At 37.4% G+C, this 71177-nt stretch overlaps 6 protein-coding genes across 9 annotated transcripts; 2 read left to right on the top strand and 4 right to left on the bottom strand.

Annotated features, from left to right (window-relative positions):
• Positions 1 to 29685: 29685 nt before the first annotated feature.
• hyal1 (hyaluronidase 1) lies at positions 29686 to 36943 on the bottom strand. Its single transcript, XM_060868297.1, has 4 exons — positions 36835 to 36943; positions 33973 to 34889; positions 33611 to 33700; positions 29686 to 31101 (listed from the first exon to the last, which is right to left on the bottom strand). Exons 2-4 carry the CDS (start codon positions 34885 to 34887, stop codon positions 30748 to 30750), a joined length of 1359 nt encoding a protein of 452 aa, XP_060724280.1. The 5' UTR covers positions 34888 to 34889; positions 36835 to 36943; the 3' UTR covers positions 29686 to 30747.
• Positions 36944 to 37737: 794 nt separating this feature from the next.
• On the bottom strand, positions 37738 to 41624 carry hyal2a (hyaluronidase 2a). 2 transcript variants are annotated; one of them, XM_060868294.1, is made up of 4 exons: positions 41472 to 41624; positions 40157 to 41059; positions 39553 to 39642; positions 37738 to 39341 (listed from the first exon to the last, which is right to left on the bottom strand). In XM_060868294.1, exons 1-4 carry the CDS (start codon positions 41514 to 41516, stop codon positions 38952 to 38954), a joined length of 1428 nt encoding a protein of 475 aa, XP_060724277.1. In that variant the 5' UTR covers positions 41517 to 41624; the 3' UTR covers positions 37738 to 38951. The 2 variants fall into 2 exon arrangements, with proteins under 2 accessions (XP_060724277.1, XP_060724278.1); XM_060868295.1 differs by having other exon boundaries at positions 40157 to 41128; positions 41472 to 41606.
• A 2198-nt stretch (positions 41625 to 43822) lies between these two features.
• tusc2a (tumor suppressor 2, mitochondrial calcium regulator a) lies at positions 43823 to 49529 on the bottom strand. Its single transcript, XM_060868293.1, has 4 exons — positions 49372 to 49529; positions 46715 to 46919; positions 46277 to 46397; positions 43823 to 44382 (listed from the first exon to the last, which is right to left on the bottom strand). The coding sequence occupies exons 2-4, from the start codon at positions 46858 to 46860 to the stop codon at positions 44317 to 44319; spliced, it is 333 nt and encodes a 110-aa protein (XP_060724276.1). The 5' UTR covers positions 46861 to 46919; positions 49372 to 49529; the 3' UTR covers positions 43823 to 44316.
• Positions 49530 to 53435: 3906 nt separating this feature from the next.
• hmga1b (high mobility group AT-hook 1b) lies at positions 53436 to 56829 on the top strand. Of its 3 annotated transcripts, none has more exons than XM_060868292.1 (5): positions 53436 to 53566; positions 54126 to 54228; positions 54468 to 54545; positions 55216 to 55266; positions 55442 to 56829. In XM_060868292.1, exons 2-5 carry the CDS (start codon positions 54139 to 54141, stop codon positions 55502 to 55504), a joined length of 282 nt encoding a protein of 93 aa, XP_060724275.1. In that variant the 5' UTR covers positions 53436 to 53566; positions 54126 to 54138; the 3' UTR covers positions 55505 to 56829. The 3 variants fall into 3 exon arrangements, with proteins under 3 accessions (XP_060724275.1, XP_060724273.1, XP_060724274.1); XM_060868290.1 differs by lacking the exon at positions 53436 to 53566 and adding an exon at positions 53588 to 53743; XM_060868291.1 differs by lacking the exon at positions 53436 to 53566 and having other exon boundaries at positions 53803 to 54228.
• A 164-nt stretch (positions 56830 to 56993) lies between these two features.
• Positions 56994 to 67750, top strand: nudt3b (nudix (nucleoside diphosphate linked moiety X)-type motif 3b). The gene is made up of 5 exons (XM_060868316.1): positions 56994 to 57317; positions 59362 to 59472; positions 62331 to 62375; positions 63099 to 63183; positions 63916 to 67750. The coding sequence occupies exons 1-5, from the start codon at positions 57219 to 57221 to the stop codon at positions 64110 to 64112; spliced, it is 537 nt and encodes a 178-aa protein (XP_060724299.1). The 5' UTR covers positions 56994 to 57218; the 3' UTR covers positions 64113 to 67750.
• A 693-nt stretch (positions 67751 to 68443) lies between these two features.
• On the bottom strand, positions 68444 to 70941 carry rps10 (ribosomal protein S10). Its single transcript, XM_060868318.1, has 6 exons — positions 70821 to 70941; positions 70100 to 70249; positions 69150 to 69324; positions 68928 to 69005; positions 68635 to 68690; positions 68444 to 68522 (listed from the first exon to the last, which is right to left on the bottom strand). Exons 2-6 carry the CDS (start codon positions 70247 to 70249, stop codon positions 68481 to 68483), a joined length of 501 nt encoding a protein of 166 aa, XP_060724301.1. The 5' UTR covers positions 70821 to 70941; the 3' UTR covers positions 68444 to 68480.
• Between the last annotated feature and the right edge of the window lie 236 nt (positions 70942 to 71177).

Raw genomic sequence — 71177 nt, 5'->3', positions numbered from 1 at the left:
CATCCAAAAGACATAAGGGTACATTGAATAATTTGAGTATGATCATTTTTGAAGTCTTGTGCTATGGCCTCGATTCAACCCAACTGAATACCTATGGGAATGGCTAGAAGAGTCAGCAGCGCTCTCAACCACCTCTATCAAAACACCAATTGAGAAATTATTCTGGATGTTCTAGCCCTCCAATACAGTTCCAAAAACATGGAGAATCTGTGTGCATTTAAGTTGGAAGTAGGCCATTTACTACAATTCTACCTCAGGGATGTGATGAGGCATGAATTCTAAATTCAGATACATTACTAAGCCTATATTAATTATCATACTATAATACTTAATAAATAGAATGAATATGTAATGGTTATGTGCCAGTGTCATTTTCTGAGTGTAATTATTTCAATGAACATATTTAGTACTGTTACTGAAAGTTGTTTACAAAGTGACAGAGGCTATCTCTAAGTGCCGTTGCAGAACAAAAAGTTCTTTGTGGGCCTTCAATCCCACAGTTACATTATTCATTATATTGTGTATATATTATATAAACTGTTGACTGCTTAAATTAAACTTACTTAGATAATTGATAATGGTTAATTGACTTCATTGTTAATAAATCGTATAACCTTCAAGCTGATTGTGAGAATGGTATTATGTTTTACTATAAGGACATTTCTGAAACTGAGTTAAGTCTCTGCACAAGGAAATATTTAGATAATTTTGGCAATGGCAAGATTAGGCTTTAAGACTATGCATTAAATGAATTATCCTGAGATTGTCTGAGACTGTGATAAAATGATAGAGTCTGTGACAGGGTTCGGGGAAGATGGATATAACCGAATACAAGGCAATCCTAAAAAAAAATAAATGTTCCAAAAGTTAAATGCTTTAGACTGGGTAGGAGGTTCACCTTTCAACAGGACAATGACCTTAAATATATATCGCCAAAGATACATTGGAGTGGTTCAAAATTAAGAACCTGAATGTATTAGAATGGCCCAGTTAGAGCCCAGGCTTGATAACTGCTCTGTACTAACTCTCTCCATCCAATCTGACAGAGGTCAAGCAATTTTGCAGAATAGGCAAAAGATATCAGAATCCATATGTACAAAACTCATGGAAATACATCTCAAAAGACCTGCAATTGCAATTTGCAGTAACCACTGTTCTACCAAGTACAAATGGAGGTGAACAGTTATGCAACCGATAATTGTCTGCTTTTTTGATTATTCAAAATTTGTTTCACAATAAGAAAATGCACCTATATGTTGTGTAAGTCAAATGGTAAAAATCCAAATAGTTTCCATTTCATTCAAGGTTTTAACAGTGTATCAGAAGATAATGAAGCCTCAAAAAGGTGCCAGGTATCATACTCTTTGTCTGCTTTTGTGTTTACTATCTGGCATCCGGACTGCAGAAAGACTCAGTTCTTATCTTGCACCTGGGCTTCCCACAAGGTTTGTGGATCCTAATTAGTGGTTTCATCCATGGCAAATATGTTCTCATCATTGCAGAAGTCTCATTTCAGCTTGTATACAACCCATCTTTAAAACAGTTGCTACTGCTATGGTAATCTAACTTTTCCTCAACCAGTACACTATGCAGATACCCAATATTTATTCATATTGGAACTGGAAGTTGCTCTTAAAAAATCTTTTACTTGAAGTCAGTACTGTCATGAGGATTAACAAACAGACCGAGTCTCAGGTTGGCAATTGAGCAGTGGTTGAATACTGAGTAGAGGATGGACTTCAGTATATCATTTTAAGTAACATAATACTTAATTCAATAGAATGTAGGCCCAATAACACAGCAACATTTTCTTAAACATGTTAATTTTCATACATTGCCATGTATAAAATGATTCACATCCATCATATACAACAAGAAGATATTTGTTCAAGTATAATTATTTTTTTTTTTTGCAACAGCAATTTTCTATGGAGGGGGCACGGTGGTTTAGTGGTTAGCACGTTTGCCTCACACCTCCAGGGTCGGGGTTCGATTCCCGCCTCCACCTTGTGTGTGTGGAGTTTGCATGTTCTCCCCGTGCCTCGGGGGTTTCCTCCGGGTACTCCGGTTTCCTCCCCCGGTCCAAAGACATGCATGGTAGGTTGATTGGCATCTCTGGAAAATTGTCCGTAGTGTGTGATTGAGTGAGTGAATGAGAGTATGTGTGTGCCCTGTGATGGGTTGGCACTCCGTCCAGGGTGTATCCTGCCTTGATGCCCGATGACGCCGGCTCCCCGTGACCCGAGGTAGTTCGGATAAGCGGTAGAAGATGAATGAATGAATGAATTTTCTATGGATGTTGGCTAGAAGCTTATCCACTTTATTACATTATAATGTATATGAGGACAAAAAAGGCAAAATATCATGACATACTGCATTCTAGAAAAAATAAGATAACACATTCTATAAGAAAACTTTATTTTGTGCTTCATTTCCAAAAACATCCAAATACTAGTCAAATCTGTGAAGAATGTTTAAAATATTTAATTAATTACCCAGATTATAAAAAATATGCTATAAGCTTGAGTGTTATAAAAAAGGATATATAAAATTTGTACTTAACAACAGCTAATATCTAACAGACATTTTGTATAGCACATGAGACGTAGATTTATGCAGGGATTACATTTTGTGTATTCGGTGTCAAAATAGAAAAAAGTGCCAAGTTAGCTCGCATTAGTTGTCTAGACAATTAGTCAGTCAGCCGATTGCCACTACATGCTTTTGGACAGTGAGCTGTGAGAAGCATGGTTCCACTTATTTCACCAGGTACTTTTGCTGCACCTCTCATTTGATGTATATAAAATGGAATAAAAATAATAAATGGGGCCAAGGACCATGAAGGGGTCAAAAATTATTGACAAGTTAGTGTTTTCTATTCAAATGAGACAGCACAAGAAAGTTACCAGTGAATTACTCGGCATTCTCCACCAACCAAATCTACCAGGTATACAGTGATACCTCGAGATACGAGTGCTTTGACATACGAATTTTTTGAGATACGAGCTGTGATTCGACCAGATTTCTGCCTTGAGGTACGAACAAATTTTTGAGATATGAGCATCTGAGCCGACGCCACAGAACAAAGACCTACAACAACAACGTGTCTTTTCTCACCCTTCCCATGTCTCACTCGGTTAGTGTTTGTGTAGCTTGCCTTGTTAACAGTTGTGTAAAGTTTTGCTCGTATTTTGTGCTTTTATTTTGCATACAGTACAACTTTATCGCATTTAAAACCATGGGTCCTAAGAAAGTGAGTGTAAAGGACAGTGCTGTGAAGAAGAAGATGATGTCTATTGAATTAAAACTGGAAATCATAGAAAAACATGACCAGGGTATGCGAGCGAAAGACTTGCCGATGCAGTACGAGCGGAATACATCAGCAGATGTTAGTGAGGAAAGAGTGACAAAAAAGGCAAAAACAAGTGAAGAGAAAAGCGATGAAGAAAATTAAGCAAAATTAATGTAAAGAAAACAGAAACTGTAGCAATTAAGTTCAGTTAAGTTAAGAGAATTTCAGTTAAGTTCATTAATTTTAGTGAAGTTTAGTTAAATTACATTTAAGTGTAAAGTAGCATTAAGAGTGTACAGTAGCGAGTAAGTGAACGAAAGTGAAAGTGTAAGTATGAGACAAAACTTCTCCTAACTCCTCCGCCTGTTTACTCCTCCCTCAACCTCCATGCGCATCTTCCGTTAGCTCAAGTTGTCTGATCTCCAAGGTAAATAATACACTTTATAGTAAAATCAGTTTATTTTTTTTTAACATTCTCTTTTATTACTGTATGTTTTTATACAATATTTGTCATTTATAAATACAGGTACTGTACATTTTTCATATTCAAAACACATAAACAAAACAACTGGAGTGGAATTTTGCGAGCTGGAACGGATTAATGGGATTTCAATTCATTTAAATGGGGAAAATTGCTTTGAGATACGAGCAAATTGAGATACGAGCAAGGTCACGGAACAAATTAAACTCGTATCTCGAGGTATTACTGTATATACTGAACAAAATTATAAACACTATTGCTTTTGCCCCCATTTTTCATGAGCTGAACTTAAAGATCTGACTTTTTACATGTACACAAAAGGCCTATATCTCTCAAATATTGTTCAGGAATCTGTCTAAATCTGTGTTAGTGAGCACTTCTCCTTTGCCGAGATAATCATCCAGCTCACAGGTCTGGCATATCAAGATGCTGATTAGACAGCATGATTATTGCACAGGTGTGCCTTAGGCTGGCCACAATAAAAGGCCACTCTAATATGTGCAGTTTTTATCACACAGCACAATGCCACAGATGTCGCAAGTTTTGAGAGAGTGTGCAGTTAGCATGCTGACTGCACGAATGTCCACCAGAGATGTTGACCGTGAATTGAATGCTCATTTCTCTACCATAAGCTGTCTCCAAAGGTGTTTCAGAGAATTCAGTGTGCCATAGGCTGGCCACAATAAAAGGACACTCTAAAATATGCAGTTTTACTGTATTGGGGGTCTGTGGGGGTCCTAAAACCAGTCAGTATCTGGTGTGACCACCATTTGCCTCACGCAGTGCAACACATCTCCTTCGCATAGAGTTGATCAGGTTGTTGATTGAGGCCTCTGGTTGGTCCACTCCTCTTCAATGGCTGTGCGAAGTTATTGGATATTGAATACTGGATATTGAAAAGAACTGGAACACGCTGTCGTATATGCCGATCCAGAGCATCCCAAACATGCTCAATGGATGACATGTAAGAACTGGGATGTTTTCAGCTTCCAAGAATTGTGTACAGAACCTTGCAACATGGGGCCATGCATTATCAACATGAGGTGATGGTCGTGGATGAATGGCACAACAATGGGCCTCAGGATCTCGTCATGGAATCTCTGTGCATTCAAAATGCCATGAATAAAATGCACCTGTATTTGTTGTCCATAACATACTCCTGCTCATACCATAACCCTACCACCACCATTGGCCACTCAATCCACAACATTGACATAAGCATACCGATCACCCACATGATGCCATACACAATGTCTGCCATCTGCCTTGTACAGGGAAAACTGGGATTCATCCATGAAGAGAACACCTCTCTAAAGTGCAAGACGCCATCAAATGTGAGCATTTGCCTGGTTACGATGACGAACTGCAGTCAGGTCGAGATCACGATGAGGATGACAAGCATGCAGATGAGCTTACCTGAGACGGTTTCTGACAGTTTGTGCAGAAATTCTTTGGTTATGCAAACCGATTTTTGCAGATAAAGGAGGTCTTTGTCCCTCCCTTCAAAAGTGCCTTTTGAAGCAGTGGAGCCTCATAAGGAACAGAATGGGTTGCTATATCGTCAAGTAGACAACCCAGAGTGTGCATGACGGTTTGGGGCACTAGGGCATTAAGCAAACATTGGGGCTGTTGAAACAGAGGCCTTTTCATTCTGGTATGCATAAGTATGTAGAGGAATGGAAAAAGAAGTGCCAGCGTTATAGCATGACTAAGATGCTTCAGCCTAAAGTCCATGCCTCTGTAACAGTGTTTTTCGCTTTCAGATCCTTGAAAGTGATTGCAGTAGAATTTACAGTCCTAGAGCCTGCTTACGACAGGTGTTAAAGGTTTTTGGTGGTTACCAATGTTTACACATTCATTTCCCACAAAAGACCAAAAGGCAAATACCACAGCAAAAAACTTGCTAAAAGAGTGGTTCATGAAGTATGGCATTCCTGAGAGGTTGCACTCCAATCAGGGTAGAGCATTTAAGAGCGAAGTGATTGCTGAGCTTTGTAGACTTTATGGGGTGAAGAATAAGCCCTTATATTCTGCAAGGAAACATCCAGCGTGAACGGTACAACCGAACACTTCAGATCCTGTTATGTATGTTGCCACCAGAAAGAAAATGGCATTGGCCCGAGTACTTGCCGAATTGGTCCATGCGTATAAGGTTACTCCGCTTGCCACCATAGGCTTTTTCCCTTACTATGTAGTTTAATGGGTACAACCATATCTTCCTATTGATGCATTGGGTTGTGAGGAGGTTATTGAGAGGAAGCATGACTGGTTGACTGTGCATAAAGAAAGGTTAAGTTTCGCTCATGAAGATGCTAGAGAGTATTCAGAGGAGAAAGCTAGCGAGAGAGTGAGTGAATGAGAAGGTGTTCAGTCCCCAGGTCATTGTGGGTGCGTCTGTGGCATCCAGGCAGGAACAAAATTCAAGATGCCTGGAGCCTGATTGTGTACCAATTAGTGGAAATAGTAGGCACAATTTTTACTGTAGAGCCATTAGAGGGAGGGCCTGCAAAAAGGTTACACTGGATAAAGTTGCATCCAGTTGCCGTGCCCATCCCTAAGGGTAAAAAGTTTGAGCCAGGTAAACAGCTAGGTTGAGTAGATCAGAATGAGACTTCTGAACCAGCTTTTGTTGTAGTAGAGGAGGTTGTGTAACCTTGGGTGAGTGTGGGCACAGATTCTTTCGTGGACACGGAGACAGTAGATACTTTGGATTCAGCAAATGACAGCTCTAAAGGTAGTCTAAAAGTAGAACCTGATATTGCAGTCCTGATTTCAGGGGCCACAGTTGAGCAGGAGCAGTCAATGTGTTAGAGACCGGTGAGATGCATGACTCAGCAAGGAGAGAAGTACCAGTTCCAGCTGTGCACAGGAGTAAGAAAGCAACTGCTGGTGGTCACATAAATCCTTTTCACGCACCCAAGTCCACTTGCGATGCAGTAACTGTCAGCACAGAAATGATGTCTCAGGTACGAGACAGTATTGGCACTGCATTGTTTGAGAAAGCCTTGCAGGGTGCCATGAATGCCTAAACTTAGGGGTGAGTATGTCATTGAGAATACTGAGTAAATTGCAGGGGAGAATGAAACTGGGTGTAAAATAGCAATTAAGTTGTTTCCTTTGTTGCATGTACACACCTGTATTACCGAGAGTCAGTGACAGGGTGCAGTATATAGTGGGGTTTGTGGTACAAACAAATTAGTGTGCATGAGCTCTCGTAAACAGCCATTTTGCGACACGTGCACAGCAAGCAGAGCAGGAGAGACATGCACTCGTGAGAAGTTGCTTTATTTAATGTCTTCCTGGGTGTACAACATAATGTTGGGAGTTGCAACAGTAACTCACTAGCACTGCGAATGGTAATTCTGGGTTTTTCCAAAAAAAAATTTGTTGTTCTTGTCCTTGCAAATCTTTCAAATCATTATAACCTGTATTGAACAACCAATACAATATGTCCATAGTATTGAAAAAGTAACTGAACAAATGTTTTCTTTTGATATCAGAAATTAAATAAACTAGCAATAAGGGGAGCACAGTCAGGTGTTCACATACTTTTGGCCATATAGTGGATATGCTAACATTTTATGTAGACACGTTAGAGCATGCTACTATAGAAAAATAATCAGCAACAGAGTGAAGAAGACAATGGTCCTTTTAAATTCATTTTATTCTATTATGTCATACATTTTTCATGTAGCGAAACATTCTAAATATTCTTATTTCATTTATTACTAGGCCTAGATTATTATGAGTCATGCACGTTTTTGTGCAAAAGAAACATACTAAAACAAATGCATTACTATAAACCTGTGATTTGCCATAGTGTGCTGTTATATAGGGTGTCTGAAATGTCAGAAAATAAATTTAGTGTAAAATTACATATTTCCTTTGGTTCCTAACAATATTTTGGATATGCATCAACTTGGATATGTAACAACTTATGACCAAATCAGAATTGTCAGCTCTGTATAATACCAGACAACGCAAGATTAATTGAAGAATTTAACTAACCTTCCATTCAATTACAACTGTGATTTATACTCTACAAAAAATGACAAGAAATCTGTGAAAGCTTTCAAGTCAGAACAAAAAAGTCTGTATTTAATTAAGAAGAATTTGATAAGAGAGCCTTCAAATAACTCTTTTAATAAAAAAAAAACATCAGAAGTAGTTATTAAGAAGGAAATTCAGTTCTCTAGAAGCATAATTAAATACAAATCTATTTTGGCAAGTAACTCTGATTTCAGTGTACATACTGATGTCTTACTTTACACATTTTGTTTTAACTGAACACCAGTTGTTAATTATAGAAATATTGCACAGTGATGGTATTGTTTTGTAATTCAGTAATCTTTTGCTCAACAATTCAAGTATCATCAGTACAAATAAATAAATTAATCTAAACAATGACTATAGAAATACACAATATGGCCAAACGTATATAAACATCTGACAACCAAAACCAGATGTGCTTACTGAATATGCCTTTTTAAAACTATGGGCAATGATATGAATTTGGTTCCTTTTTTTATTAACTTAAAAAAGTTAATAAATTGTTCCACATTAACTTAAAACTTGTTAGTAAAGCTCATATATAATCATATTAAAATCTTAAAAATATATTAAAAATCTACAGTCACAATTTCACAGTTAGTATATTAAATAGGTACAGTAGGTAGGTCTATTACTGTAGGTCTCCTGTGTACAAATTCTAGGAGACTAGGAGATCTCCCACAACTACTTGATGTAGAAAAACTGTGAATTGTAAACATATTCTCCATCTATTATATAAATCATAATTTGTGTATGTCTGTAATAGGCTCGTCAATGAATTTCACATCAATCATTTTTTATATTCTCTGCAAGCAAAGTGGTCTTGTTTGGTCAGGAATTTCTTTTGAATGTCAGGAACTTCAAGAATGTATATATTACCGGAAACATGTCAGTTTTTGTTTCTGTATCGACAGTACCTGGATGTTTTAGTGTACTTTTTTAATGTACTTTTACAATAGAAACTTCCAGAGGTTTCTAGGGCTGCACATTGGGTGCAGTGACACAATTTTCAATCAGTTTGACTAAAATTTATTGTTGGCCATAAACCTTTAGAAAATGTATTATTTTAATCCTGGCAGAACATTCTGAAATATTCATTCAGGAGATGTTAAGCATTTATCCAAACAACAAACATTATTTATGGTCTCTTAAAAAATATAAGAATTAAAATTACTGTTCTTTTTGACCACACATAACTAATGGGTGTATATGTGCTGCCCATAGATTAAGCTGTTCAGTGTGCACCAAACCCTTGCAAAACTGAAAGCAATTATAATAAAACATTCTGCCTATTGATACTGATACTCACAGATAGAATATGGTTGTGTGTCTTGTAAGTACCTATGTTGGTGAATTTATAAAACCTAGAAAACTTTCACTCTTTGAGGGTGTTATTATTATTATTATTATTATTATTATTATTATTATTATTATTATTATTATTATTATTATTATTATTATTGTCAGGAGCTACTGGTACAGTTCTGTGCCAGACCACCAAAGGGGATTGCACTATAGCTTGCTTTTTGTTGTGTTTTCCAGAAACGCTGTTGCATGGTAGCCAAGGTGTGGGACACACTGAAATAGAAGAGAGCTATGACACCCCTGGAAAACCTGGGAGATCAGATTGTTAGGAAAGAAAAGGGCAATTGCTGGGAGTGGTTTTCTCAGATGTGGACTGTCGGATCCTCCTCTTCTCAATGTCCAGTTGAAAGATACAAACAGTCACTGACATGGGAAGGACATTTTTGGTGCTAAATTCTTCTTCATCTCAGGAATATAGGCATGATAGGGCATCAGGTTTACTGTTCTTGGACCCTGGGACAAGGTGAATTAAAACAACCTAAGACGAGACCCCAGTGATCTTGGCATGCGTTCAGGCGTTTGGCCATTCTGAGGTCCACACAATGAAAAGTTGATCTGCCCCCTCCAACTAGTGACGCCACACCTCCAGAGTGAGCTTAAGCTCCAGAAGCTAAGAGCCAGAAGCTCCTGGTCCCCAATGGCATAGTTCCGTTCTGCCGGGTTGAAGCAGCAAGAGAAGAAAGCACAAGGGTGCACCTGCTTGTCCTTGGATGACCTGAGGATGACAGAAAGACTCCTACTCACTGATTAGAGGCACTTCCACTTCCACAAAGTTCAGGTAGAGTCAATATAGGGGTGGAGGTGAAGGGTTCCTTGAGTTTACCAAAAGCCAGCTCGGCCTCAGAGTTCCAGGTAAACTGCCAAAGAGTGGCGGTAAGCCGATAAAGGAGGCAGCTACCACACTAATGTCCCGTATAAATCGTCTGTAAAAGTTGGCAAACTCTAAGAACCTCTAAAGCTCCTTGCGTGACCCTGGACGGGGCCAGTCTCTGACGGTCGTAATATGAGCCGGATCCATCTAGATGCTGCCTACCAAAAGAACAAACTCCAGGAAGGTGGTCTGGGTGACATGAAACTTGCACTTCTTATTCTACACAAAAAAAATGCTTTTCCAGTTCCTCCAAAGAAAACATGAGAATGTCATCAAGGTAAATGAAGATGTACTGATGCACCCAAGATGATAAGAGTTCAGGAGATTGAGTTTGGAGAAGAGATTGGCGCCCTGGAGCAGCTCAAAGTCAGAAGACATAAGAGGCAGTGGGTAACAGTTCTTGATAATTATGGGGGTGGGGCGGGGTGGGGTGGGGCGCTTTACTGAAGACCATCTTGAGGTCATGTGAAACATCAGTGGGGTCCGAGGAGGGAATGGGTGCAGGAGAGCAAGATTGACAGTGGATTTCCGACTCGAGGACATGCCCACTGCCCCAGTCCAGATGAGGATTATGTTGGCAAAGCCAAGGGAAGCCCAACATGACAGGTGTCTGAAGGAAAGAAATGACCAGAAACCTCGTTCACCACTGAAGCGTTCTGGGGGTAGAAGATGTGGTTTCTGGACCGAGGTCATGACTGGAGGAGTTTCAAGTGTGGTGGGGCTTGGGGCGGCAGGACTCGAGAGATAGCCAACATGAATTGGTTCATGAGTGGCTTTGGTGAGATCCTTAACCTGCTTCTCGTGGGCTGCAGAAAACTGTGATATGTTACCGAGGGGGTGGATAAGTCAAGTGCGTCTGCTGAGTCTATGATTGGCCAAATTATTCTGTCAGGGTGCGGGGGACAGACCCAAAGATGCAGAACACATACAACTCCAAATGAAATCGGCTTTAATATAGGTTGAGAAGAAGAAATCTGGGGTTATAGTAATAGAGAGCTGACAAAAGCAGAAAAAAAATCATCCAATAATGACTTCAGTAAAACAAAGAGAGCAAAAAGGGAAATCCACAAACCGAACACGACCTGCCGAAATCCAACATGGAAAGGTAATAGGCATGCACGAGCCGTAGAAAAAACATGAGGAGATAATCTGGTGAAGAGTGCACACAGTCAGCATGCTTAAATAGTGTGCCGGAGTATAAAATGGTACCACCCTGAATTTCCATTGCCAATATGGCTGCCCCCAGGAAGACCATCCTTGGTAAAACAGGCAGGTCAGGCAGTTTAATCAAGCACTGAAAATCTTAATTTGTAAGTTAATTCAAGGCAATGCACAGAATTGGGGTTATGTGGCTGAAGTTTTATTTGCTGTATGAGAAGTCCCACATTGTACGGGCATAAGCCTTGCATATCTTTATATCAGGGGTAATTTGCTACAGTAGCTCCAAATTGCTTGGCAAGTGGCAAGGACCATTTAAAGTCATATGCTGTGTTGGTAAGATGAACAGATAGAGGCGAGGTGCAGCAGGTTTACCACCATAGTCTCCACAAACCATGCAGAGCAGTAGAACCTGTAGCTTTGATGATGGTAGTGCCAGAGAGGGAGGAACTAGGACTGAGGATAAATCTTAAAATGGTGGTTCAATCCATCACAATCTGATGTGGAGACCACCACCTCCCTGTCCCAAATCACAGGGGTTACCAAGTTGCAGGCAGAGATTCCAACATGTTCTCCCCTCTACCCAGTCATAGAACATCACATAGACACACCCACCAAGGGTTGTGGTGCGCAGCTGTCCAAAACATCTATCTGAGCAGAAAAAAAACAGGATGAGCTCATAGTTATGCTTGATATGGTAGTAGTTGATGAGTCCCATAGTGACTGGTCCAGAAAGAGGTTTTCATTCTCAAAGCAGATGGTTTAGTCAGGTTTTGTGTGGACTTTAGAAAAGTCAATGCAGTATCTAAATTTTATAGATACCCAATGCCTTGCATTGACAAATTCCTTAATTGGTTATGTGTGGCACACTTTTATTTAACACTGGATTTGTCAAAGGGATTTTGGCAGATCCCCTTGAATCCAATATCTCAAGGAACAAAAGAGCCTTTTCCACTCTGTTTGGATGACAGCAGTTCATGACCCTTACTGTTTGGTTTCTTGGGGCCCCTGTGACATGCCAACATCTCATGGACAGAATCTGCTGTCCACACACTGTACTGTATATGCCACTGCTTATCTGGATGACTTCATCATCTAGAGTGATTGCAGTGGCACATGTAGGACCTGAGAGCCGGTCTGAAAGCAGGAAGGTTTGCGGCACTCCTGGCAAAGTCAAATAATTTATGCAGTTGGGTGGGTGAAAGTACCTTATCAGGGTTTTCACTTGAGCTAAGGGCTGTTATTCCCCACTTTGATAAGATAGCAGCAATTGCAGACTGTCCAAAGCTCAAGACCAAAAAAGAGGTGAGACAGTTTCTGGAGGTGGCTGGCTCTTATCATATATGCCTAACTTCTCAGAAGGCATTGGCCTGATGACTGATTACACTAAATATGGAACGCTAGAACGCTAGTGGACGGAGTCATGCCAGTAAGCTTCTACTCAGGTAAATGCTATACTGCGGCAGGCAATTTGTATATGCTCCTGACTTCTCCCTCACTTTTACAGACACATCAGACAGAGGGTTAGGAGCAATGCTGTGTAAGGTAGTAGTGGAAAAAGAGAGAGGGTGTCTGGCCATCAAATGGGTGGTCCTCACTCTCTGGTATTCATTTGAGATGAATGTATATTGTATATACAGACATTAACATGGCAGACACTCACATAGTTTAAGCCCAAACAACATGCTAATTATAAATTGTTATTTAACATAAAAAAGTTATAAATCATTGATACAGTTTTTCAATAAACATGCATGGATTTATGACAGTCCATCTAATTCTCTATGAATTAGTTTATTGCAGTACTGAATGGCAGCCAATAGCCTTGTTAATAATACTTGCCATTTACATACCAACATTCTGCTCTAATGGAAATCAGAAACAAGACAATGTTCTCCCCTCAGGAAATAAACCCATCTCTGTTCACTCGCCATCCCTAAGCCCCTTGCAGAAACTCAATATTTTCTGTTTCATTGTATTTACAGCCTGACTTTGACTGGTAGTGTGGATGACAAGGGCATGATAACTGCTAAGGCCAGAACACAGTGAAATGTGTCTATATGGGAGGCCACATTTAATGGTACCTAGGTGCAGTCTCTAGTTATGAAAGTGTTATTTATTAGCTCTTTGATATGCGGCCAGAAAATACATTGGGGCATTTAGAGATAGCTAGAAAGCCATCTAATCATTATGATGAACAGATTATTACAGACAGGAAGAGACAGAATGAAGAAAAAAAGAGAGAGTGTGTACCAGGGAGGGAGATGGAGAGGGACAGAGAAAGGCAAAGTCAAAGGAACACAGGCCAAGACAGAATGACACAGTGAATTGGGTAGGGAGCACTCACATTAACACACTATGACTGTCCTAAAATGCATGACACAGAGTCACTTTTTTGAAAAGTACACGTGATAGTGTTCTTTTCCTCTGAATGAGAGAGAACATTGTGTCTGCCATACTGAGGGATTGCCCTCTCTTTGAGCTCATCTTTCTGTTTCTGTGAGAATGGTTCAGTGACTTTCAATAATACAAAAAAAAACATTGGCAAACCGATAGAAAAGAATGAAAAGGCCTTCTCTCTGTCACTTTCTATGGCAATTCTCTTCAGTCCACATTGACCTCAACAAGATCGAACACACAGAGATGCACACAAAAGAATCAGGGGACTGGAGAAGGCTAAGCAATATAGATAAAGCAGAATTATTGTTGAAATGCATTTATCTTACTTTAAATGTAAAAGAGCATGAGTGTCAGGATAGCAAAGGGTAGTAAGGAGAGAGTGTTACTACATGACAATGTCTGAATTTTAATAACTGGAGAATTAGTCTTGAGTATGAAACATAGCTAAAGACTGCATGTTTAATTCACAATTCTCATTTTTAGTTACAGCACATTAGTCTGTTGAGGAAGATAGCTCAACAATTTATGTATCTTTTGTCTGACAGGTCATAGCATATAGCTAAGCAACCTGGGAGAAGGAAAGGGAAGCGAAGGGAAGTGAAGGAAAGAAAAGGAACAATTGGACTGTTAGGGTATAGCAGAAAAGTAAAAATCCTGAGAATGAGAAATACACCAAATAAAAGAACAAACTTGGTGAGATATTAATGGGAGATGGCAGAAGAGGATTTGAACGGCCAGGGTGTGGGGTATGAAAGGAAAACATGCTACACACAAAACCTGTTAGTTGGGAGATGGCATGCTGTAATCGATTGTGAACACTGCTGCTGAGTTTAGCCAATCACACAGACTCACAGTCTGCTCCAAGTTAGAGTACTTACACACTGTCTGCTAGCAGAGAGAGAGAGAGAGAGAGAGAGAGAGAGAGAGAGAGAGAGAGAGAGAGAGAGAGAGAGAAGGGGAAAGAAGCAAATCATGGCCAAGATCTGAAGAAAATGCATTGAAGCTGAAGAAAATAATGAAAGGGAGGAAGACAAAGCAGTGAGAGATACAAAAAAAGGATGGCGAGACAGAAGGAGATTAGTCTTGAGCAGACTGTGAGCTTCCTTTTGTGAAGGATTGACCTTAAGAGAGTGGAGCTTATGACATTGGCTTGCTTTCATACTCACCAAAGAGTCTCTCACTAAAACACAGCATGAAAAAAATCTTTGTAAACATAACTATATTGTGTTTTCTCAAAGAAAAAACTTGACACTTCAGCAGTTTATTATGTAAGTAACGTAATTATAAATGTAACACTATTATAATGTAAAGTTTTGCTCTGTTACCCCGTTTCTCAGGTAGTGACTGAAGTTCTGCAGTCTGTTTGGCTATTTTGAAAGCATTGGTGTTGGGCAACATGTTGGCCCTAAGGCACTTAACCAAAAAAATTTAAATCATCTATGGATCCAATAATTCTTCAGCATACTTTAATGAGTTGATTTGAAGTACCTTAGATACAGCTCTGAGGCATGGAGATGTACTTCTGCTGGATTGAATTATTTTTGTTTTAATCTCTTAAACAAACAAGCTTGTTTGTAATGCAAGCATCACTAATTATTACATATACCATAATCAATCAATATAAATGTCTTACAAACTGCACAAACTTCACAAACATGTATTCTGAAATCTACCACTATGAAATAATTAACCTGTCACCAACAGTTCAAGGATTAATTGAAAACAAATTTCTTGCCTGACCAAACTGAATTAAAATTCTTAGTACACATGTGACATACTGTGGTCAAACATGAATTATTCTCTGCTTCATTAAATCACTCCATTAATTTACTTTTTTTAACCTTACTATAATAAATCTTAATGGTTGAGCAATGATTGGAGGAATAGAAAATAGCAAACAACGGAGAGTGAGAAAGATCCTTTTAGTTGCGCTTGGCAGATTTCACCTGTTCAGAAAAACTGTCTCAATTATGAAATGGCAATAAAAGATAGGATTGCCAGATTGAACCATATTGCTTCTCTCCATATGCACATGGTTTGTCTCCAAGATGTGATTGATGAAGGAGGAAGGAGGGGCAGAGTGGCGCACAGACAGAAACCACTCAGCAGGAGCTGGCTGAGATGGATGATGACAAAACAGAGGAATATTATTTTACAATGCAGGCAATAACAAGGAGGAAGTGATGATTATATGCATTATCAGGTCATTTTAACTGCAGATTTAAAGAGGACCTTGATCGTTCTTTTCATTCCATTAGATATATCTAAACTAAATCTGTGCTGCATCATTTTCTGCTGCCTAGATTTAAAGCCGAATGAGTCAAGCACAATAAAGCAGTGTCCTGCAAATTAATTAGTCAAATGTTATTGATTGCTTTATTGCACTGTCTGTGTTTACCTTTGTAACTGTCTGTGATTACCTTTGTGGATAAACATGTATTACAGTACAGCAAAATCCTTTTCTTTACATATCCCAGCTTGTTGGACTGTACACATGACATGACACTTCTGGAGCAGAGAGGGTCAAATATTAGTGTACTGTTGTAGTGTTGCTTCCTCACAGTTCCAGGGTATGTGAGGGTGTGAGCCTGAGCTCTGTGTTTATGTTGCTCTTTATGTGTCTATGCTGGTTTAATCTGGGGACTCCAAAAATATGTCAGTAGGGAAACTGGCCACACTGAATTGCTCTCAAGTTAGCTTTTGTGTGACGCTCTGGCAATGACTGACTTACACCATATTAAATCCTGTTTTCTCTTGCATTTTGCTAAATATTTTATCTGTATTTACTGCATTACACATCTTTTCTGTGGCTGAATTCCGAATGGCTTACTGCTGCACATATTGTGTCGTACACAGTTTCTTCAACCTCTTTATTCCTCTATCTATCAATTTTCTGAACCATTTATCCAACACAGGGTTGCAGAAAGGACTATTCCAGAGGACTCAGGGACTCACGCACCCTAGTAGCACCCATCTCAGGGCACAACTCAGGGCACCATCACAAGGATTTAACCGCTTACACACTTATACACCCATTCACACATTTTAACAATTCATAGAGTAAATTAAAGGAAAAGGAAACCCCAAAAGCACAGAGAGAACGTGCAAAACTCACTCACTCAGGATGGGAATCCAACTCCCAACCCCAGAGATGTGACAATAACATGAAAACATGTAAGCCACTCTTCCCGCCTAACCCTGGTTTATGTTACATGTAGTGTAAAGTGAATATGAAACGATTTGGGAAAATATTTCACCACTCTTTGTAAATTGCCTAACTCTGAACTAATATTCTCTCAAAAATAGAGCCTCTAATTAATTATACATTTTTACTTCTGCATGTTAACTTAAATTAAAGAAGGATCAGAGGTTTCTGATAACAGAGCAGTACCCAGTGTGCTTAATGCTTGAATGATCTCCCTACCATTTAGAGAGTATGGCTGAACTTGCTGACCTGGCTGTTAGCCATAGAAGGGTGTTGTGATGTTGTCTGAATTCTAGTTTGCGATCTACTGATTATAGGGGGAACACTGTTTTGTCACACCACTTTGGAGCCTTATTAAATGAAAAGTTTACTTTTCATTATATTTATCAATGACACTTGTTATTGATAAACAATGAATGATTTAATAAGTGGTCTCAGCTACAAGTATAAAGCAATCATTTGCAGAATTGGAAAGGTATGGAAATGTAAGCAGCATTTTGGAGAAAGTATCAATATTTGTTATCAAATCTTTTTACTTTCTAAGGCCATATTTATAAAAAGCTATCAATTTATATACATTTCATGTTGTCTTGCTTTCATGAGGCATTGTACACATTATAATAATTCTTTATGTAAATGAATTATGCTGCATAGTTAATTTTATTATACAATATGAGTTGCTAACATGTACTTGATGCAAGGCAATTTTATAATATCACTAATACCAAAGACACTCAACCCACCTTTATACAGTGTACTTAGGTCTTCCTTGTTTTTTTCCTTAAATAAATAAATATTCTCAGATTATATCGGGTTCCAAATCTGTCAGAAGCTGCAAGAATGTGAGGCCACAGTGTGCCAGACTCTAGACTTTAGACTGGACAGACTGGAAAAAGACGATGTGAAGTTGTTCCTTTTATTATACAGCTGACCTTCATAGAAATGTTACCCAATATGTTTTCACGTTCATGAATAAAAGCAATAAGGTCATCTGTCTAAAAATAAAGGATCAGTAATATTTGAATGCTTGAATGAATATTTGAATTAATTGTTCAGGTTCTCTTTTTGAATTTGTTTGTAACCAATTATTAATTGTTTAATTTCAAGCTAATATTAAGCTGATTCAATTTTCAATTTATTTGACCCTTCATGTGAGTTTTGTGAAAAAGTTCTGACCATAAGATTAGCTGGATGTCTCTTTACTGTATTACTTGACTACTTGTAATGTCAATAGCTTCTTGTTTTCCCTAAACTGTGGTAGGTCAATCTTTTATCTTTAAAAAAATATATCACACCACACGACTGTCTCTTTTTATCTGACTGTGTTGGTAGAGAGCCATAATTCAGCAGAGCAGCCATCAAGGCTGGATACAGGGATGAAAATCAACAGTGATGCTCTTGTGAACGTAAAGAGTGTGTGTGTGTGTGTGTGTGTGTGAGTGTGTGTGTGCATGTGTGTGTGTGAGTACTAGTGTCACTGAACTGTGAAGGGGAGATAGCCTCAGGGCCAGTCACCAATGGAGACCTTTCAAATTCCATCGTGTCATTTCAGTTCCTTGTCCCCTCTCCTACTATCAAGGCAGATAATACGTTTGAGTAAAGGTTACAACACACCCTGACATTTCTGCTGAAACAACTATGAGATTCTTAATATCCCTTCTTTTAAATGTATGTTTCAGGGTTTGCATTTGTATGTGTGATTTTTATCCTAGCTGAAGTTTAGGGTTTATAACAAGAAGGCTAAATCTCTAAAAATTGAAATATGGAAAATGATAAGTGTGTAGAGAATCCAGTACTTGAGTAAGAGGATGAAAAAAATTGTGCTGGGAAATTTGCAAATGAAAAGTTTTCTTGTCTTCTTATGCTTATCTCTTCTGCTCTGATTTTGTGTGTGTGTGTGTGAGAGAGAGAGAGACAGCAAGAAAGAGAGAGAGAGAGAGAGAGAGAGAGAGAGAGAGAGAGAGAGAGAGAGAGAGAGAGAATTATTAAAATATTTGACAGCTTTGACCTAGTTGGGACATTTAAAGAATTAAAAGAATTAGGTGTAGGTATCAATTAGCTATAATTATAATATCACACCACATGTATTTTAAGACAAACTGTGTGTGTGTGTGTGTGTGTGTGTGTGTGTGTGTTTGTGTGTGTGCGCGCACGTGCGTGCGTGTGTGTCAAAGTGAAGGCAGGCTTTGAACTACATGTCTCCTATCTCCATATCTCAACTTCCATGACAGATCATTTTCAGGAACAAATTTCCCAGGGTGCAAATGATTACATATATCCCTGAACATACAAAAGACTAGACAAGCTTAGATTTGCCCACAGTGAATTTAAACACTGGGGATTGTTTTTCACTGACAAGTATGAGAAAATGCTACCTACTGCTGTGAAATATACCACCACCTGCAACACCACCATTTTCAAGCTCTTAATGTACAGCAATGCATTACACAACATTTTGTGGGGAATGATTAAGAAAATTGTCATAATGTATATATTTTGACCAGGTAAACTAAAAATTGAAGATAATCATTACTCAACAAAATTTACAATATATGATTAAGGATTTTTTTTCTGGAAGCACAGTCAAATAATTTATTATTATATCATTTGCACAGTATGTAAAAAGAAGATTCTTTCAATTTACATCTAGAATTTCTACAATTTCCATAAACCTGCTTTGTGGCAATGTCCTATGAATACCATTACGCTATTCAAATAAATTGGAATTGTATAGAAGTGTCTTTGGCTTTCTGCCTAGCATATGGACAGCTCTATCTGAAAGCATTCTTGGTCTTCCAGTGGATGCCTTGCCTTCCACAGTTCCCCTTAACTGACATTTCTTAATGACATTTTGTAAAGTTTATATCCCAAGCTAGCTGTGTTTGGATATATTTTGTTTTGTATTTAATTTTTAGATCATTAGTCAGTTCCTTCGGATAAGCGGTAGAAAATGAATGAATGAATGAATGAATGAATGAATGAATGAATAGTCAGTTGCTTGGATAAGCTCATGGTTGTTGAATGTTAGCACAAAGTTGGAAGAGTTTACTGTAATCTGGAATTGTTATTATTTCTGACAATTCTTGACCTTCCTAGCAAGTTTTAAGTCACAAGTCTAGCGAGTTAAGAATAGTCGGGAAAACTTTCTGTAACATTCAGAAAGATGCCATAAAACATTATTGTTTACTTCTTTTCTTTTCACAAGTTATTAAAACAAAATGTTTTTTTCAGCACGTTTTATTTACCTTTTGCCCTGGCCACTTTTTTTGCATAATCATATGGGTATTTTAGTTAAACATCATAGCACTGGTGAAACTGTTAGAACTTTGCTTGCAATCGATCTCAACTTCTGACCAATGAATTCTTTGATTGCATAACCTTTGTTAGTGACAGTAAAACCAGGCCACAAAACAGGGCATATAAACAAATAATCCAATAAAAAGAGATGTGAATAAATAAATAAATAAATAATAATAAATAATTGGGCACTAGTTGACATAACAGTTGCTGGTATACATGGTCCCTAAAACACAAATGCTTACACCATTGTTATAATATAATTTTTTTTTTTTTCAGGAATTGGAAATCAGTCACCTAGTTACGGACATTGACTATTCTCAACGTTCAGCCTGTTCAGTGGAGAGGATAAAAAAAATCTCTTCAGATATTGAGGCCTCTGGTCAGAAGCCTGCCTCACTCTCAAATTGGCCAGCACGTGGCTGTTCAGTAATCATGGATGATTGGCCACTTTAAGCACCATCTCTTTCATCCCAATAAATGATAATTTATTAGAAAAGAAGGTATTTCTCATGCTTCTCTGACATGTGCAATCAGCACGCACCCACATCTAAGTGACCGATGTGTCAGTCCTATTTAGCATAGAGACCCAAAGGGGCATTGAAGCTACTCTTGCCAATAACTGACACATCTAACCATCTAACCTCACTTTGCAAGTTATTTGCCAGATTATAACATGGAGAAAAATATTTATGCCACAAAAGGGACATTGAATAAACAGTGCAAAGTGGAAATTCTGAATGTTTTTTTTTTTATTAACGCTGTAATTGAATACCAGTAATTGTACTTTTTTGGCATGCACTAATGTGGACATGTTTGTACTTTCTTGTACCCTTTTGTAACAAGTTTATTTGGTTTTATTTCCAAAAGTATTTTGTCTTATTTTGTTGCCTCTATTTTCACAAAACAATTAGTAGACTAATTTAATTTAACCACATCAACCCAGACACCACAACAGTTACAAAGAATTAACAAATGAACGCAGTAATATATTTCTGCGACAGCATCATTCATGCTTACAATACTGTACTAAATGTGCTATCAGACGCCTTACATATCTGACAGCTCACTCATGCACTCGAGCTTCACAACTGACCAAAACAATGACAATTTCACTTGTTTATATCTATTAATGTGTCTCTTTACACATTATCTTTTCAATCCAAATAATGTAGTCCTTTTTAGTTATATTACATTATAATATGTGTAGGTTTAATCTATGCAGAATATCGCAACAGGTAATTACCCATTTTGACATACCTTAAATGATTGTAAAATTGTGTTTACCTAAGAATGTATATGCAACCCTGCATATAACTTGAGGACAATGAGGCTATGCACTTTACCAACTGCCAGTACAAGAACAGATGCCATTTCATAGCAATTGATTGGGTGTTACTGAAAGGATGTGTCCCTTTGTGAGACATTGATTGGCCAGCATTGAGTAAAGAAGCCTTCTGATAGTGATTGATTGCTCAAAGTAATTTTCCTCCTGGATGAGCAAGAGTCAAAACACTTTTTTGTGAGGAATCTTTCTGAATGCATGTGTGTGTGGCCATCTTATTCTCAGTCTAAACAGAGGGACGGGACTGAAGTGGTCTGAGATGTGCATAGAGGATTAAGGCATGTGACAGTCTTTCAGCTCACTTCAGATCTTGACTGGCAATAAAATAATTAATTTGTTTATATTGATTGAAAATGTATGGGGCATGGCGGCTTAGTGGTTAGCACGTTCGCCTCACACCTCCAGGGTTGGGAGTTCGATTCCCACCTCCGCCTTGTGTGTGTGGAGTTTGCATGTTCTCCCCGTACCTCAGGGGTTTCCTCCGGGTGCTCCGGTTTCCTCCCCCAGTCCAAAGACATGCATGGTAGGTTGATTGGCATCTCTGGAAAATTGTCCGTAGTGTGTGAGTGCGTGAGTGAATGAGAGTGTGTGTGTGCCCTGTGATGGGTTGAATGAATGAATGAATTAATTAATTAATGATTGTAAATGTCCGATTTCCATTTCCCCAGCAGAATGCAACAACCAGTGTACTTGTAAAAAATGTTAATTATAGAGGACACCAATTTTATGTCATACTCTTCCAGTGAGAGGAAGGGATAGATGGTTTTATTTGCCTAAAATTATGTTCCTGCCACAGTGACATTTCTAGACATCTGCTCCATTTTGGCTGAATTGTATTTTTAAAGCTTTTAGGGATTTCTTATAATAACCTAGATTTCACATACAGGTCCCTGTTCTCTGAAAGCAAATCTGATGTCCATCTTCTCAGATTTTGCTCTTCATCCAAGGCGTTGGAGTGAGTGCAGACAGACTGTGAATGCAGCCATCTAAAAATATCAAACATTACATGATCCATAAGGGAGTCTATCAGTTTATGTATACAAGACCTTTGAGAGGGATTTAGAGCTGGACAAGTGCATAGTTTTAAAGCAGTATTTAAGAGCTCTTGTGCGCCATGTTCCAAAACTGAATTTTCCTCTCCACTGGTGTGGAGTCTTGGACTCTTTTGTGTCTGTATATTTTTAGAAACTGTTTTTCATCAGTTTCTGTTGCAAGCTATTATGTATGAGATTTTCACTGGACTACACTTTGTTGCTGAACTATAGAAACACTAGCCAATTGTAAGGATGCAGTATATGAAAGGATGCTCTCTTTTATGTTCAGTTGCCCTATAAGCCCACATGAGCAGCAGGTTAAAAGGCTGCAATCACTAGCTTTATATGTCTCTGTGAAAGTGTTAGGTTTTACCCTACCTTGTTGGTACATGTCATAAGATGAATACATAATTGTTTCCACAGCTCCATTTGTGAGTTGATTTGGCAGAGAAGCTCATCCACTTTGAACCATAATGTTAGCTGGTTAGGTGCTGGATGGAATTTGGCAATGTTATCATTGCAGATGCCGCCTCCTATGCATGCTGCTGTCCAGACGGAGCAGAGAGAATAATCTCTGTTAGCACTGTCCAGAGTGGAAGATACCAGTCTGCTCTCAGTGAAACAGAACATGGAGCATTCCAACAGGTTCCTTTGTGAATTGATTGTTAAGTGAAGCTCATCCAGTTTATTTCAAAGCCCTAGATGTTAGCCAGCAGCATAGCCCAGAGAATAACACATTTTTCCTATTATCCAAAAGGACAAGAATCTGTCTGTTTGTCTGGATTAGTTAAATAATCAGACATTATGGTCTTTAAGCAGTGTCTGCTTTCATTCAGGTGCAATGAAAGGCAATTTCAGGAGAAAAAAATCTAATTACAGAGGTAGGTAGACAAGGTAAATGTTCATATTTTTGGATTTGAGCAAAATACCATCAACAATGAGTGAGATATTATTTATTAAAATTTCATGGATTGACCCATGAAAACATAACCCAATATGATTTCAAATCAGTATGGGGTACAAGGTTTGACTGACTACAATGGTTTTAATGATCATAAAAAATTTAACCAAGATAAATCATGTCAGATATAGCAACCAATAAGATTCAAGTGAAAAACAAATATAAAGTTTTACTGGGGATAAATAATAAAAAAAATTACAATAACCTAGTACACTCTTTTATAATAGGGCATGAATCACATTTCAAACTCATGTCAGATCACATTCATAACTCATGTCCAAAAGTAATTGTCATACAACTGCCATCAGTGAAGTGATTTTGAACCCCAAATAAAGAGCAGGACTTTCCTAGTATTTTCTCACATTCATCAAACTGCATGAAGTCATGGCATGCAAATAACTTACAAAGCATGTGAACTCACTGTTAAAAGCTATTGTTTAGTTTATACCATGGAATACCATAAAGGCCACGATCAACAAGTTCTACAACATTATCAAAAATGAGATATCCTGAACACCCATGATGAAGCATGGTGGTGGCAGCATCATGCTATGTACTTGTTTCTCTTCAACTTGGACTGGGGCTCTCATCAAGATAAATTATACCACATACCATTCTATTTTGAAACAAATCCTGCAGGCCTCTATCAGACAGCTGAAGATGAAGAGCAAATCCAAGTAAACAAAGGAATGGCTTCATATGAATAGAATTAAAATTAAATCCTATCAAAAATCTGTGGAATGACTTGAGGAGGGCTGTGCATAGGAGATCCCTTTACAATTTTATAAATCTGGAGTATTTTACAAAGATTAGAATAAAATTATCAAATGACTTCACTGAGTGCTGTATTACAAGCAAAAGATATTTTTACTAAGCTGTACAACCAGATTACAGTACATTTTTCTCTTAAATAATTTGTTGGTTTCTATATCACATTTATGTCAGATATTAAAAATATCTGACATAATTGTATCTTGGTTCTATTGCCATTTTAAAAGGAGTGTGTAGACAGTTATAGCTGTATCTTGATCGATATTTTAATATCTCTATAGATAAGCAGTAGACTAGAATACATTTTATATGCTATAATATGTATATACACTAGAAGAGAGGTGCTAAGTAGGCTATTATTTTAGTTTAATAATCTTTATGTGAACATTTAACTCATTATAATAATATATTTATTATATTATGTAAAAATTCAGATTTTAGTCCCCTGTGATGGATTTTTAGAAGAAACATTTTTGACAAAATTATTTACTTTTATAAGTAAATAATAAGAAATAAAATTTGTAATAGGTTTTTCTTCACAAACAGTTTTGCTCTGTCTAACCAGTCAAAGTGTTGCTTAGAAAATGTTTGTAGGCATTTCTTTACTCATCTGACAGCAGACAATTCTTATTTTTCGTATTATTGATAGGGAATGCTACTGCTACCCTCATTAGTTCCAAACTTAATATTAAACTTTTTAATTTGTGCTCTTGTATAAAGAAAAAATAGAATTTATGGTCAAAAATATGTATATACCTGACCAGCACAGCTAAATATGCATTTTGAACATCCAGTTTCAGATTTAATTGCCCTTTGCCTCCACGCTCTTGGGAAGGTTTTCTACTAGATTTTGAGTGTGGGTGTGGGGATTTGTGGTCATTCATCCAAAAGAACATTAGTAAGCCCTGGCACTGAAGTTAGATGAGTAGACCTGGGACACAGACCATACCAAAGATGTTCAGTGGGGATGAGACTTTCTATATGATTGCATGCTTCCAACATTGTGGCAACAGCTGGGAAAAGTATATAAATATGGATGTGATGGTCAGATGTTCACAAATGTTTGGCCATATAGTTTACTCATTAACAGAAAATTATGTGTTTTAACTTATTACAGTAGTTTAATTGTTTTAATTATCTTACAAATACAGACCCAGAAGCAGTCAGTCCAACCAAGAAATAGTCATTTTAAAGGAATGCTTCAGATGGAACATCAGGCTACAATGTCATAACCAAAAGAAGAGAGTTGGTACTGCAAGCCTCTCGGTCAGTTGTCTTGGGAGCAGTGTTCCACTTCAGAAACAGATAAAGAGGGTTGAAGGGAAATGGAAAAGAACTTAACACCCATCCATTATCAGCTTCGGCTTCTGCTTATCAGTAAGGGTTGCCTTTTTGGGTCAATTCAGTCTGGGTTCGTAGGGTACGGAAGTAAGGCGGAGTTTAATGGCCTTTGTTTATCTTATCTTCTGACGCGTGAGTGAAGATCCTCTCAGCAGCAGGCCATAGAGTAAATTCACTGAAATACTATGATGTTTCACTTTAGTCAGTTAGGCTATTGAATTCTCCATTTTGTTCTGATTTTACCATTAAACAATTTTAGCCAGAAGCTTTTCTTACTGAAAGTCATCTCCCTTTCACTGTGGGAAATTAGACTATGGCTTAATTTCATCTCCATGATCACATTTCCTTTCTCATAATGCTTTTGATGTCTATAGCCAGTTTCTGTAACAAATCTCAGGTTCAATTTATCTGTGCCATTTAAGATTGGCCCTACATTCCATTAAAGTTTAAATATGTACCATAACAAAACTTAGTTGCCTTAGGAGAGTGGTCAAACTTCCTACAGATTGTAGCCCCAGCTTAAATAAACATTGATGTGATCAGCTGTTGTTCACCGGGTTGCAAATAACCGCTGTCTGAATCAAATAGATTACTGCTGGCATAACATTTTTCAGTATTTATTTCATAGTTTAAAGTGTCTGCTAATGTTGCAGACTGAATGACTTTGTGAAAGGAAGTTGGACATTTCTATTTTTAATCTTACTAAAAAGGTTTTACAGCTCATCAAATGGCTAGCAGGGCTTAAATGAAGAAATTTTGTTGTATAAGTTTTTATTTTTGGCATTCACATTGTCTTATTTATGGTGTTGGGTAGCAAATTTTCTTTTATTTTTTTTATTGTATGTATTATATTTACAGTGAAAGTTATTTTTGTGTGAATGAGTTTAACTGTGAAGTGCTCCAAGCTTAAAGTTCTGTAGTTTTAAGAGTACAATTTTGGATGGGTATTGGTATCACATGATACCGAGTATCTGTTTCAGAAAAGAAAAAGTGGTATTGTGGTTTGTGGTATGAAACAATGCCATGGGTAGGTGTCACAAGATCACCTCTATAAATTCATGAAGCCTCTCAATAACAGTCCTGTTACAGATTGACACCCTAGATTTGATATCCATCTGAACTACTATCTTTTAGCTTGTCCGAATACCATTTCCATAATATGTCAAAAGCAATCATGTTACAAACTCAAGAGTGTGAATGAATGTGAACAAAGTGGATTATTTACTCTGTCATCATTTTTTCCCTAAAATGTATTTGGAGGACAAAAGGTTGAGAGATTGAGCAAATATTATAGAATCAAACAAAAGGACAGACAACGTAACTATAAGTGTTTTCTGGTTTGAAAGAAAGACCTACAAATTTTATGTTTACCATTTTTTTCTTTTTAATGGGAACACGGCCTCAAGCAAGAAGTATGACTTGAAATGCTGAAAAAATATAAATCATTAATGCAGCTCCAGATCTTCTTTAACAATGTGTGTAAATCCTTTGTCCCAATATTATTTACATTTACAGCATTTAACAAACACCCAGGGCAACTTACCGATTCTTTTTCTTCATCTTCTTCCATTTACATTATTTGGTTGAATACCCTTATCCAGAACGAATAACATGCATCTTTTTGTTCAAGGACCCAGTGGTAGCAGTTTGGCAGTTGTGGGATTCGAAAAGACAATCCGTAGTCCAATGTCCTAACCACTGAGCTACAACTAAACATTAAATTGTTGAGTTTTATTGTTAGACATTAGATCTAGATTTAAAGAGAGGTTTAAAAGGATAAACCAACAAAAATACCAGAGAGCTGTCTATGAAACAATATGCAAGCCATTTTGAACTTGAAAAATGAATCGTTGTACAAGCATTGGGCATAACCAATTTAACAATATGAATATCCTGAAAAAGGAAGAAACCACTGATGTACTAACAACCAGACACTTAAGAGAAAACCAAAAGCAGCTGACAGAGACTTTAAGAGCAGAGGTATAGAGTATACTGTATACAGCCATAACACAACAAACAAACTACTCATCAGATCAATATAGAATCGGACTGCATCCATTCTAATTGGGAGGAACTTAATCATGCATCAAGACAATAACACAAAACACACTGGCAACACAATAAAGGGGAAAAGTAAGTTAATCAACACACCTTAAAACAATTGAGGCAGCATTTTACCTTCTGAACTAAATGTAGAAACCCTCCAAAACAAACAACCAATGTACCCACAACCCATGCACAAACAGGGCAAATGACACCATGCATCCCATTGTATAAATACAAATCCAACAGCCATGTGTAGGCAACCTCAAGAATTATTTTTCAATTTCAATCATTTTCTCTGAAAATAAGCCAAGAGAAGTTCTTCTGCTTAGCCAAGAGAAGTTGCTAAATTAAATAACATGCCTAAACTAGACAAATCACATCCTCATCCAAGAATTACTGAGAACTTTGGATACAAGGTCTATATATAAAGTATTCACAACAGAACTATGCCATTACATTATTTCATTGCAAATACATGCTATTATGACAGATTATAACCCACAAATGTGCTCAAATATAACTATCTACACACACTTACATGTAGAAAACACATCTCAGTTGGACAATGATTTGATTAGGATTATGTCCACACTCTGGCATCAATGTGGTGATATATATCTTGGGACTGCTAAAGATAGTACTACATGGAAACCATGGCAGTGGCTTTGAACTTCTGTTCCTGTGATTGGATTTGCATTCAGGTCTCCATCACTGAACATTTGAAGGCTTCAGCAGGAAATGAATTTATGTTAGGAATGTCATTATGTTTATAAATCTATAAAAATCTATAAATCCATAATGAATTTAGAAATTTGACTGATGCTAATACTAAGTTGCTCAAAGCTCCTGGTTTTACAACTCCACTTGTTTTCTCTCAAGGTTTAATTCGCATATTGTCTCAGGGAGTTTTTCCTTGCCACCTTGCAAACTTTGCAATTTTTATTCTGAATTTGTATATTCCTATAAAGCTGCTTTGAGACACTGTTGTTTGTTAAAAGCACTGTACAAAAAAAAACTAATTTAATTGACTATAGAGAGGTATCGTGTTAAAGTTACAAATGACTGTTAAAGTTACAAATGACCAGTTCTTAGCCTCAGCCCAAGATTGCATGTCACTATTAGTTTTACTTGATCTTAGTGCTGCAATCAACATACAATTTATGTAGATTTAAAATGAGAATCCCCCAGTTAATTATGAGGTCCCTCAAAGTTCAGTTTTAGGACCTCTGCTTTCCTCAATATACATGCTTCCCTTGGGAAACATCATCAGAAGGCATGGGATTAGAATCATTAGAAGGCATGGGACTTTGAAATAACAAAATTTCGGACTTCTGGTAGTTTCCAGAATATCAAAATCTACTAAAATCTACTAATACTTCCTATAATCTTGTGCTCTAGTACATGCACATTATCATCTAGTGCTTGCTAATATTATGAACAGCTGCTACACTAATTCCTTTCCAATGCTTCTCTTTTTCTACATATCCCGAGGCATCTATAAATTGTACCAGCTCCAGTTGTGTTCCGTGACATGAAGATTTCATGAACATGAAGATTTCGGACCTTTATTGAGATGAGGCTGACCCTGTGAGGATCCTGAGGCATCTAGAGATGTACCAGCTCCAGTTGGACTCTGCTTCATGAAGTTTTCAGACATTCTAAGAGGAGATGCCGACTACCACAACCTCCTAATCAATACACAATTGCCTGACTGTATATTTATTGTCACACTTTCCAGTGTCACTCAAATGAGGATGAGGTTCCCTTTTGAGTCTGGTTCCTCTCAAGGTTTCTTCCTTTTCCATCCAAGCGAGTTTTTCCTTGCCATATTCCCCTGTCACCTCAGGCTTGCTCATTGGGGATAAATACAAATCTAATATTAATTTTGAATCTTTGTATTATATTAATCTTTGTATAATTACCTTTTTGTATTATGTTTCTTATGTTCTGTAAAGCTGCTTTGAGACAATACCCATTGTTAAAAGCACTATACAAATACATTTGAGTTGGAATGAATCATAAAATGTTGAACATATATGTTAGTATTGAACATAGTCAGAGAGAACCATTTTGATAAAATGGCCATTCAGTATTTATTTCTGATTGTTTGGAAGCAAACAAGAATGCTGGGAAATTGTACAGTACATCAGTTCAATTTGAAGCCATTCAGTTCTTATTTGCAGGTCAATAAAATATAAATATCAGTATTACAAATAAATTGTATACATTTACTGTTGAAGATCCTTGTGTGATTTATGAACAATAACAATAGTAAACAAGTAACAAAGACAGAAACCCACATAAAGGTCTCGTGGGTCCATACCAACTTAAACAGTACAATCATATAAATAATTGTTCATCATTACCTGACTTTTAATATTCATTCATTCATGACTCAAGTTTCTTTCAGCAGTCAGCAACTTTGATGCCTACACTACACACATCTCACAACTCAACTCCTGCTCAAAAGTATTTATCTATCTGATCACAGATCTTAGTTAATGCCTAGCTATAAAATTGTAGATACAGCAAGACGTATGTGCGAGTGACTACACACTGTTTTGATGTACCTTTACTGCTATCTAGTGGCAAGCCGAGATTATAACCTCAGACATATTTGGCAATTGTAGTACAAGAAATCCCCAGAAGAGGGTGGTCAAAAATCGCACTGACCTGCGCCATGTCAACATTCTATCTATCTACAACAGACAAGTAATTCTGTTCATTCTGAAATAATTCTAAGTGTTATTGAAAACAAATATTATTTAATCGATTTCTAATGTTTACAATTGCAAACACTGTACCCATAAATGCTGTGTTGTGTTTAGTCCACAACAGACAATATGGGTTGCTTAATTTTTTCTAGACCTTTTAAATAACTTACTTGATTCAAGGTTTAAAATAGCAGCATTCTCAAAAAACGTATTAAACCTGTGTTGTAGACTTCAACTGTAAAGTAAATATAGCAGGTAAAAAACAATCATGCTAATTTAAAAAGGTTCATTTTTAAAAAAAAATTTCAGATTTTGTTAAAATTTTATAGATATTTACGATAATTTGATCAGAGTGTCTGTTTTTACAGGATGTGCCAGCACTGCTCAGACTACAACTTAGTCCAGTCTATAGATATTTAATTTCTCTGTCTAGACTTAGGAGCAATCTGTTTCTCACAGTGTTCACCCTCCCAACCTGGGTAACACTGGCACTTAAATAGTTTTGGAAAATGATAGCCCTCCTCCTTATTGTTCATTTTTATCACATATGAAGGACTTTTAGGGTTCTGTTCAGGAAGCTCAGCTCTGGGGATGATGGTCCATACTGCTCGGTCAAGATGAAGGTAGGCTGAAGAAGCTGGGTCTCTCCGCACACATCGGCCATTGAACAAACACAGTTCCTTGCTACAGAGAAGCGCCGCTTCAGTCACGTTTACCAAATATCGGCCTAGCGTCTCATCGATGTAATTCTTCACAGCTAGGCATGTACTCTGAAAAGAGAATTTGTGTTATATATATATTTGTGTTAGATAACAAAAGATACAGTACAAACTTTACAAGAAATATTTAGCAATTTCTAACGGTCAAAGAACATTAGCTCATCATTGATCACTCTTCAGTTAAACCCTTAATCCTGGTCAGGATTGTAGAGATACACCCTGAATGGGATGCAAGTTTATCATACACCAACACACATACATTCACACAGTCATTCACATCAAGCAGCATTTAGAGACACCTAGCTGCCTGCTGGAATGTTTTTTGAGAAGTAGGAGAAATCCAGGGAACCCAGTCGAAACTCACAGCGACACCGGGAGAACATCCATTGGCACCCACTATGCCACAAGGTTGTTAATACAAAAATTTTGCTATTGCAGTAATGAATGAAAAATCAAGCATGATATTCCGAGAAGCTTGCAATTTTTCAAAATTACAGAAGATTTTCTGTGTAATAATTAGCGTAAGATGTGTCACGTGACATCATTACAACACGCATTTAGCCAAAGCCTTCTTTGAATCATGGGCTTTTAAGTACAACTAACATGAAAAATAATTACATTCGTGTCTTCACTGTCAATATATTCAAATAGCTTTCCCCAAACTGACAATTGGAAAAAAAGCCAAATCCAAATAAAGCATTTTTCACCACAACTACTAATACTACTACAACTAATAGTAATAAAATAATAATAATAGCATATAATCCAGCCTGATTCTCCACTAGTACCTGGTATATTAAGACTTGTGTTCCATCTGCACAAGCATATGGAAATGTTCACCAAGTACAGAAAAAGTAATTATAGTTCCTTAAGTCATTCTTGGCAAGAGCTTCAGGCAAAATGTAAATGGGAAAGAGAAGAGGTTATCTATTGCCTGTGGGTTTCCTCACTGCTACACTGCTAAACACTGCTAAGTTCACCCTGTCTACCCCACAAGCACTGTTTGTACTGCCAGTTTTTTTTGTTGTTCTTGTTTAATATAGCATTACCTTACACACTATCAAATCAGCTTTATGAATACTTCCCAACAGGTAATTATGAGTTTTTTGAAGACATGAAACCTTAGTACAAGTTCATAATGACATTTAACATAGAAAAAGTACCAAGTGCAAAGTTCAGCCTTTAATGTCCCTTGACAATAAAATTATAATTATGCAAATGCAAAAAAAAAAAAAAGATTCTTGTAAAGCTTGGAAAATTTGGCAAAATTTAATGTGTGAAGTATAATATTTGTGTGAGTGAGTCAATCAAATTCATGATCACTAAAACTGCTGAGGTTGAATGGATAGTGCAGAGTTGAAAGAGTTTTTCTTTCTGTAGAAACCTACAACTGAGTGTATACTTTTTATGAGAATGCTATTATGAGGAAGACAAGAACCCTTAATTACTAAAGAACCTATAGAGAACTTTTAAATGGTCCTTTTGGGGACTTTTCTGTAAGACAGAGCAGTATGATGTGGCTCAGCAAATTAACTATGATTGCACATTTTGTTGCTATATGCACCACCTAATGAGCCGTGTCATAGCTAAATGTCCGTTCTGAATTTAGTTATCCTTCTTGAGCAGGTGCTGAAACTAAATATGTAGAGATAAAACAAGTACACTTTTAGCTTTATTTTATTTTATTTTATTACCAGAATAATGTCTTGTCTCTACTTAGAGTTATTTTACATTTACATCTCATATTAAAAATCTTAAAATAAATATTAAAAAATATTAAAAAATTAAAAAATATTCAAATAAAATCTGTCACCTTTAAGTTAGGTCAAAAATTTTAAATGGCTCCAATTTGCTTTATGGTACTGTACACACCACAAGTCTGAAACCACACTGATATTTTTCCCATTTAAAACTTGTATTAAATATGAAATTTTAGAATTCTGAAAGATGGATATATATATATATATATATTTCTGGGTCACTGTATAAATGTAAGCGACTTGATCATGTTAACTTCTTTGAACAATAGCTTATCCTTTCCAATGAAGCATGTTCTAACATGAATTTGATTTTCCATGTTAGATGTTGATATAAAATCCGGTTTTCCACAAGTCCATGCCAGCTCCAGTGTACACTGTCAATGAAGCATGAGAAACAAAAGCAACAAACATACTAATTTGTCTTTAAGAATTTTGTATTAAATTGAGAATAAATGTAAAAAAAAAGGACCAATTTCTCCAGTGGTCTCAGACTTTTGGGCCCAAATGTACATAATGTGGTACATAAAGTACTGGCACATTTGTGTTTGAGTCTACATTTGTTTAATGTGTTAGTAGCAAAACACATCAATTGTCACCTGCTGTTTACCTGCAGAAAAAACTATTTATGTTTTCATGAGTGGCTTTACATGAAATAAACACGCACGCAAACACACAAGAAGAATGCTGCATCGCTGGGGTGTGCAATGGTGTGCTGTTTAGTTGAAAAGTGCTGGTCGTAATAAGAGAGTCTGGATGAGTTGTCTGAGAAATAAAGTTTAGAAATATTTAGTACATTTCACCTTGTTTGAGGAGTAGAGAGCATCTCCCCATAGCACCACCCCTGCTGCTCCTAACGCAACACTCTCTCCAATGGTATGAACCAGATCCTCCTATAAAATACACACAAAACAAAAGCAGGAAATACATCCCTTCCTTTAGGATTCAAGTAATTCAGGATTCAAGATTAATGAAACTTTAAATAGAAGATTTTATAAATAATTTCATGAGCTGTGTGAACTGAAAGGCAAATGCAGTAGCTCAGTATAAATTCATTATTGTCATCAATACATAAATCAAATAAGTTGCATTTTTACACATAATCTGGAAACTGCATTGTTATCAAGCTCTACATATCCATTTGTGCACACAGTAGGCTCTGTACCTGTGAGAGGAATGTCATTGAGTAGGTATAGACGATACGGGTGTAGGGGATGACAACTGGTTGAATAGGGGAGACGAGGTCTCTCACTCTCATAGCCTCCTTTATTCGATTTTGGGCGTAAAGTAGAATGTCTCTGTCACGACCCTTGAGGCACAGATCCATGTAAATATCAGGGTACAGAGCTGTGCTTACGTTCCACAACCAAGATAAATTGTTGTTCCTCTTCATGTCTAGTGGTGGACACTTCCCTGTGTATGTCTCATTTTTTTTGTACTGGTAGTTGTAGCAGCATGGAAAGCCATAGAAACCCCACAGCCCCCCTGGTCGCTCATTCTGTCCCAGCATTATTGTTTGCTCCATGAAGTCGCGTGCTGCCCTTTCAAAGTCTTTTTTGGCCAGGGGTTCAATCTGCTCTGGTTTCCAGTCAGGGTGTTTATCCCTCACTATTTTTCTAGAGCCTTCATGGTATATCTCCATTCTATTCCAGTTGCGGTCCCACAGTGGTCTCCAGCTCTCCCAGTCCACTACAGCCAGGCCACTGAAGTCTTTATCTGGAATGTACTTTTGCAGATCGACATTGGCTTGGAAGAGGTGTTTGCTCAGGCTGTAGTTCTGGGGTACGCCTCCAAATACAGATTCATTTGTGGTTGTATTGTAGTGAGGATAGTTACCCAGTTTGTCCGAGTAGAAGATGGTCATCATACTGCCAATAAAGCTCTCGTTCACGTTGTGGATGATATCAAACATGCTCAAGTCCAAATCAACTCCATATTGAGATGCACATTTTTCAGTAGGGGCATTCCATACTGTGAAGAATGGAAACTTGGACAGCAACATTGGATGGCTTAGAATAGGACATGTTAAAAAAATGCAAAGAAGGATGAGTCGCAATGTCCAGTTTGCAACGGTGCCCATACCTGGTGGAATTATCATAAAGAAAAATGAACAAATTTAATGAAGTCTGCTGAAAGAAGACAATAAAAAAGTTTGATTTTAAATAGAAAAATTGTCCACAATCAGAATATAAAGGAGCTTAAAAATAATCTGCATGTCTCCAACCTTGATACAAATTACAGGAATACACTTGGTACTGTTATTCTCTCCAGGGCAGGCATGACAAAATTTTAAATACAAGCATACCAATAACTCTTTAAAAAAGTGTACAAGATGTTTGAGCTTGAGAGAACATACATTTGCACAATCTTTGCTTATTTTTATAAAGTTCAAATAATTCTGGGGTGCCTTGTAATCTGCATAAAAACATACAAGCATTAAGGAGACTGAAGAACTCTAGTAGGTGAACACATCCAGTGAGATGAGACAATTAAATTTAATTGTATAATAAGGAAAGCTGACGTCCACTTTCAAAAGGCAAATTTTGTAGGGACGCAATTGCACTTAAAGAGATATACTATACTGAATAGATAATTGTCTATAATAATCATGCACTATAATAAACAAGCAGCATGGCATACCTGTATATTTACACACATTATGGCTTTTATGTTTATATACTTATCTTTGTTATGTGTGTGGAAAAGAGCTAGACTCAGCTAGAAAATAACCAGAGAGGTGTAAGCATTTGCATAAATTAACAGCAGCCTTCTATTTTCAGATAATAATATGACTTCATAGATGCTGATGGACCCAAAAAGTCAAACATTTTAGCACTTTTTGCAGAAAACAAACAAAAAAAAAAAACATTTGGTGCAATCACCCACAAATGGACATTGTGTATTCACACACAGGTTTCTGTGACCCCAAGCATTAACCACCCTAAATTCTTTTTAATTACTGATTTATTATTTCTGACTACTGTAAGATATTATTGTGGCAGAAAAACCGGTGTAATGTAAGTGACTAAAAAACAAACCTCGCTCTGATTTACCCATCCCAAGTTAGGTTACTATAATGCCCGCATGTCTGACCTAGAGTTGTATCAGAATGCTGCAATACCTGTATATTCAATCGGAATAAGGGAAAAGATGAGATTTCAAGAGGACAATATTTTGAGACTATATTTTGATTTCTGTTCGTTTTCAAATACCAGTTGTCTTTTTAATATACGGCTGTTATTAGTTCTGACTTAAACCAACACGTTTTAGGTCTTCTCACTTGACATCAGTGTCTGACCTCACACATTTTTCTGTCATTTATTTCTGTCATTCTGGCATTTATGGGTGTGTTGGTACTTTCAGTCCCATCCTTCCTGTGAAATCTACTTGTTTCTTGAAAGGGTAGGGTCAGCTCTTATTTACCACTATAAACCCATATGCAGAAAATCTGTACATATACACACCTGTGACCTACTAACACCTTTATCCACTTAAAAAAATTCATCAATTATCAACTGCAATACTGCTAACTATTATTGGGATTTAATAGAATGTACTTTAAAAAGTCACGTTAAAAGAGTTTGTTTGTGCTTTAGTTCCTAAATCTCCAAATTAACCAGAAAGAAATAAAATAGGGAAGTTGAAATGTGTTACAAATACATTGTACCTGAACAAGGGAAGGTGTATGTATAAAGTAAATGTTACCTAATATGTCTAATTTTGAGATTCTATATATAGAACAAATATAAGATATAGACATATTTACTTTCAAGTGTAACACTGTTTTGTTCTACTAACAGACAATTGTGCTTTTTTATAGTAATTAAAGCATGAACTAAACAAACGTATCTACCAACAGAATGACAATTTCAAGCTTGAAAAAAAGGAAGTAAAAAAACAAAAACAATCTAATCAAGAGGAATATTTCTAGAATATGCAAAGATAAAATGTGTAAAATCTTATGACTTGCACTCACTGAGCCTCTACGATACTGTTCATAGAAAACAGTTCACTTGGCCTCACTTACCGTGACGTGGTGATTTGGTTGTGTTTGTGCAAAGACAGGAACCAAACAAAACAATTAGACTCCTCGTGACTCGGAATTGACTGTAAAAATACGAAAAGAGGAACAAGTCCTGGAAGAGGGCTGGGCCTGAGTGGGTTGGGCTTGAATGGAGAGAACATGATGGTGAGCGAGGGGCGGGATTTTGTAAGCTTTCAAAACGTTCAAAACTTTTCAAACGGCGAGTCGGTTCCCCATTTGACTCAGCTCATCAATAAGAGCCGACTCTTTCTATACTGTTTAAAGTTTGCGACATTTTAATTGTTCTTCATTGCTTAAATGCGGTCGGAATTATTTAATGCACTCTGAATACGTTTAGATTAAAACAAACAAACAAAAAATGTATTGAATTAATTGTAAAAGAAACAAGGTACCACAAATGTTATGCTATGTTATATTGAGGAAAATCAGTAAGCATCAGATTATTGTATTTGCTGTGTCTGGCCTGTATTAAGAATATTTATTTTACTTTACTCTGATAACTGGCCACCTCAGTTAATAAAATTTATTACTTTAACATGCACGAGTGCATCCTAGTGATTAAGGGGTTGGACTTCTGATCACAAGGTTACGAGATTAAATCCCAGGTCCATTAAGCTGCTGCTGCTGCTAGGCCCCTAAGCAAGGTCCGTAACCTTCGCTTGCTCAGTTGTATAAAAAGAGATGAAAGGGTGTCTGCCAAATGCAGTAAATATAAAAATGCACTGTCATGCAGGCTCATACACATAGATTAATCACACAGAGATCAGTTATGGCCTGTGCAATATGCAATATAGCCTGTGGTTGGGCTCTTACCACTCTCTGAAATGTCGCAATTTTTCCAGTTTCACTCACCTTGCAAAACCATTTACAACAATACACTTTAGAGGTGTTGTAACATATTAACACAGACTTTAATAACAAGTAAAACCGGTAAAGCACTAAATGAAGGCAAAACAGTTTCTGTGATGGTTGTGGGTTGTATTAACAAAAAAGCATTGTTAATGCAATTGTGCTTTTCTGCAACAGCTCACTAAATTCACTAGATTGGAAACCCCCAATGAACTAGAGTACACAAATAGAACTGCTTGGCATTTGAAAGCCTGTAATTGTGGGCTGGCAAAATGCAGACAGTGGCCCCTTTGGAAAAGCAAGTGTTACAGATGCAGAATGTGCTTCTTTTATGATTCACTTCATTGCACTCTAAACCCACCTTAATTCAGGAAACTAACTTACACACAGACTATAACACTATGCTGTTACCTTGTAAATATTTAGGGAATTCACATGACTTCTAGCTGAGAGACGTTCTGGTCATTCATCTAGGGTTTATTTGGCATCTACCTAAAACGTTAAAAAAGGGTGTAAAATGTAACATATAACAACAAGATGTCACATCATATGTTTGCTCTTTCCTCTCCATAGCTTTGACATACTTACACATACACCTATACATCCAACACCTGTCATACCAGATCATCATAGTGACTCACAGCACATTTTGTATTATATTAAAATATAAGAATGAATGTGAACCTAGAAAAGTTGTGTGAATCCGGTCTGTAACAGCAAATAAAAAGTCTTAGTAGTAGTCATTTAGTGATAGTGCCATAATCTCACAGCAACATGAAGAATAATTCATTTAAATTTAAATACATTTAAATTAATCCTTACATACAAAATGCATTTATCAGTATGATAATGAAGATTCTCAGATTTGCTTCCAGCTCTGATGTCATAGTGAATCCATTATCTATGAAGATAAACAAAAGTGCTTATTTGGACTAATTTTCCTGTGTTTAGACACTTTCATATACTCACTTGGGCACACACATAACTCAGAACATATGTACAATGCAGCATTCATTAACCAACTATCAAATTTTCCAGATATTTGGCTGAAATCACCTGAAGAAACCTTACATTTTTATGTAAAAAAATTAAATTACAATAAAAATCTGTAAAGAAATCTGAAAAAGGTGTTAGAAACTGTACAAGGTTTCATTCTACAAAATTACAGAAGCAAATGCTTCATTTGTGGCACACAAAACGTATAAATGTCTACAACAGTCTGTAAGAGTGTCCAGTAGTGTCCACAAGTCTCAGTTCAAGAACATGAGCAGCAAAAAGAGAAGACAACAGCTCCACGATACATGCAGTTTGTGCCCCTGTCCTCTGTCATATTGGGGATCCCGCAGCTCACAGTTATAACCTTGATAGCCGCTAAAACACTGGCAGATAAAATCCTCCTTCATGCTAATTAGCTCCTCGGGCCCCATGTGCCCTTCGACAACCAGGCGTTTTCCCTGTGCCACAATTCGGTGGTTCTGAGGGTCCAGGTGCAAGTACGAATCTGAGTCTGCTTGTCTGCGCATACAGCGGCCTCGGGAGCCACACACTGAGTAACTACACTGTTCAGCTGCACTAGAAACATTGAGGAGGTATCTGCCAAGTGGACCCCTGACATACTCAGCCAGACTGGTACAGATGGCCTAGAGGGAGGAGGAACAGAAACAATGCATGCAGAAAAAGATTAATCAAGAAAAATAATATTTATAGCCAATAACAGCCAAAACAGAGATGTGTTATGCTAGACAAATACTTTTAATACTTAGAATATAGCATTTGCTTCTTTGTGATATAAGAAATATATTTTAAATGTTCAAATGTTCAATTTCAAATAATTAATATGCAAATGCTTACACTGCTGCTTGCATAACTGGCATCTCCCCAAAATATAATGCCAGCAGCACCTAGTGCAACACTTTCTCCAATAGTGGATACCAGGTCAATCTGTGTAGAGAAACATGATCCAATCACTGATAAGGTAAAAATAATCATACCTTCAAAAAAATCAAAGTCATTGTTTTGTTGTTTTATTATTTTTTTAATAACACTTAAACACCTAAACACATTTTTTCATTGGCTTTAATTTTACATGTTCACTATTATTTTAATAAGAAAATAGCCAGATGACTGGTACAGTGGGTGGTGGTCATGAAAAATGTGACCACCTCCCTTCCTGCATGCAGAAATCTAGGCATATTTCTTGGAGCAGGAAAAGGCTGCTGGTAGAGATAAGGGGGGAAGGTTAATGTTAGGGTGCAAGAAAAGTTTTGTGGTTAAAAGGCTAATGGAAAAATATGGAGACATGGCAAAATCACATACACTCTGAAATTTATGCAGCGAATACAAAGGGATTGTAAGGGTATATTATCTAAAGAGTTATGTTATTATCAATTAAGTGAAGAGTGATATCTCCTTCTAGCCTAAAATATAACATGCATCAATTATTTGACAAACTCACCTCAGTAAGTAGCTCCAGCTCATTAATGTATGTGGGACGGACATACACAAACACTGGATGTGCCAGTTCAGAGCCCAGAGATGCCACTCTCATGCCCTCTTTTACTCTGTTCCGAACAAACTGACGAACAAAAGCAGTTGAACGCAGCACTGAACCTATGTAGACAGATGGAAAAAGGGCTGTGCTCTCCGTCCACAGCCACCTCAGTTGGTCATTCCTTGCTATCTCTGGGTCCGGACAGCGGCCTGTGTAGCTCTCGAGGCTTTTGAGGTAATCATGGTTATAGCAGTCAGGGAACAGGTAGAATCCCCAAAGCTGGTTTGGACGCAGATTTTTGGCAAGCTGCAGGGACTTGAGCATAAAATTGCGGCCTGAAATCTCAAACTCCTGCTGGGACACTTTCTTCACATGGCCCTGGTCCCATGTTGGGTTCTTTTTAGACACCAAGAGCAGTGACTGGTTTTTGTAGATGTTCTTCGTATTCCAGTTCCGAATCCAAAGGGGGCGCCACTCTTCCCAGTCGATGACGGAAAGACCTTTTGCTGCTGGGTTCTGAATATATTTCCCAATGTCTTGAGACATCTTCTTAAGGTGCTGTGTCAGGCTGGCAATTTGTGGAAGGCCACCATTCACTGGACTGTTGTCAGAATTAAAATATGGGTACAAGCCGAGACGATCCTTGTAGAAAATGGTGAGGTTCTGTTTGGTGAAGCCCTCATTGGGTGAAGCCACAATCTGGAACTGGTCCAGCTGAAAATGGACATTATGGCGTGTCCGACAGTCCTCAGTGGGGGCATTCCAGGCTAGCAGCAAAGCCTTACCCTGATACAGAGGCCATCTTGTGGGTTTCAGGGTTTGGGCATCCGTAAAAGAGTCCAACACAAGTGGAACTAGTAACCAGAGCTTCCATTCAGACAGAAACCAGTTAGCCATGCCTTTTCAGATTCACAAGAGTTTTGTTTCTGTTAATGTCTGTTTAAGTAAATGATAAGTAGTAACATTTTAGTTAGAAACAATGTGCCTCTTGCATAAAAGGGAAATTCCAAAGAAATTATAAAAGCTGATAAAAGATCTTTCAACTAGAAGGTTAGAAAATGATTGTGGCTGTGGAAATTCTGACAAATAGTAACTCGAGGCTCAATGAAAGCTGAGTGCTTTAAAAAGAGTACTTTTAACAGTATTATCATTATAACTTTGTGTGCAGAGCTGAACAATTACATGGTGTAACAGACAGACATTTTCATTAGTCCCTGAAAACCTGTTGAACCCATTAATACACATAAGAAACAAAACTTACGAAAACATCACAACTTACCGTTTGCATCAAAAAGAGAGACCATTCCCCGTCAGACCAAGTCATCCGTTAGGTGAGGAGGTTAGACCTCGCAGAACTCCATAACACTGAACCAAGTTTTATAGAAGATTCTTTCTTTCTCTCTCTCTCTCTCTCTCTCTCTCTCTCTCTCTCTCACTCACACACACACAAATCCCGGCTGCGCTTTCATTGATTACAAGGAAAAAGGGGCGTAATGGGTGGTTGCTATGCTACATGAGCCGTAGTAGGCGTGTTCTTTAAAACCCCGCCCCTTATTGTCAATTATTGTGTTTTTGTTGTATCGGGTTGGTAAAGTGCAATAGTGTGTGAAATAAAACTAAATCATACATAGGTTATATCAATAATATTAAGAAAAAAATTATATAATATTAAGAAAAAAATTATAAATAAATTAAGAAATAAATTAAACAATAAAAAATAAATAAAGAGATGAGTAGTGAATACACACTAGACAATATATTTTTATAGTGTGGTATATAAGGTATTTTTATTATCAAAGGGTATTAAAAGTATTATTCAAAAGTGCAATCTGTTGGAAACCAATAAATTATGATTTTTCAAATTACATTATTATTATTATTTTTAATTATAATGGTCACATTCCAGTTTACACCAATGACAAGCATAATAACTTTTATAACTTTTAAAAGTGGTTCTAAAACCAGGATTTCGAGGACCCCCAGGACACCATAAAGTCTTACACAAGTTATTATATTTTATTTTATATCAAAGTTGTCTGGTTCATTGAATTGAATGAGTTTTCACATAAGCCTGAACTAAATGTAAACTGTTGATGGAAATAATTTCAGAGTAGAATCAAAAGCTATAGATAAATAATCAAAATGTTATTGTACACTGTTAAAAAAAAGTGAGGTTGTTCATTTATTTTACATTTAAAGTGGTCCTGATTACAAACCCTCTATATTACCACACCCTAACCCAAACATTAACTGATGGTTTTAAAATAATATAAAATCCTATATTCTGGTCACATATTCATTTTAACATTGAATAATGCATTTAGCATCAAGAAAAATCTATAAACTGAATCTGATACAATGTATGTTTATTGTTGGGAAGGCCTGCTGTACTGAGTCTTTCTTTTGAAGACAGGATGTGTGTGGAAATCTAAAGCCTCGAGGGAGAAAATGACAGGTAGGACATGAGAACATTGTCGGCCCAACATGTTCCTGCTCTTAGCTGTGTTCCTGTCCTACATTGACCTTCCCAAATCCTGTTCCGTTTTTCTCCACGGTTCTGCTGATTCATCTGGTGCTTCTGTATGTGGCCTCTGTGGGTGTGAGAGAAGCTTCCTTCCTTTTGACGTTCACCCTGCCTCAGGGCTTTACATCATTGGTGCCTCATAACAGGCCGGGTAAGGAAATGGTAACAAAGTGAGAAAAACTGAGTGCATACACCCATTGCTTGAATGCAAATCCACCCATTTCTATACCCCAGGCCATTCCAAGCCATGCCCTTCTCTGTAAAAGCAAATTAATTAGAATTGCGTACACTGCACATCATTTGTCATTCCCCCAGTTCCTACAAAAAAAAAGTACTGATGTGAAAATGCTTGAATAAATTGTTCACTGGTGACAATAATCACTGAAAGGAAGCTTACAGGCAAAGATTAGATTTAGCTATAACTAACATTGGTAATTGCTAAATAAAAAAAATCCTTAGTCAAAACTCAATTCCACATGCCTTTCATAATGTTCTTCCCACATTCACAGTATCAACAACCCCAAAGGCAGTCATGACCTTCAGCTTTCCTCTCTCCCATCTGGTTCACACTCACATTCACACTTTATCGAGTGGCAGTGTTATCTGTGTAACTGACTTATGAACATGTCTGTGGGATGGGCTTGAAGAACATCTCAAAAGATTCCAGATATCCCAATGCATACAGCTGGGGCCCCTGTTCAATCGCTTTAAGCAACCTTCCCTCCCCCTCTTTATTTAAACTGTGGCTGAGCAGTTGTTCCCATAGGAATGTCCCTCCGATAATGCGCCTATTGCCATGACTATAAAGCAGATGCAACTGGACAGCCCCCAGCAGCGAGCTTCAAAGCATAGGGCAGAGATACTAACAAAGAGGTTAACCTCTAGCTTTTCCACCCACATTCCAACTTGCCAGAATAAAGATCACCAAGTCTTTCACTAAGGCTGTTATGTAAATGACTTCCATTGCCATTCCCTCAAACAACAGACTGCATTTCAAATCCCACATTGTGTATATCATACACAAATCTTTTGTGAAACAGATGCAGTGCTTCACAGCATTTGTGAAAATAATAAATGTAATCTGTTCTTTGACACATACACTGTGCATTTTCACCAGTTACCAGTTTATTTTTATTAAAGTTTATTAACTTTCATAAATTACTGTACATCAAATAATTATTAGTGAAGGTCTGGGTTTAAATACAACAATCAGAAGCAGACAGAATAGTTACGTACAACACAACAAATATCAGACACGTCATGCTCATTCAGCAAAAATATAAATCCTGCAATCGCTGCATTTCAGTACTTTGTATTCATTCATTCATTTAAAGGAATACATTTACTGACTAGCAGTACAGGAGATAAATACTATGCCAATTTATCCTGCTGTTCAAATTTCACAATTTAAGAGATTTCCCCTGTAGAGGATAAAAGCTGCTGTAAGTCCCTCTAGCCACAGGAGGGCAGTCTGGCTCACACTCCAAGAGAAACAACTAAGATGATATTGGGAGCCATTAATGCCCATCAGCAAAGCCAGGATTGTAGAGGAGAGGTGAAAGGTTTGATTGGTAAAACATCTTGTCTTATGTCTGTGTTGTTATATTTCACAAATAATGACTGGGAAGTCAACATGGATACGTGGATGATCCAGTTTCACAATCCCCTGGAAAAAAGAAATGCAAGAGTTTTTGTCTCACAGTCTGGCATTGTAATTGCGAAAATGAATGCAATTTAACAAATAAACACAATATAAAAGTCTATACACCCCTGTTTGTCTCATTTTCAAAATGTTCTCAGGTTCATACAGCTGTCGTCATCAATGAAATGATTTGTATTAAACCCAAATAAAGATCAGCTGTTTCTATGAGATTTACTTGAACTATTCCCGGTTTTCATCCGACTCTGAAGCCGCAGTCCACAGAGGGCTTATAAATCAAGTATTGGTATCTTCTTTTTGAAGAGAGGGGTATAAAATATTTCCAAAACATTAGATTTTTTTTTTTTTACATTATTAAAACCAGCCACTTTAACAGGGGTGTGTACACTATTTATATTCATTTATTTAGGCTCACTTTATTAGTAACACCTGTACCTCTGCACATTTATCACAGTTATCTAAACAGCCAATCATGTGGCAGCAACACAATGCACAAAATCATGCAGATACAAGAGCTTCGGTTAATGTTCACATCATACATTAAAATTGCCAAGAAGTCTGATCCCTGTGACTTTAACCATGGCATGGAAGTTGGTACCTGTTGGGTTGGTTTAAGTATTTAAGAAACTCTGATCTACTGGGGGGGGCACGGTGGCTTAGTGGTTAGCACGTTCGCCTCACACCTCCAGGGTCAGGGTTCGATTCCCGCCTCCACCTTGTGTGTGTGGAGTTTGCATGTTCTCCCCGTGCCTCGGGGGTTTCCTCCGGGTACTCCGGTTTCCTCCCCCAGTCCAAAGACATGCATGGTAGGTTGATTGGCATCTCTGGAAAATTGTCCCTAGTGTGTGATTGCGTGAGTGAATGAGAGTGTGTGTGTGTGCCCTGTGATGGGTTGGCACTCCTTGATGCCCGATGACGCCTGAGATAGGCACAGGCTCCCCGTGACCCGAGGTAGTTCGGATAAGCGGTAGAAGATGAATGAATGAATGAATGAATGATCTACTGGGATTTTCTCACACAACAGTCTCTATCAGATATTTGATGTGAACAGTAACCGGAGCTCTTTCATGTCACAGTTATTTGTAATCCTAAACTTAATTAATTAATCCTGACTATTAGCTAAACTGCTTATTAACTAACAGCTGCAGAAGAAGACAACTTTTTCTTTAACAAGATGCACTATACGGGCAAACATTTGTGAGCACCTGGCCATCACAACCAAATGTGGTTCTTCTCCAAACTGTTGCCAAAAATATTGAAGCACACAACTGTTTAGAATATATTTCTATGCTGTAGAATTACAGCTGTGCACCAGGCCTCCTTGCCTGACATCAGTGCCTGACCTCAGTAATACTCGTGTGGCTGAATGTGCAAATCCCCATAAGCCACACTCCACAATCTAGTGGAAAGTCTTCCAAGGAAACTAGAGGTTATTAAAACAGCAAAGGGAGACTAAATCTGGAATGGGATGTTGAAAAAGAACATATGGGTTTGATGGTCAGGTGTTTACATACTTTTGGTCATATAGTGTATTACTCTCCAGTAAAAATGCCATCAGGATGCAGAGAACATAACTGTGGTATATACAAAAAAACAAAAACTAAAGGTGACACGTTTAATCATTTCCAGAAACTAGAACATTACAAAATAAATTTTATATCACAAACAACAAAATAACACAATAATAGAATCATTATTATTATAATTGTGTATATTGATGTATAAAAAGTCAGAAGTTTAGATTGGAAAACTAAAAAATAGGATTAATGCAATATGAAAAGATAGCAAATTTAAGCTAAGGATAGCGTCAGAACAATGAAGACAAATTTGAACATTAAAAAGATATCTATAAGATTTCTAGAAAAACACCAAATAATCATCTATTTCAGTATTACAGTACCTGAGGTATGAGGTTCTTGTGGATCCTCTTCAACTTAGCCTTTTTTCGCCCGTTTTTGGTCACCACGGTCTCTTCGTAGAACTCGTGAGCCAGATCTCCATCCTCATCGTAATACAGAGAGCTGCAAGCACACAGCAGCAACTATTGTATCCACATATTCCTTCACAACAGTCTGAGTAAAAAATAACTTCATGTTTAACACCTATAACATAATGTTTAAGATTTAAGAATATATACCACACATTTCAATAAAAATGCATCATAATTCTTGATCAGAGAAGGTGTTACAACTTCTCTAGTCATCTCTTTCCCAAACCATGAATTAATACAAATTCTGATAAAGTATTATTATTACTATTAAAAAAAGAGCAAAAGAAGTAAGTCACATTCTTTCATTCAATCTTAATTGTAGTTCATTGTGAATAAATTCAGATCTACCTTCTCCTTGTAAAGACAAACGGGGTTGCATTTTTGTAGCCACACATACGGGCTAAAGACTGATCATTGACCTCAGGAGAGTCTCCACTGGCTCCTGAGCCAGTGAAAGGCCAGACTCCTTTAGCTTTGGATCCACTGCCTCCCATCTTTAATGAAAGGACATCATTAAATGGGACTGACAGGTACAGTTCTTTGTAGCTCAAGCCTGAAAAGAAAAAAACAAGAAAAAAGAAAAAACGCACATATGGTTTATCTACAAAGAAAAAAGATTACCCTGCTGCATGGGGTTTGAGCTTGTGGTATGGCTTCAAAGCAGCATTGTGGTTCCTCTAGTACTCTTTAATTAGCAGTAGAAACCACAACAGCAGGTTCTTATTATAATCCCAAAAAGCATGTTCCTGGGCAGTAACATAAACTAACGGTGCCGAACACAATATGCAAAAAGGATTGAAAGTATATACTAAAGGATATTCAGTACAACGGCCTATTACCTATTCTGATTTTAACACACTGGTTCTTATAAGACAGTCATAAATACTGTAACCTGTACAATAACACAGTTTTACTGTGCTAATACAACCTGGTGTACACACTTAACATAAGGAACTTATTAAGTAACTAATGATTATTTTTGTTAAATGAAAGAAATGTGCTTACACACCAGCACTGCATTCCACAAACCAGGTTTGCAAGTTAGCCAAATAACAAAACATTACAAACATTCCAGATACAAAGACAAGATGAAATCTTGATCTGTTACCATGTCAACTTACTTTCTGAAAGTAGTCTTGAAAATAAACAGCTCCAATTAAACCGGACATTTGCAGAATTTAAGAAGCAAATAATAAAATCTTCTTTTAAATTATTATTGAAACATAATGCTAGAGGTAATTTCTTTTTTTGCTGACATACTTGAGAAAGAAACAAATTTTGGATCGTCTTACTGAGAATCCCTGTTTATCTGTTTTTTCGGAAAACGTCAAAAAAAGCTCAATGCTGTCTAAAACCTCATATCTTTCATGTAATTTACATATAAGCACTGTTTCCAGCTAAAACCTGTCAGTACATTTTTCTAAATTGGAAACATTTAATACAATTGCCTTTTTAAATACGCCAAGAATTTGTGAAATTACTGCAAAATAAATACTGATATGATGAAGATTCTGACTTTGGAAACATTTACTTATACAATTACCGGTAATATCATTTCACATGTCTTCTTAGTATGTAGACAAAATAATTTTTACTGTAACATAGAAATGTATTGTGACATAAAATTACATATTGTTTGTCGTTGCTGCATTTGCTCAGTGTTGAAGCGATGAAGGCATTTTGATTTTAAAGAGTATGTTTTTTATATAGCCTAGCCTGGACTGGGTTAGAGAATCATACCCTGTCTTTTCTGGAGGTGGCAAATCCACAGACATAGAATTAGGATAATTTGACATAAAATGTTGGGTATAGGATATTTCCGTCTCTTATTCCGGAAGAGATCCCAGTTACTTATTGGTTTATCCGACTAGAAAGCATAAAGATTTCAAAATGGATGAAATATAATTATCTACAAAGCTTGCAAAAAATTAAATAAAATAAAATAAGTTATAGTACTACAAGAACACAGAAATATTTCCTTCATCAGATTAAACTAAATGAGAGTAAACTATGGAGGTAAAATCAAAGGTGTGTTAATGGAACTAAAGAAAACAAGCAAGTCAATGAGATCCATTCTAGTTCATTCCAAGTCTAAAGACACATGTAAACAAAACATTTACCCACGAAACATCTCTACATCTTTCTCTGATTTTCCACAAAAACAGAAAGCTTTTTTGCTCACAGAAGCATGAGTCAATAGGACAACAGGACAGACTGGAGGACAACAGAACAGACTGTAAGACAACAGGACCGACTGTAAGACAACAGGACCGACTGTAAGACAACAGGACCGACTGTAAGACAACAGGACCGACTGTAAGACAACAGGACCGACTGTAGGACAACAGGACCGACTGTAGGACAACAGGACCGACTGTAAGAGAACAGGACCGACTGTAAGACAACAGGACCGACTGTAAGACAACAGGACCGACTGTAGGACAACAGGACAGACTGTAGGACAACAGGACAGACTGTAGGACAACAGGACAAACTGTAAGACAACCGGACAGACTGTAAGACAACCGGACAGACTGTAAGACAACCGGACAGACTGTAGGACAACAGGACCGACTGTAGGACAACAGGACAGACTGTCAGTTTTGCTAATTGGCACTAGATAATAATGACAAAATAATTCTTCCTTTTAATTTCCAAAACTGCTCCAACATTGAGAGCCTAAATTTCTTATCATCTTAAATAAATATGACATTCTCTGGCGGACACTGTTTACTTTAGCCACACCAAATTACTCCAGCTAATCACTGCTTTAATAGAGTATAACTGTCTAACTGTAAATGAGCTAAGTAGCTAACGTTAGCAAGCTGGACCAATTTAAACAGATTCTGGTTAATATAAATAAATAAATAAATAAATAAATAAAGAGAACTGCTAGTTAAGCAACTAGCAACACAACAAGATAAAATATAACAGTGTGTTGTTTTATGCAAGATCGTTTTTGGCATATTAACAACCAAATTTGATTTGTCAGTGTTCATACGTACTGTACTCATGTCATCGTTAGCTTTTCACCACGGTCATGTTTACACTAAACTCTCGTCTCCGTCCTTATTCCTCTTATATTCCTTCTGTTTTTGTTTTTAATGGCGGTTAGCAAACTACTTGTGCATTACCGCCATCCACTGATCTGGAGTGTGGACTACTGTAGTTTGTCCTCATCTTTCTCTTCTATAGTGTCTGATGGTTGTTGATAAATCTACGGTAAAATACCTCCATCTACTGGACTAGTGTGAAGAACATGGACCGATAGAGTAGATCAGGGATTTAAAAAAAAAAACACCACTATTTACACCACTAATAATACACAAATAATACTTTAAAGTAAAAGAATGTATTTGAAGCCACAGAACAATTAGTATATATATATATACATATATATATTTATATGCATAGTTACAGTGTGTTAATAAACATCAAATGTTTTTTAGCTTCAAATATTTTCAGTTGGGGTTTTTTTTCACTAGGCTACCACACACACATATACATATATATACAGTTGTATGCAAAAGTTTAGGAACCCCTGACAATTTCCATGATTTTCATCTATAAATATTTGGTTGTTTGGATCAGCAATTTCATTTTGATCTATCAAATAACTGAAGGACACAGTAATATTTCAGTAGTGAAATGAGGTTTATTGGATTAACAGAAAATGTGCAATATGCATCAAAACGAAATTAAACAGGTGCATAAATTTGGGCACCCTTGCCATTTTGTTGATTTGAATACCTGTAACTACTTAGCACTGATTAATTGGAACACACAATTGTTTTGGTGAGCTCATTAAGGCTTGAACTTCATAGACAGGTGCATCCAGTTATGAGAAAAGGTATTTAAGGTGACCAATTGCAAGTTGTTGTTCTCTTTGACGCTCCTCTGAAGAGTGGCAACATGGAGGCAACAAAACAACTCTCAAATGACCAGAAAACAAAGATTGTTCAACATTATGGTTTAGGGGAAGGCTACAAAACATTATCGCAGTGACATAAGCTGTCAGTGTCCACTGTGAGGAACATAGTGAGGAAATGGAAGACCACAGGCAAAGTTCTTGTTAAGGCCAGAAGTGGCAGGCCACATAAGATATTGGAGAGGCAAAGGCGAAGGATGGTGAGAACGGTCAAAAACAGCCGAAAGACCAACATCAACTTGCTGCAGATGGTGTCACTGTGCATCGTTCAACAACTTTGCACAAGGTGAAGCGGTACTGGAGAGTGATGCGGAAGAAGCCTTTTCTGCACACAAGCCACAAACGGAGTCTCTTGAGGTATGCGAACGGACATTTGGACAAGCCAGCTTCATTTTGGAATAAGGTGCTGTGGAGTGATGAAACAAAGGTTGAGTTATTTGGTCATAACATGGGGTGTTATGCATGGTGGCAAAAGAACACAGCATTCCAAGAAAAACACTTGCTGCCCACAGTAAAATTTGGTGGAGGTTCCATCATGCTGTGTGGCCAGTGCCAGTACTGGGAGTCTGGTTAAAGTTGAGGGTTGCATGGATTCCACTCAATATCAGCAGATTCTTGAGAATAATGTTGAATCAGTCACAAAGATGAAGTTATGGCAGGGCTGGATATTTCAACAAGCCAACGACCCAAAACACTGCTCAAAATCTACTATTTATGCAGAGGAACAAGTACAATGTTCTGGAATGGCCATCCCAGTCCCCAGACCTGAATATCATTGAACAACTGTGGGGTGATTTGAAGCGGGCTGTCCATGCTCTGCAACCATCAAACTGAACTGGAGATGTTTTGTTAGGAGGAATGGTCCAAAATACATTCATCCAGAATCCAGACACTCATTACAGACTATAGGAAGTGTCTAGAGGCTGTTATATCTACTAAAGGAGGCTCTACTAAATTTTTTTTTTTTTTTTTTTTTCTTCTTCTGTTGGGGTGCCAATTTATGCACCTGTCTAATTTCGCTTTGATGCATATTGTGCAATTTCTGTTAATCCAATAAACCTCAATTCACTACTGAAATATTACTGTGTCCTTCAGTTATTTGCTAGATCAAAATGAAATTGCTGATCTAAACTCCCAAATATTTATAAATGGAAATTGTCAGGGGTTCCTAAACTTTTGCATACAACTGTATGTACATATAATATATATATATGGGGTGTGTGGTAGCCTAGTGGTTAAGGTGTTGGGCTACCGGTTGTAAGCTCCTATGTCCTCCAAGCTGCCACTGTTGGGTCTCTGAGCAAGGCCCTTAACTCTCAATTGCTCAGTTGTATAAAAAATGAGATAATGTAAGTTGCTTTGCATAAGGGTGTCTGATATATATATGATCATGATTTATTGACCCCTGAAGGACACCAGATGTCACTGAGAACCAATGGACCACTTGTTTACAGTGTTCTCTGCTTTGTGATGGATTCTTTCAGATAATTTTGAGCACTCTATACTACATTAACAGAAACAAGTGAATTAAAATTTACCTACTGAGTCTCTACTCATATTTACCACTGAGTCTCTACATGCCTACTGTTTATGGCTCAATTATTACATACTTTTCATCTAAATAAATTACTTACCACATCAAGAAATGCAGTTAACGAATCATGTCACAAAAATAACCATGGCATGATGGATATGTAAATGCAACAGTTTCTGTACCACATTCATGCCATGATCACACTTTTTCCGCATTCTGGTGTGCCATGAACATTAAATGAAGCTCCCAGTTGCTGACATGTATTGACCTGATTTTATGCAATGCGTTTCTACCACATGATTGGTTGATTAGATAACTGCATGATTTTGTACAGATGAAGGTGCACAGATGTTATTAAAGAAGTGGACAATGAGTATAAGTAATAAAATGTAAAATTTAATTTTTATTCATTCATCAAACATCAATATAAACTGATTATGCACATATAAAGAAATGTACAAATAAATAGTTTCATAAGTATCAAACAATTTAAATCAAACAAGAGCTTAGGAATTCATGTCATACAGTTTTATAACATAATTATATCTCAGATCTCATACAAAAATGATTTAGAGGCTTACCCTTTGAAAAAAAAAGTGTTTCTACCAACAGAAAATCAGCAGACCTTTGCTTTGAATTTGACTAATAGATGATTGAATAATACCACTGAAATCTGATATCATCAACAGGGATTTAATATGCAGCTGAAATAAATTATTATTACTATTATTATACTAACAGAAATAGCAATACTGCATTGACAACACTTTTTTTTTAAGTCCAGCAGCTGCTCCCTGTAACATTCTAGTTAATAGCGCAATAAGGTTCTGGGTTAGACACTAAAATGTGTCACACATCTGGTATTATCCTTTAGAAGGTGTAATCCCATATAAAGTTGTGGCTGAAATTTTGCGGGTGCTCCAGTGACCACCCACAGTACTTGTACCTGTGGGGCAGGCCATTGTCACAAGAGCAGTTACTGTATATTGACATGGACGTCACTAGTTGTAGCACGTTGGATTTTTGGCTAAAAATGGAACAAGCATTTATGATTCAGCTGGAAAATGACTCTTGCTGGTATCTTAGCCCTAGCCACATAAAGTGCATATATGCAACCTGGTGCAAACAAACAAAACAAGACATTAAAACAATACAAAACAATAAACAAAAGCGTAAATACTGTATGTTCAAACAATATCGCGTGTGCAGAAATACTGGAATGAACACATTAGTGTTATAGCAGCAGTTACATGAGATATTGTAAAGTATTGTGCAAAACAGCAATAGACTGAAATGTGAGACAGCATGTGCAAAGAGCAAAAACAGTGTGCAAAACAGCGTGTAAACAGGTTGACGGATATATATTGTGTATATACTGTAGTGTATATGGTGTACTGTAGGTCTGTGCAGTCCTTACAGTTTATACTGTTTATTCGAATACAATTATCTTTTAAAATAAGCGTTGTGCTACGTAAATGAAGTAAACAGTAGAGTATAGCATGCTTATATTCATTATTATTATTATTATTATTATTATTATTATTATAAGCCGCATGAGTAACGAAAGCGCGCACACGTTGGAAGCCACGCCCCTTTATAGTTTCTCAGCCTGAGACTCCCTGCTCGCGCGCGATTGGCTTATTATTATTATTATAGCGCTTATTCACAAAAACGCGCTTCTCAAATCGCGTCACTTAACAAATGCACGGCTGATTTCCTTCCTTCATTTACGCATGCGGTAAGTTATTGCATGGGTTTAGCCAGGTTTTGGCAGTAGCTCCATCCAATGCCTATTGTCCTTTAATTCAATCAGGAGACATTGTGCGTTGGAGGTGGGGCTACTGGGAGATACAATACACACAGCTTTATTTTTTTATTCGGGTCGCCTAGAAAGCCGAAAGCTCGAGCGTTGCATGTAAGTAAACGCCTCGTACTTTATTTGCTGTTCGAAGCGAAGGCGCTCAGTTCACATGTTCCTCACTAATCCAGCTTTAGCTCCTTTAGCTCCTACACACAGCCTCGTCTGCACCCAAACATCAACATCTCGTAGTTTGCTCGGACACTTATATCACGCCATTTTAAAAGTAGCACGGACAAAAAAACAAACGGAGTCTAATAATAATAACAACGGATTAATCCCCTATAAAAACTCCTCGTCTCATGGCACCACGACACAGGCGGATTCTGTCGCGTCGATGTTGTGACTTCTGATCATTCACGATAGTTTTAAACGCTTTTTGGGGCTTAAACACAAAAGATATAACGCTGTCTTTTTTTTTCACTGTTTTACCGACCAGGTGACGCTGGAAAATGGGTGATTCCGAAAAGCAGACAATTTCTGTGAAGGATAAAGACGGGGTGGAGAAAAGAGGACGAGGAAGACCGAGAAAACATCCAAAGGTAACAGCTAGGTTATTAGCCGCTCGGCTAAGCTAAAGGCTAAAAACACCGCTACATCTTTATTAACTTTCGCCCTGTTGTAGTTACTAAAGCGCTAACAGGTCTCTAAACTTGCCTGGGGTTTAGGAAATATACCAGTGTGTGTACTCTGTGTCTTAGACGTAGTAGACAAACCTAGTAACCAATTCAATCACAACACGGTTTTGTTTGAGCTTTTCAATTAAATCTGTTTCTTTCAGGAATCCAGCGGATCTCCGGTTCCGAAGAGGCCGAGAGGGCGGCCAAAGGGCAGCAAGAATAAAGGACCTTCCAAGAGAGTGAGTGCGCAGTTTATTGATTTTGGTGCACAAACACACACTGTGTTTCATTGTGTTTACAGTTGAAGGATCATTTTAGGCCTATAGTGAACAGTTCAGAGCTGAGCTATAATCGCTGTCAGTCTGCGGCCAATACGTCACCGCTGTGGATGAACTCGCTGCCCTCGCCACCTGTTTTGCTGCTTGCTTATGGCGCCCCCTGGTGTTCAGTGCTAATAACATACATGCGGGATTTCTAACAAATCACATTAAACTGTAGCTTTTCCTACCTTGTGCAGAATTAAGGATTCTCCTTAACACTAAATTTGTCCATTTGTGTGTAATTCTACCTCACTTCTACGGTGTTTAAAAGTTGTTACAGCCTAATTCTTAGACACAAAACTTCTACCTAAAAAAAAGTGACTGTTGAAACGTACAGCGTTTTAGTTTAGACAGACAATAATAGAAAGGAAAAAGGATTAGCTCACAGTTGATGTACATGTCATTTAATTTGTTCTTTTGTAACTTGAATCTTTTACATGTGATTTAAGATTCATGACTTTTTTATATATATATATATATATATATATATATATATATATATATATATATATATATATATATAATGAGTCCATCTGTTCTAACTAGATGGGAAAATGCTCTTTGTAACTAAAGCATTTTTTCTCCATAGAAAGTGGGATCATCTTCAGAAAAGAATCAAAAGGGGAAGCCCAAGAAGGAGGTAATGGAGCTAATACACACATCATGTTCAAAAGAGAATCCGTTCTTGGCAGCACTTTCTGTTTGCTGTCCAAATTGATAGTTTTCTGGTATAAATGATATGATGTAAGGTGCAACTCGGTTAGCCTTTACATGCTGGTTTAATGTTACTGATCTGATTTGTTTTTTGTGAACAGGAAAAGGAGGCATCTCAGGAGTCCTCTGAGGAAGAAGAGGAGGATGAAGATGAGGAACAGTAACTACCTCATCCTCGGCACTACCTCATAATATGACACAGCCTGGCACCACTTACTAATCTACAGCCTCTAACAATGGGATGTCGTCCGCTCAACCACCTCTGTGGGACTGACATAAATATTGTGTCTATAACAATCAGATACATGTTTAAAGAAAGTGGAATAATTTTAGAATCTGTGAATTAGGCTGCATATAAGTGTTTAGTCCATTAATGGTGCTTACTTGGTGCTTTTCTATTTTTGTTTTGGTTTGCTTTTTATGTACTTTGTGACGTGGAAGGTCAGGGGGGATACAGAATTAGAAAAGAAAATCATTCTAACCGTGTTGTGTAGTGGTCCTATAGTTATAGTGTAGGGCTTTCTGCTTAACTGCAACTCCCCTGCACTGACTAGATTTTATCTTATTAGATTGCCTTTATAATATATGTTGATGTGTGAACATTCACCATTTGTTGAAGGCTAGGTGTGTGTATTTTACGAGATAAACAGATCATGCATTTAGATTTGAATACACCATTTTCAGTCTTTGTCACTCTGGTGTAATAGGTGAGTAGATGATATAGATGTGTCTGATTCTCATTGCAAGTACATTCCAGTAGCATTTTTAACACACTTGTGACTAATTTATGTGGACTGTTCCTCATATATATATATATATATATATATATATATATATATATAATTCTTTTAATTGACAGTTTTGCCTTTTTTACTTTTACCAACAGGTCACTTTTCAAGGTCAAAGAAACATACACACCGGCAGATAAGCCTTTAGCTCTGGTCAGCATTAAAGAATACTTTACAGTTGCACATTTCAAGACATACCCAAATACTTCTGGGAGTTTACAGAGAACACCTGTGAAATAATGCACACTCGAGCAGCTATACCTCAGTACCATGGCTTGTGCTTGTGACAGGTTTGCGTATATTGTCGAATCAGAATACATATGACTGTGTCGTTTGGATAAGGTCAGAATTGTCACAATGACTGTTTTTATTCTGCATCACATATCCCATCTGTCCACATTCTCTGAACCATATCAACAATATGCATCAGCCACCTCAGGAATACAGTATGTAGACATACCATGTAGTGTCAGATAGCACTGATATATAACTTCTGTATAGAATGTGTTCATCATTTCTGTGGAAAACAAACAACCTTTGCTCTGTACCTATTTTTAATGCAGCTGAGGAATTGTCTACAAGCTCTTTTAGGCCTATACCACGTTTGTTGATACCGCAAATACCTATTTATTTCACGTTTAATTGAGAATTCAGTTGTATCTGTGTAGCATGTTGTGTTGTTAATAAAGTATACTTTCTCATTTTTTGAGTCGCCTTGTTTTCATTGGAAACGAGGGGTCTGATACGGGACCGGTATTAAAACGTTATTGCTGTGTGTTCTAAGTTCCTCGTATGTACAGACACCCAAACGATCCTCGCTGTCCAGGCCACTGTAGTGATTCTACAAGAGCGCCTACGCAACGTAACTGGCGCAGAGCCGTTCGCAGCCAATCAGCTTGCGTGCGCGGCGTAGCGGTTTCAGTAATGGCGTCTGAGGCTGAGATGCGCTTGGCTTTAGAAAAATGAAGCGTAGAAGAACTTACTTCTTACACTGAAAACGCGGGGTTTCCTTTCGTGAACTTTGCGTGTGAAGCCGTATCATCTCCCGGAGGTTTGCGCTCTTATATTAGCCAGTTCCCGACGTGCCGAGATGATGAAGCTAAAGTCTAACCAAACTCGCACCTACGATGGAGACGGGTATAAGAAGCGGGCCGCCTGCCTGTGCTTCAGGAGCGAGACCGAGGAGGAGGTGAGGCCGGGGATCTGCGGGCCCTGATCATTACTGCTGATCACATTTTAATGAACCGAATGATTACTATTCCCAAACCCGTTTAGGATACAAACACGTCTTTTCGCTAGAATGAAGAAACGGCAAATGCTGAAATTCAAAAACTCTTATTGAAAAGATAACATCTGTTGTAGCGGGCTAACGGTTAGCTAGCTAAGTTAGACGGTGCGATTTGTCAATGAAAATGCTAAAGTAGCTAACAGCTAGTCGTCGGGCTGTCAGTTAGCGAGGGGCCTGAAATCCGCTCAGTTCGATGTAAAAGAATAATAATTACGCTCTACGGAAACGTGTCTTTTCAGGATGTGTGCAACATAAAAAATACCTGTGTTTTGTGATGAAACTGTAGTTACTGTGGAGAAACGGCTTGCTAGCTAGCCAACTAGCCAACTAGCTACCGAAGCTCTGTGTAAGCTAGACATCTTAGCACTTAACCAGCTAGCCTTTATTCTGTTTTTTTTTTAATTCAGAAAATAATAATGATAATCTGGCAATTATTGTCTTGAATACAATACGTGGCAAAAGTATTCAGCCCTCTCTTTTTTATGTATTTTTGTAATAAACTTTTCAGTCTTTCGTAGCGTTACTACTTGGAACTGAAATGAACTTCATTGCTTTTAAATGTTATGAATATACACAAAATATCCCATGATACCGATGTGGGTGGAAATGCATATCGTTTGCAAATAATACCAAAAAGCATGCAGTTTGTGCTTGTATAAACATTCACTCAATTACTGTGAAACTAGATCTAGAACCAGACTGTAACGTAACAAAATGGGGAAAGGTTCAAGGGAGGCAAATACTTATGTAACTGATGTAGCTCTATAACACACTTGGATTAGCTAAATTTATCTTTATCTTACAAACTGCTTCACTTGTATACCTTTTGGTAAGATAACCGGTTTAATTTTTCATGGAAATGTTTTTCCTGCGGTTCACAGTTTGTCAAAACAAGGGAAGGCACCTGTTTGCTATGTTTAAATCACTTTGTGTCCTTAAACAGGGACACTGGTGCCATATTTTCTCATTTTTTCTTCAATATGATGCTGATCTCAGACCTCTAAATATAAAGACAATAGCAGGATAATTGCAGTAATTTAACCGGCTCTTAAAACCTTTTTATAAATTAGCAGATTGATTGTAGTCATCATTAAGGTTTGGATGCTGGAATTGTCAAGTCGCTCATTTGCAGCATGAAATCTGGCATTTCTTATGGCTGAAAAATGTGGCTTGCTATCTGATTCAATAATTCAAATGAGTCTTACTTTCAGCTTTAAGGGGAAAGGTAGCAAATAGGTCCAGCTCAAAAAGTTCATAGAAGTTTCCATATGTCTAATAAATTAATCGATCAATTAATGTACATCGTGTTGTCATGGTTATTTACAGATCAAAATGTGTTGCCTGAAGAAGGAAGAGTTTCTCAAAAGACGTAGAATTTTGTCAGAATAAATAAACAAATAATACTAAAGAATGGTAAATAATCGTTTACATGATCAAAAAATGAAGTCTGATCATTTATGAGTTTATAAAATAGTACGATTTCTGAAGACTACAGGCTGCAAAAAAGACAAAACAAATCAAAGGGAACTGTTATGGATGGAAAATACTTATTTTATCACAGACCCAAGAAGAGAGTTAATAACTCAAGCAGTTCTGATCAGTGATTGGTTTTTGGAAACGCATCCAGACAGGTGCAACTCATCCAGGTTTTCACACTGATGGTGAGTTGATTGATCTCGCTCTCTCAACTTGTACAGCCTATAGCTGTTATGAGTTGGCGAGTTGTGACAAGTGCCGATCAGTTGCTAGATTTGCATTTTTTTTTAAATATTGAACAAAAGGAGTTTTTTAAAAAGGTGCCAAATCTAGCAACAAGTTATTAATTTGGCCCCACTGATACCAATACTGAGTTGAATAACAGTGTTTGCCATAGTGAAAAGATCTTAAATCTTGAATGTAATAAATATTGTGTCCTAGCTCAGATGGCTACCATGTGTTTATTCAGGTGCTGTTGGTGAGTAGTAGCCGACATCCTGATAAATGGATTGTGCCTGGAGGAGGGATGGAACCCGAGGAAGAGCCCAACGTTGCTGCTGTTCGAGAAGTGTGTGAAGAGGTCAGAGCATTTATTTACTGATTTTTGTGTGTTTATCAATATACTATTGATCATGAATCACTGTATTGTGTATGACACTTTATACAGTGTCATAAAGCCCACAATAGCCAGTGAGAATTAAAAAGTTTAATAGTAGTCATAGCACATTTCCTCTTATGAGGTTTAAACCAAAAAGCTATTAAATTTTTGAAAACTGAGACCGTTAATTTTGTGCCATCGACCCATGGTGCCTTTGTATACTTGTACAACTGTTCTAAGCTGACCCTAATGTCCTGATTATAGCTTCTTGTTCTAGGCAGTGATACGCTCTCATCACTCATGTGTAGAGGGTGATCATTTTACAGACAAGTGCTAAAGGGCGTTCCACTCAGATTAACTACTGCTCTTTATTCTACACCTTGGCCAAACTCCAGTTAGGCTGAACTCCAGCGATAGCCGAAGCCTCTTTGGGTGTTCACGGAATGCAATCCTAAGATCTTTATATGACGTAAACATCTCGATTAAGTGTGCTGGAATAATAGGTTGTAGGATAAGTGACAGTGGTGCTGTTACAAGAGAAGTGAGCTCTTCATTTGTTGTAAAAAATTGTACACAAGGTCATTGAAATCGATCGGTTCAGCAAATATTGGTAGAGTATATGAAACTAATGCAAAAATACTTTTCAAACTGGCTTCCAGTAGCTGTTTTGTGATGCACCTTTAAAGCCAATTTTTGCTGTTTATATCAATAATCCTTGATATACATACTGAGCACTTTACTAGAAACACCTACTCATTTAACCTCTCAACAATTTAATCTACCAATCATGTGGCAGCAGTGCAGTGCTTTGAATCATGCATATATAGCCCAGCAGCTTTGGGTAATGTTCACATCAACCATTGTGGAAATAAAGGGAAAATTCAGTTAAAAGCTAAAACCAAAACAGTTATTTTTTATATATATTTTTTTTATATTTATTTACCTGCCATGATTGGTTTTGCCAGACAGGCTAGTTTGAGTATTTCTAAAACTGCTGATCTACTGGGATTTATACACACAGCAGTGTATATAATTTACACAGAATGGTGTGAAACACAAAAAAAAATCAAATGAGTGACAGTTGACTGTTGAGGCTGCCTTGTCTTGTGCCATATTTCTCAGGATCTCCGGGCTACAGTGTGGGAAAAGGACAGTTTTTCAGACATTTTGTCATTCTGAAAATTAATGAATGAATTTAAATAACCTTTCCATTCTGGGTCATGTGAGGGTGGGGTGGGTATTGGTGGGTTCTGATCATTTATTGTTGTATTATGGATTATCTGTATGGGGGACAAATTTTTAGGGAGCAACTAAATTACCTTGTTGAACATCTTTAAATACCCAAACAATGGGGAAAGACAAAAAAGTAACTTAAAGTACAAAATGAAAGAGGCGTGACAGTCAAACTAATTTATTTTTATATGCATAGCAAGACCTTCACAAGCAATTGCCTTCTTATAATGAGAATTGTGTTTCGAGTTTCTTTGTAAAACTGATATGAGAGTGTCAATGGCTCTCAGCGATTCAGTTACTGTGATCCATGTAACTTTGTGTAGTTTGTTTAAACACAAAAACAGAATCGCAAAAATAGTTTCTATAAAATGGCAAATCAGGTAGCCAGTGAAAGCTTTTTTTCAGTCGTGCTCTTTTATTTTTATGTGTATCTGGATCCTGGTAGCTGTTATGCACACTGTGTTCAGCATGTCTTCTATCAAGGCTTTTTATGCACTGGGCCAATTTTCCGAACACTGATTAAACTCACAGAGCAATTTATTAAGAATGCTATACGAATACCAGTGTAGGGTCTCCCTTTTGTTCTCAAAACAAACAGCTTCAATTCTTTAAAGTGTGTCAGGAATCCTACACTATTGCACCACCTCCATCAGACTGGACTGTTGACCCAACACTGGTTGGTCCATAGATTGATGCTGTTGGTTTTAAAATCTGACCCTACCATTTGTGTGCCTCAAAAGAAATCAAGGTTTATCAGGTTTTCAGCTATCCAGTCTGTGTCTGAGTCTATGCCCACTGAGTCTATGCCAAATGTAGTTGTAGCCCATCCACCTCAAGGTCCATTCTGAGATGCTTATCCGCTCACCACAATTGTACTGAGTGCGTCTGCTTAAGTCAGTGTGGTCATTCTTCATTGACCCCTCTCTTCAACAAGGCATTACTGTCTGCAGAACTGCTGCTCACTGGATGTTTTTTCTTAATCGCCCCGTTTTGTGTAAACTCTAGAGACTGTTGTTTGTGAAAATAACAGATCAGCATTTATAGAAATACTCTAATCAGCCCGTCCGGCACCAACAACTGGGGCACAGTCAAAATCACAGAACACATTTTCCCCATTAAATGTAAATATTACCTAAAGTTTCTGCACCAAATCTACATGATTTTATGCATCCTACTGCTACACTGCGATTGGCTGATTGCAAGAAATGTGTACAGACGCTCCTAATAAAGTGCTCATTTAGTGTAGTTGTCTGTGTATATTCCATACGTTTCATCCCTTTTTTTAAGGAGTCGAGAGAGTAGGTACATGTCATTAATTCATTTCTTCAAATGGATGGACTGCAAAGTTGCTGTTTCTAATATTAGCTTTTATGTTAAATGATTAATAACAGTCATGATGAGCAATTCACACGATCAAGGATCGAACAGATGGTGGTTTCAACTCAGCAGGTTATCATTAAATGCCTATATTCATCAGATCAGTTTTTTTATTTATTATTTATTCAACTCTGTTTGTACTGTTGGTTTTGTATAATCACTGAGTATTACGCTGCAGCATGAGTGTTAAATTGTGTGGTATTGTTTTTTCCCCTCCCCTTTTCCAACAGGCCGGTGTCAAGGGCACTTTAGGGAGACTAGTAGGAATATTTGAGGTGAGTATCCCATAGCAAACTGATGATACAGTGTTCCTGCAGTAGTAATTGTGATTCTAGTCAGGAAGTACTGCACTCACTAAACTACTTCAGCTTAAACACAAAAGTGTGCAGTGCAGAGGTTCCCTTGGGATGTAATATGGTTAAAGTCCTTCAAAATACGTATTTTATTGTACTTGAAATTACAATAAAATACGTATTTTGAAGGACTTTATCCATATTGCATTCCGGATATAGCTAGTGAAACAAGTTGATTCATGTGTACAATGGAAACGTTCTCTTTATCGTCATCTCCCATTAAGTAATGTATGCAGTGTCATGTATTTCTGTGTCTGTAACACGTTGGCAGTGTGACGGCGTGTGTAGTTAACTAAAATGTCAACTAAATTTAAAAAAAAAAAAAAGCTGACACTTTTTTTTGTAAAATGAATCTCACCAGTCCCTAAGGTTCATGGTGTTAATTCTAACTCTTCATTCGCACTATCCATAACACATGAACCTCCACAAAACACAGCACTGTGATTTTAGCCACAAAGCGAATTTTGAATTCGAGGCCGTCTCATTTCCACGCAAATTAGGTATGATGAGAAATTGGCAAATACAAACGGTTCATTTGAATTATTCTTTCAGACTAATCCTATAATTGTCCATTTAAGAAGTCACTACACACCCACAAGACACGCACTATGAACTACTATTTTCTTTTTTCCGTCCCACACTCAGAACCAGGATAGGAAACACAGGACGTATGTGTATGTTCTCATTGTAAAGGAAGTACTGGAAGACTGGGAAGACTCTGTAAACATTGGTGAGTGTATAGTTGTCTTGTGTTTACAAGTGTAGCAAATCTCAGACTACATGAAACCATTTTACTCAGGTTTCTTTTTAAAACTGCCCTCACCATAACATTCACATCCGTGCAGTTAAATAATCAGCTAATCATGTGGCAGCAGCATAATGGATCGTATCATATGCAGATACAAATCGAGAGCTTCAGCTAATGTTCGCATTAAACATCATAATGAAGATGAGGTGTGATTTCTATGGCGTGGATGTTGGTGGCAGTTGAGTTAGTTTAACTATTTCACAAACTGCTCAGCAGAACCCGATGGTCATGGTTCAATGTGGTGTACATGTGGAGATGTACCACAGTTGTAGATTTTGATTATTTGACTTTGACTTTCTGGCTTTCCTTCCTTTTCTTTTCCTTTTATAACCTATGCATTTCCGCTCCCAGAACTGTCATTTGTTCTTTTGCCCCACAACTGACGTGTGCGAAACACTCGGCAGTGTATGAAATACCCAGCATATCTGGCACCAGCATCCATGCCACAGTTCAACATCCATTCCATAGCTATTCCTCATTCTGTTTAATGTTAATATTACTTGAAGCTCTTGACTTGTATCTGCATGATTTTATGAATGGCTGTTTTGACTAATGGTGATTTGTATCTTATGGTAATAAAAGGTCAAGCAATTAAAATGAAATTGCACTAAGATGCCTGACTCAGAGCACACATGCACCCTCTTCTTTTGACAGGGAGAAAAAGGGAATGGTTTAAAATAGACGATGCAATACAAGTGTTGCAGTGTCACAAGCCAGTGCAGGCCACCTACTTTGAAGCTCTACAAGAGAGCTGCCTGACGAGCAACGGCACTCCGCTAGTGGCCACGATAGCTGAAGACCTCTCACCCAGCTACAACATCAATCAGAGCTCTGTCTCTGACATCAGATAACTAACACACAACACTGACACTCCGGATGCTTCCGCCACCACTCTCGCTCTTATTCTTTCAGTATTTTTTTTTTTTTCCTCTTTCTCTCTTTATTTCCTTTTCTCTTAAAATACGGTTTGCCTTGCCAACCCTTTTTTAGGTGCCAGATAGGTGGCACAAACTTGACAAAGTGTTGGGTAAATATTCAAAAACATGTTTTGTAAATGTAAATTCAATGTTTGTTGCTCTCTACTCTGATTTATTTTTTATTTTTTTTCCCCCCTTTCTCCTCTCCTTAAAAATGGACAGTTGCATGAAACTCTCCCGCCTCTTACTCCTTTTCCCTTTAGTGCCCTCTGTGACCCAAGTGTGAGGTTAAATGAATGCAAGAACTACTTTTTACTGTTGTGATGTAAATACACGTAGCCTAGTGCTTATGCTTGAGGCTTTCAATATTTTTTACGCATCCATTTTTCTCATATGTGAGAGCGAGTGAGCATGTATTTTGTGTGAGTAGTGCGAGTATGTGTTTATTCTCAGAAACCATCTCCTTCCCCCAGCAATGAGAAGGAAATACTTAGTTGCCTGAACAGATGGATTTGGTGAGAGGTCAGTTGGTTTGCATGAGCACTGATATTTATTTGTCTTACAAGTTTGGGATCTGAAGAACTTTCAACCTGTATTTGGTGTCAGTAGGTCTTTTGAGTGATTTCTTCCTCCCTTTCTGCCCTTCTTGCCATTTTGTAAATATCTTATGGGTTGACGAAATACACACCCTGGTTTAATTATGCTTGTTTCTTTACTAGAGTGGTGCCTAAATGTGTGAGAACACCGACTTTTACGTGATAGTAAAACCTCCAAAAATGTTTACAAGGCCAGCAATTATTGGAAGCAAGCAGGGAGAGCCAGCAGCACATGAAGATAACTGATGAGTTTTGTGCACTGTTCGCATCCATTCATGCTGTAACATGTATAGCTGATGAGTCCTACAGGTCCAGGAATTTCAATTTCACCCCTCAGAACCACTTAAATCAAAATGCGGGACATGGTTGTAGAGTTTGAGGTGACATTTGTGAACATTGGAGGATTCAACAGGACAGCTTCTTGGGGAAAATAAACCTAATAGGCACATATCGAGTGGATCCCGCCTTTTTAATTTATTAGTGTCTCAGATTACGGAGCTCTTTATTGGACCTGGTAGGTCGGGCCAATGTAACAGTGAAAACTAACTATGGGCCTGTTATTGAGGTGCTTTTTCTATTTTGTTTGGTGACATGGGAAAACCCTTCACATTGTTAGATTCTAATATATCTGTTTCCTGAACTGAAATATGCTTTGCTCTTGCTTTCTATCACAAGTCAAACCTGCTCAGACCCAAAATCAGAGATTTTGGATTCTATTAAAAATCCATTAAAAAGCACTTGCCTCTATATTTCTAAACAAATCTTTTTTTTTCTTCTTTTTTTTTTTAAATAAACAAAACCAATTTTTGATGAATTTATCTTGTTAACGCTGGTGGGGAAATAATTGCAGATTAATTCTGTAAGTTCTGTTGGGAAAATTTGACACGTGTCCATTTCAGCATGGCATTTAGCTGTTGAACGATCAAAGCAGTATTGACTGCGAAGTCATCAAACTTACTAGCGAAGTATTAGACATCTTTAAACTGATCACATTTCCCATTGCATTTGTTAAACTGGCTCTTTGACATGATCTTTGAAGACCGCCAAGGCAAGGTAGCCTAAATAAAAGCATTTCTGTGTCATATTTGTAGAATTTTTATTTATTTTTAGAGTAGAGATGTTGGTATATTAGTGTCATTATAAAGCCAATTTGAGCTTTTTCTGATTAATTCAGTCACAGTAATATCCGAAGGGTTTTCCCAGACCACCACACATGTATCTTAGAAATTGGCAGAGGATTTAAAATAAAAAAATCTGATTTTATCTTCAGAACATTAAAGGCACATTTTAGTTGGTTCAAAAACAGTTCCTTTGAATGTTCCAACAGAAAACCCACATGCCTTAGTCATCCAACAGATTATTTTAAGCTTGTAAAAAGGCTAATGCCAACTGCATGAAGGCTGATGTGGCCTCTTGTACCATCTTGATTTGGATGAGATGGTTTTATTTATGTATGTTGATCTCTGCAGTTTTTTTCCTTCATCTCTTAAAAGATTCGTTGGCACCTCAATCAAGCACTTGCGTATCTGCTTGACAGGAACTATAACGTGCAGATTATAAAAACATTGCAGAGATAAACAGGGCTTGTATAACTGAGACCTTGTTTCATAAAGTTAGAAATGTAGACTGTAACCCTCCCCTCCTTTTATTCCTCATATTTTCTTTTTGTCTAGTAAGTTGTCTTAGCCAGGCTGCTTACTGCCCTTCTGATGGCATGCAGCAGTTGGCACAATACTGTGAATCTGGAGCCACTGTAGTTAGCCAGACTTTTTTTTTTTTTTTCCCTTCCTGTATAGACTAAATTCAAAAAGTCAAAATACAGTATGTGGTTATTCACGTTGGGTATGACGATGGTACGCAGAGTTTCTGGTGAATGACTATGGAACTGTTCAAGCCCCCAAGCATGATGTTTGGGAATGTAATCTTTTTGGGCTGTTTAGGTTGCTGTAGGTGCAGGTTTACAATGTTACTTGTAGCCATTTGCAACATTTCCTTCAACTTCTTTGTTCAGATCAGATTCTAACAATTGTTAATCTGGGTGTAAATGTATAGACACGCAAATTACTGAGCTGATCATTTCACTGCTCTTAAAATTTTTTTGATTACTTCTGAGCACGCAAGAAAATAAAACCCATCTGCATGGAGGCAGAATCAGAATCAGAATCAGAAAGATCTTTATTGCCAGGTATGTTTTCACATACGAGGAATTTGTTTTAGTGATAGAAGCTCCACAGTGTAACAGGATGACATTGACAAGACAGAAACACATATATAGACAGTTTGTATGTACAGTGGAAAAAATGTGCAATTGAAATGAACCAATTCATGGATATGAATAGATATGACAGGTTTGTGTTGTCTTCATGTAACACTAAAATCACCTTTTTAGATTACCTAATAATATATTTGGGTTCACAATTACAAGAAGTCTTTTTTTTGGCTAAAGGCTACAGACTTGATGGGAGTCTTAAGAATGTCCCAAAGCACAACCATTTGCATACACAGAAATGTCTGATTGTATGATTAAAGATTCATTTTTATTATTGTATGTCGTGTAAAAAAAAAGTTGGATCTTTTCCAATAAAAAGATCCAGCTCTTGCTAAAAAGCAAAAGGCTTTACCATTTTAAAAATTGACCGCCACACACCGTTCACACTACTGCGCCTTCCAGCACAGAGCCAGTGTCATGCATTAGACCCTGAATGTAAACTTGTTTATATAAAATCACCAGCTTGATTTAGTAAATGTTTTAAACAAAACCTACCCTCAGATTTGCTACTTGCTCCAAAAGGGAAAAAAAAATGTCTGCTGCCTATAAACACCTACATCACTTATACAGCCCATAAAGCTGTGACTTTTTTCAGTTTCAACAAACATACCTGTAACATTTGCGTGGTGATTTTGGGATTGTGGAATATACCAGTATGAGAATGTAATATAAATGTGCCAACAAATAAACATCAGTATTTCACCTAATGCCTATGCTTATTTTGTATATAAGAATCAGTGCCAAATAAAATTGTTGCATACAATTAAAAGGTCAGCACTCATTACAGAACATTTGACCTGACTGAAGATGCCTTCAAGAAGTCTTCTTATAGATCAGTGAGAACTTCTATACAGAGTTTCAAGGTGATAGACCACTTGTAATGCTTTAGTTTATCCTGTTACTTCAGTAACTCAAGATCAGTAAATTAAAATATTCAAGTCCAAGTCAGAATAAAATTATTATTCCCTGCCAATCAGTCATATCCTCCCTTAAAAGCCTTTAAACAAGAACTGCTGAAGGGTTGTAGTGTAAGAGGGGGAGCTTTTTGAATGGTCAAGCAACTGCACAAAACCGGAAGCTGCAGGGAAGCTAAAATAATTAGGATTTTTTTTTTTTATTTCATTAACCTGCCATTGTCTAACTTGAGTGAGCACTCAGTTAGTTAGAATATTGTCATATATAGAAATCTAAATTAAGTTTGCAGACTGAATATAAAAATGGTTAAAAAAATGATTAGCATTACTGCAAAAAAAACATTAAAAATGCAAATATATCTACATAATATATCTACTATACAAAAATCTACATAAGTTTTTTCTTGTAATGTCGTATGCTAATTCCAAATTTAAAAGTCCCAAACTTACAAACTGAAGGCAATCAATAAAACAGTCTCAAACAAATGTTTTCCAAGCTTTATTATACATAGAATGTGGAAAATCATTGTGGCTGCTGTCCTCGGCCACGCCCAAAGCCACCTCTCTGTGTGTGGGGAGAAAAAAAAAAAAAAAAGTTAGTTTTACTTTCCCTTAAATCCCAACAATAGACCGTTACATCAGAAGACAATTGCACTTATCAAAGGAGCAGTACTTACAAACTGGAATTCTGTTGCAGCTCCTGCACCTGCTTCAGCCTTCTTGTCTGCTCCAGCTACAGAAACACAAAGAATTCATCAGACTTCATACAAATATTAAATCAATGCACTGCTCTGACAACATGCTGGGGATGATTACTGGGCTGAAATTTAACACTGCCAACAACCCGGATCTAAAATAGTACATCTAGTCATAAAAATAGTGTGTTCCTGCCTGTGTTGTCAAAGTTTCCCCTATATAAAAGGATATCATGATCTGCACTATACTGTAACACCACATGCTGTGTACTTACGTGGAGCTGCAGATCGCCTGTAGGCATCTCTGTCTCCTTCTCCACGTGCCAGACGTGCTGGTCTCTCTCCCTCCAGACCTAAAAGTTGAAAAGGAATTAGACTCAATTTACTTTCCATGTAATCTTCAGTAAAGACCTTGAAGTCTTCCTATGCCATCAGTCACACAAAAAGATTCCAAGCAACGATTATAAGCCCCAATTTTTAGAACGAGAAATCTTTACCCTTGGGACGTGGTCTGGCTGTTTCAGGGCGTGTCTGGCGGCGCAGAGTGGCAGGTACAATCTCAGGGGGCAGGTGAAGGAAATCCCTCAGGTACTGAATGCCCTCATTGGTCAAGTACCAGTAGAAGTGACGCCATGCAAACTGCTCTTTGACATATCCACAGGACTTCAGAGACTGTCATGACCAAAAGCAGACACATTACTGTCTTTTTTGTATTAAAAAACAAATTAATACATGCCTGGATGTTACAGTAGATCCACTTATAAATACAGAACTTGATAAACTTGCTCTGAATGTAAATTCAGAGAAATTTCCTACAGTTTTGTGAACACAGTGATGTTTACTTCGCAGGGGCTGTTACACAAAACCAATCAGATTACTTAAGCAATTTTTTTTGTTTTATAATGTTCAAGTTTTCAGACAGTAATACAAAATATTGTTGTGTGTACAGTCAATACTAACACCAAGGACCAATGCCACCTTATAGACATGCAAATCTTACTTGTTTTGCCTACATCTTTGGGTTTATATTATATATATAGCATTTGATCAAAACCTATGTACACACCAAAGTTTTTTTTTTTTTTTGCTGATTTATATCAGTACAATCATCCCAGTATGTGAGGGACATTTAAGTCACAAGTTTCAGCTATGGCTTAATGCTGTGTTACATTTTTGAGCCTCTGCAAAGGAGTTTGAAGATCAGCACACAACCCAATCAAACTATGTGCATATACTCAAAAGAAAGTCTGTAGCGTTCCAACCTCACCACCACAAATGAAGTTGTTCGTGTCTTGTTCCAGACCAAAGCTGTAGCCCTCAGAACACTTTACCAAGACAAATTCGACTGCGATAAATAAATCAATAAATCTGGTTCTGATTCCTGATGAACTGCAGCACTTGGCTATACACAGACACTACGGATCTGCACACAGACACGGTCACTCACCTGCATGGCCTTCATAACGTGAAGGTTGGGCACATTTTTGTCAGCAAGCTCCGGGTGCTTGGCCAAATGCACATCTTTCTTAGCCACCATCACGCCCTCTTTAAAGAGGAGCTCATAGATGGCAATGCGATTCTTCTTGGGCATCAACATCTAGACAAACAGAAGATACAGCAACACTTAGACTTCAGATACACACCATTCACAAGAGTTCAACAGCTCTTTTTTTTTTACTTCAGGAAGATTTGGAAAACTAAGTGCTTGAACCATCCGTTTAACAAATGGTTGGTGTAACGAGCAGCTGCTCAGTTGAACATGTTGTAACTAGAAGAATCTTCCTACTTTAGCTTCCCTCCGTTAGCATAAACATCAGCCCGCTTCATTTCACACACAAACCATCAACACTCTGTTTACACCGATATATCTCCGTATTTTAAAGCCAACATCTGTAAGTTCACTAATTATTCAGTGTCCTGTTTAAGGTAGAATTACATTATAGTATTATTCAGTGTCCTGTTTATCTGCTGATGCTAAACATTACTAGCTTCAAGCTTAGCAAACAAACCGCCATCAAAAATAACCTAAAGCGACGCTTTAATTTACAAACGACTGTTAAGGAGATGCCCATAAAGTGCACTTTGTACATATTCTGCTTAAAAATACTTCACATATAAAACGATTGTGGTGATTTTTGATGGATTTTCTAGCTTTACACTTGGCCTACCTTTGCGCTTGTTGAGAGACCGGAGGCGGAAAGGACCGCGTTACAGCACTTCCGGGAGTTCTTTCATCAGCGCAGTGCGGAAGTGTGAATAAAAGCAACACCGCCGTTTAGCGACCCGGAGGGTCGTATTTGCGCCACAACATGGCTTTATGTCACATCACCTTCGTTTACTGAACATGTTGTTTTTTCCATTTTTATGTTAGTTCTCTGATTTTTTTTTAATGCTGTGTGTATAATGTGTATCCAGTTTCATTACTGACTCTAACATATATCACTTATTTTGACTTTTAAAAAAAAACAAAAAATAGGGAAAGTCATGGCCTAATGGTTAGAGAGTTTGACTCCTAACCCTAAGGT

The sequence above is a fragment of the Tachysurus vachellii genome, chromosome 4 (assembly GCF_030014155.1).
Source record: "Tachysurus vachellii isolate PV-2020 chromosome 4, HZAU_Pvac_v1, whole genome shotgun sequence".
NCBI lineage: Eukaryota > Metazoa > Chordata > Actinopteri > Siluriformes > Bagridae > Tachysurus > Tachysurus vachellii.
This window is presented reverse-complemented; position numbering and strand designations above follow the sequence as displayed.

Bases quoted from the DNA above. Each gene is read 5' to 3' on its own strand.
- hyal1 (XM_060868297.1), bottom strand. From the start codon at position 34,887: ATGGGCACCGTTGCAAACTGGACATTGCGACTCATCCTTCTTTGCATT. The intron at 33,701-33,972 runs GTACAGAGCCTA...TGTATTTTATAG, and splicing joins CAATGACATTCCTCTCACAG to GAGGATCTGGTTCATACCAT. The intron at 31,102-33,610 runs GTGAAATGTACT...TTCTCTTTTCAG, and splicing joins CTCTCTACTCCTCAAACAAG to AGTACATGCCTAGCTGTGAA.
- hyal2a (XM_060868294.1), bottom strand. From the start codon at position 41,516: ATGACTTGGTCTGACGGGGAATGGTCTCTCTTTTTGATGCAAACG. The intron at 41,060-41,471 runs GTAAGTTGTGAT...TCTGAATGGAAG, and splicing joins CTCTCTTTTTGATGCAAACG to CTCTGGTTACTAGTTCCACT. The intron at 39,342-39,552 runs GTAAGCATTTGC...TCCTCCCTCTAG, and splicing joins CCAGTTATGCAAGCAGCAGT to GCCATCTGTACCAGTCTGGC.
- tusc2a (XM_060868293.1), bottom strand. From the start codon at position 46,860: ATGGGAGGCAGTGGATCCAAAGCTAAAGGAGTCTGGCCTTTCACTGGC. The intron at 46,398-46,714 runs GTAGATCTGAAT...GTGTGCTTGCAG, and splicing joins TTTGTCTTTACAAGGAGAAG to CTCTCTGTATTACGATGAGG. The intron at 44,383-46,276 runs GTACTGTAATAC...TCTTTTTTCCAG, and splicing joins ACAAGAACCTCATACCTCAG to GGGATTGTGAAACTGGATCA.
- hmga1b (XM_060868292.1), top strand. From the start codon at position 54,139: ATGGGTGATTCCGAAAAGCAGACAATTTCTGTGAAGGATAAAGACGGG. The intron at 54,229-54,467 runs GTAACAGCTAGG...TGTTTCTTTCAG, and splicing joins GACCGAGAAAACATCCAAAG to GAATCCAGCGGATCTCCGGT. The intron at 55,267-55,441 runs GTAATGGAGCTA...TTTTGTGAACAG, and splicing joins AGGGGAAGCCCAAGAAGGAG to GAAAAGGAGGCATCTCAGGA.
- nudt3b (XM_060868316.1), top strand. From the start codon at position 57,219: ATGATGAAGCTAAAGTCTAACCAAACTCGCACCTACGATGGAGACGGG. The intron at 59,473-62,330 runs GTCAGAGCATTT...CTTTTCCAACAG, and splicing joins TTCGAGAAGTGTGTGAAGAG to GCCGGTGTCAAGGGCACTTT. The intron at 63,184-63,915 runs GTGAGTGTATAG...TTCTTTTGACAG, and splicing joins GGAAGACTCTGTAAACATTG to GGAGAAAAAGGGAATGGTTT.
- rps10 (XM_060868318.1), bottom strand. From the start codon at position 70,249: ATGTTGATGCCCAAGAAGAATCGCATTGCCATCTATGAGCTCCTCTTT. The intron at 69,325-70,099 runs GTGAGTGACCGT...TGGTCATGACAG, and splicing joins ACGTTATGAAGGCCATGCAG to TCTCTGAAGTCCTGTGGATA. The intron at 68,691-68,927 runs GTAAGTACACAG...GTGTTTCTGTAG, and splicing joins CAGGCGATCTGCAGCTCCAC to CTGGAGCAGACAAGAAGGCT.